This window comes from Anoplopoma fimbria, chromosome 7, assembly GCF_027596085.1.
Source record: "Anoplopoma fimbria isolate UVic2021 breed Golden Eagle Sablefish chromosome 7, Afim_UVic_2022, whole genome shotgun sequence".
Classification (NCBI taxonomy): Eukaryota; Metazoa; Chordata; class Actinopteri; order Perciformes; family Anoplopomatidae; genus Anoplopoma; species Anoplopoma fimbria.
This window is the reverse complement of record NC_072455.1, coordinates 19,648,875-19,717,402: the sequence shown is the minus strand read 5'-3', so window position 1 is coordinate 19,717,402 and position 68,528 is coordinate 19,648,875. Positions and strand designations below refer to the sequence as shown.

Genomic DNA, 68,528 nt, shown 5'->3' with positions numbered 1-68,528 from the left:
GATTGTAGCTCTGGACCGCAGCTTCCATGTTAACTGTTACATCTGTGAGGTGGGTCGACCGGACAAGATTATATAACACAACGTAACATAAACATCAGGAGTTGTTGATTTATAACTTCTTATTTGATAGCTTTGAGAGTTTAAAGTTCGTCTAAGTTGAAGAATGAAAGACATTAAATGTGAAACACCAATGTGCTACAGTTTTAACAAAGTCGTTGGACGTTACAGGAGTCACATTTATTCATAAAATGCTAAATAAAATCTTCATTACTGCAGTTCACTATTGAGCTTTGAACAGCTTAATTAGAGTATCTGTAGCTCTTTTAAATTATTCAGCTACTTTAAGTTAGTAAGCCTCTGATTTGAATGCAACCTTCATACAGAAATCTTAAATTTGCCAGAAGAATTAAGGATTAAAAACCATATTCTCTACAATAAAGTGGTGGTTTAGAGTTCCCCTTTGCTGGATTCATGACAGTTTTATATATTTATTAACGGGATGAGTCCACATGAGGGTGTTTATTTAATGTGTCCGTCTCCATCAGGAATGTGGTCTCCTGCTGTCCTCTGAAGGGGAGGGTCGAGGCTGTTACCCGCTGGACGGCCACATCTTGTGTAAGAGCTGCAGCGCGTGCCGCATCCAGGACCTCTCGGCCAAAATCTCCACTGACTGCTAACAATCCGCTCAGCATTCTCGTGAATCCACATAATACGCATTATTGATGGTTGCAGACAGGACATGCCCCTGTGAGGTGCTTTTTTTTTTCTCTCTCCGTTGCTCTATGACATAAACTTTGCTACAGTTCCCTCTGTTGGTATCCGGCTGTAATTTTGTTTGCAGAGGAACATTTTCCTGAAATGGAGCAAACACCTTTCATTCTGATGTCCTACTATGTTTTCTTTCTTTTATCATTTTGGTACACAGCTGCCCCATTTTTCAGCTTTAGTTCAACATTAGTATGACAGTGGCCTGACCTGCAGGCAGCTTGGGCTCCACTTACCATTTCCTCGGTACTGCTAAACTATTAGCTTGCACATTATTAAAATAAAACTGGCAAAGACGATGAAAGTATGGAAGGATATCACAGATTAAGACCTTTTTTAAAAAAAAAGAGGGTTTGTTTTGCAGCTTAAATAATAATTAGGCTTGCCTAAACTATCTTAACGATGAGACCTGTACATTTGTAAAACACTAAACGTCAAAGATTCAGAACTGCCTCAAAACAAACATATTAAAAAGCACATAATGCAACAACTGTGACTGTACATAACTGGCCGGTTTGGTTTGACAATGAAACTGCCTTTAGTGCAGTGAATCTTTGCAGAGAAGTAGCCTCATAGCAGGAGAAATGTAGACGAAAAGGAATGTGTAGTTAACCTTACAAACAAGCCGCTTTTTTTTTTTTTCTCCCTTTTAGCTTTTATTAAATGCTAGTACAATATTTGCTAGAACAAATCTCTCATTCATCATTACAACATCATGTTTAGTTGTTTAATCAGAGCTCATAACAGGATTGTTGCCATTTTTTTTCATCCAGAATAACATTTTTGAATGTCTACGAAACACAGTCTTTTGTTTAACACTTTGTTGTTGGTTGATACTTGACTGTTACATTGAAGACGATGGTGCAATGAAGTCAAATGCTTTCTTCTGTCTTAGGAAAACGGGGTGTTGGGTCACTTTTGTGGCTTGAAAGCATCCTATTGTTTTTGAAGTTTGAGCCTCATGTGAAACGTTTGTACACGTGTCATTTGGAGGAATTATGAAACTAAAGTTATACTCAATTGAAACTATTTTGGGTAAATGGATTTACTTAAATACTTTTACATACCGGTTATTCTTTATATTTGACAAAATGTGATGTAATTTTTACCCAAAAAACACTGATGGTGATTTTGAAATACAGCTCTTCACTTGTGGATTTGATGTTTTTGTTCATTCTTGCACTCATGTGGGCGAGTTGCTATTCTCTGAGACTTTGGAGCTTCAGTATTTGTTATGATTTGTGTTTAACCTGTTGTCTTTCCGTCCTGATTATGTATTTGTTCAACTTAAAGGGCTAGAACTTTGAAAGCCTTTTCTCAAGGATGTCATTCAGTTTCATAATCATTTTTGTCTGTGATCTCTGCTTTTTCATTTGTTGATCATGCTAAAACGCTTCCGCTTCATTTTTCGTCTCTTGTTAATTTATTTACTGCATTAATCTGCTTTTTGTCATCAAGGCTATCATTTTATTCATGCTCAGAAGTGTCATTTTTTTTAAAATCCCAACCCATGCCAACTCTTGTGTTATTCTCCTCAAATCACATCATTTTGATTTAGTTACACTCAATCATTTATCATCCTTACTGTGTGTTCAGTTTGAAATGCTGTGACTTGGAGCTTGTAGATCAAAGCCTGAGGCAGTGCAGCAGACCTCTGTCCACCGGTGACTTCATACGGAGAAGAAAGGCCATTTTTTACAGACTAAACAGGTTGATGAAGTAGGAATGGCAGTTACATAAACGGGAGAGCACGTTGAACACACGGGTGGATTTTTCTCCTAATATACAGGTTGTAGTAACATAATTAATTATTAAAATGTCATCAAATGAATTGTTTTGTTTGTCACTTCTTATACAAATACATCTCAAAACTTAAAAGGGTACTTCACTTTTGATTTTTACACTTTAAGTTCTGTTTTTCTTATATTCATGTCTTCAGATTACCGAGAGGGTATGACAAAATATGCAATTAAGTTGCATTATGGGAAATGTAGGCTCCAGTGTTTTAGGAGGCTTAACTTGAGACTAAAAGTCAGGATATCTCAGACCTTCTTGCTTAAATTCTAATGATTCTTGTTTAAAATCTATCTTTAGTAAGTCTACACACTTTGCGGAAATGCAATACAATCACTAGAATACCTTTTAAGACACACAAAAAATCAAACATACTCTTTTAAATCAGAAAAAAAAGTATTGTAGACATTGTGTACATCCCTGCAACATCATTACAGTTAGTACAATTACCAAAACACCTGTATGTTTGGCATCTTGCAATAAATGATCCAGTTACAACAAAGTGAGCAAACATGGATGAATTAATCCTTAAAAAGTACATTTAAAAAACAAAAGTACTTTTTTTTGTTGTTTATTAACACGAGGTGAACGTTTTCCAGAAGAAGTTGCGACAGCCTGCCTTCCGCTCTCTTTGGGTGAGGGGGAGATGTCGCCGCATCACCCTCTCCCTGACTCCCTCCTGCTCCTCCAGCTCGGGGAGCATCTCGTCTCCTCTCGCTGCCATCAGCTCCGACACAAACTTCAGCAAGAGCAAGTAAGCAAGATCCTAAAGGAGGATAGAAAAGGAACTAAATATACATTTCATACGCCAGCTGTTAAATGCTCAACTCTTTCCTGATTTCATGGCTATAATTCTACTGTAATAATTGCTGCTGTTATTATAAGTAGTCTTATTATATGAATCATTTATGTCATATACATTGAATGTGTTGTATCTCTGTTATGCTGCTCATTCTGTACACATGACATCTATTGCATTCTGTCCATCCTGGGAGAAGGATCCCTCCTCTGTCGTTCTCCCAGAGGTTTCTTCCTTTTTTCTCCCTGTTAAAGGGGTTTTTAGGGGAGTTTTTCCTGTGCCGATGTGAGGGAAGGACAGAGGATGTGAGGGTGTAAGGACAGAGGAGGTGAGGGTGTAAGGACAGAGGATGTGAGGGTGTAAGGACAGAGGAGGTGAGGGTCTAAGGACAGAGGATGTGAGGGTCTAAGGACAGAGGAGGTGAGGGTCTAAGGACAGAGGATGTGATAAGGACAGAGGATGTGAGGGTGGAAGGACAGAGGATGTGAGGGTATAAGGACAGAGGATGTGAGGGTGTAAGGACAGAGGATGTGAGGGTGTAAGGACAGAGGATGTGAGGGTCTAAGGACAGAGGATGTGAGGGTGTAAGGACAGAGGAGGAGGACAGGGATGTAAGGACAGAGGATGTGAGGGTGTAAGGACAGAGGATGTGAGGGTGTAAGGACAGAGGATGTGAGGGTGTAAGGAGGGTCTAAGAGGATGTGAGGGTCTAAGGACAGAGGATGTGAGGGTGTAAGGACAGAGGATGTGAGGGTGTAAGGACAGAGGATGTGAGGGTGTGAGGGTCTAAGGACAGAGGATGTGAGGGTGTAAGGACAGAGGATGTGAGGGTCTAAGGACAGAGGAGGGTGAGGGGTAAGGACAGAGGATGTGAGGGTGTAAGGACAGAGGATGTGAGGGTCTAAGGACAGAGGATGTGAGGGTCTAAGGACAGAGGATGTATCATGGGTACAGATTGTAAAGCCCTCTGAGGCAAATTTGTAATTTGTGATTCTGGGCTATACAAAATAAACTGAATTGAAATTGAATTGAATTGATTCCAGCCATTTAAATATTTGCAATATTAAACCCACTCACCTTGTCGTTTGCGAGGTCTGCTCTCAGCGTCAGCATTTCTCTGCGTGGAGCACCGCTGACCACCAGCAGCGCAGAGGAAATCAAGGCCACAAGAAGAACCTGCACCTGAGAGCGAAGCATCTCCACCTGAAACAGCAAACAGATGAACTCTTATGTTCTCTTCTCAACGCCGCCAAGAGTCCAAAATATAGAACAGATCAGAAAGCGGGACGCTGGAAGAGCTGAATTATCGCTGTTTCGGAAGGATGTGCTGAGCTGATAAATAGGCCTCTTCATCTTCAAATCCTCCTCATCCTCAGGCCAACAAAAGGATGTGATTGGTGGAGAAGAATAGCAGTGAAGGAACGAGGAGGTGTGTGGTGAACAGAAGTGTGTCACCGGACAGGATAAGGTCATCATTAACCACGACGACAACAACAACGTCGACAAAACTGCTCCTGTAACACGTCCAACAAAACTTTAAAGATCTGACGTTAGTTACTTACTAACTTTACATTTGAAATATTAACATTCACAACTCAAACAAATGACTTTCTGTCAGTGTTGATTAGCTACAGCAGCTTGGTCGGTGCCCTGAACTCAACGTGAGGCCTTCATGCTGTGCAGATTTGTTAATGACACAATGTGACTCAAATGTTAATGAGGCTGCTGACCAGGCCGACACTCTGCCACCCTTTAATGCAGTCACTTTGAGTCAGTGGAGAGTAAACACAGAGAACATCTAAATGTCAGACTGCAAACAAAACACTTGATGTAAGTGTTTGGTCGAGAGGGGGAAACTAATTTGAAATTATACACATTTAAAAGAAGGCATCACTTATTTAATATCTTTCTCCTTTTTCCTTGAAGACATTCCGGCCAAGAGAATCAACCAATGATGAGGAGTAGAATTTTCACATCTCATTCTTTAAATACATACTGACCTTTCTCTCACCACGGGCCTGTCACTGATTACTCAGTGTTTAATTGTGACATAATGTGACTTTAAGTAACATTTTTCAGAGTAGTCAAGATGTCGTGACCGCAGGCGTCCAGCTGAGCTGCTCCCGAAGAAAAAGGAGAGGGGTCCAACAGTGTGATGATCTCACAAATCACACCTCCCAACGCCTCCACACCTGCGGCTACATGACATAAAATAGTGTCAATGTGCCAGCAGTTTGTCAGGGTTAATTAAACATCTTCACCTAGGGTTGACAAGAAGTATTTCCTCCTGTTGATTTGCATTTAACTCACATAATTCATTAATTTCTGGATTTTATTCTAGACCTACATTTCAACGGGCAGGAAATAACCTTGGCAGACTAATAACATTACAGTAACGTCTTTGCAATACACAGTTTCATACAAATACAAGTGAACGATTGAAAGCTTGAATCAGGTGACAAGACGAGATCTAAACTCTTCTTTGCCTTCTTCTGATCTCAGTTTGTCTTGTGATTTGTGCAGTGTTCACAGGATTTTTCACTAGCAAAATGACAATGGATGCATTGTATTCACACCCAACTGTTGCTGAGCAACAACTGAGTTAATGTTATCTGAATGTGAAGAAAGTTATTCTGTAAAAATCAATTAGGAAAAAAGAAAAGAGGTCCTCATGGATTGTTTTACAGCCAATTTGTTTGGGTGTTTGTGAAACTGAAAAACTGAGATGCTCTGATGAATGGACATTGATATTGCTGATCATAACTACTTTATATACTGTTGGGTTGTTACATTTACAGCAGTGCCTCATATTCTATTTAGCTTACGAAGTAGAAGAAATTTCACAATAAAATACTTCATCCAACTGAAAATCTTAAAATTCTGAAGATGCATGGTTCAAGCAGGGAATAAACAAACTGTTGTCTGAAAAGAAAAGTAGTAACTCAAGCTGTCAGGCAAATGTAGTGGAGCAAAATGGGAAATATTAGCCTGTGAGATGTAGTCAAGTAGAAGAATAAAACTGCTTAAAATTGGTAATACTGCAATAAAAGCCTAAACAGTTTGTAGCATACAGTATTATTATATTCCTTTATTGATCCCCATGGGGGAAATTCGAGTGTTGCAGCAGCTCAACTACACAGACACAGACAATAAATACACATACTATACAACTACACAGACAATAAATACACATACTATACAACTACACAGACAATAAATACACATACTATACAACTACACAGACAATAAATACACATACTATACAACTACACAGACAATAAATACACATACTATACAACTACACAGACAATAAATACACATACTATACAACTACACAGACAATAAATACACATACTATACAACTACACAGACAATAAATACACATACTATACAACTACACAGACAATAAATACACATACTATACAACTACACAGACAATAAATACACATACTATACAACTACACAGACAATAAATACACATACTATACAACTACACAGACAATAAATACACATACTATACAACTACACAGACAATAAATACACATACTATACAACTACACAGACAATAAATACACATACTATACAACTACACAGACAATAAATACACATACTATACAACTACACAGACAATAAAACATACTATACATAGTATACAACTACACAGACAATAAATACACATACTATACAACTACACAGACAATAAATACACATACTATACAACTACACAGACAATAAATACACATACTATACAACTACACAGACAATAAATACACATACTATACAACTACACAGACAATAAATACACATACTATACAACAAAATAAAGACAATAGAACAAAAATAAGATAAAAAAGAATAAAAATAAATAAAATGTACAGTATATCACTGGTCAGCATGTTGACAGACTGTGGTTTGTTGTACAGTCTGATGGCAGTGGGCACAAATGAGTGGGTACTTGAGATATATTCCACCACTGAGTCATTTCAAGGTAGAAAGGTTATAGTTTGTGGACAAATATGAGATAAGTATTCTATCATAATCTTAACACTAAACATTTGGGCTATCTGCCAACTGGAACTGGAAGTGGAAGTGTATTTACGTCAGTGACACAGTTTGTCCACTGGGTGTCGCTGTGAGACTGTGTTCTAACCAAAGCCTGACTTCACTCAACACTAAATGAAATGATCTGTGCGAGTATTCGTTCATCAACTTTTTAGGTGAATTATGAGCCGTGTTCACAAAGATGAACACTAAAGAAAACGGAAGTGTGTGTGCAAATTAGTTTCTATTTCACATGCGAGTCAGTCAAAATGGCGAACACTTTTCACAGCCTTCAAACTCAACTCAGTCTACATTTAGTCATAAAAAAACAAAACATGAAAGTACGTTTGCATATGTATTGTGGGTGAGTTCCAAAGTGAAATATGAAATGCATTGTTTATAATTGCAGCCTCCTGCACAGACTCATGTTGCTTGTTTCCAGTGTGCTGCTGCTGCTGGCCTCACCTTTCTGCATGACCTCTGCAGGGCCCACAGGTGAGAGCAGCTCAGCTAGTAGTTATGATCAGCAATATCAATGTCCATTCATCAGAGCATCTCAGTTTTTCAGCAAAGAGTTGTACCATAAAGATAAAATGCCTGTGTCATAATACATAAGGGTGAACTCTGGAGGGCCCTTCAGGAGACTCTAGGGGGCCTCTAGGCAATAAGTGGATATTACTTTAGCCATTGTTTTTCTTTCAATTTAATATATTACCTGCCCATGCACAGAGTTTTATATGTCAGGGGAAATACTTTCATAACCGTTAGAGAGCTCCTGTCTGAGAGGATATAGAGGACATAGAGGTCTGCAATACAGTGTGGAACAAGATGTAGAACAATACTGTTTGCTGCAGTACATGTATTCTATTGCCTCCATTTAAATTCCCTATGCCTGTATAGAGCAGATTGATGTGGCTGAAATAAGTACAATTTTTACCGCAGTAATATTACTTTTTTTTTATGATATCAATTATGGCTTTATAATACTGCAAATGATTAATAATTCAAAATGACACATAAAGTCATCAAATTTAAGTGCAAGGCAATTAATTGTGTCCCACTGCAATGCAACCACCAAACCAGTGTATTTACAGAGGTAATACAAAACATAATAGTAACTGTTTTAGAATCTTTTTTACGTGAATATGCATATCATTTTCATATGATCATGATACAACTCCACAGAAAGTGTTCAATGTTAAATTCTTGCCCAGCCCTACTGCACTTTTTTTTTTTTATGATAAATGGTCCAAGGTACGCTGAAACATCTGAATTACCTTATTTCATGTGTGCATCTTCAAATTCTTCAAACAACCCTTTTACGAAATACCTTTTTGGGGGGAATTAGTTTTAAATTTATGCGATTCTTAATATTTTCAGGAATGTTTCAGACCAAATGTCTCGAGCGTCACTTCTGGCTTTCTGTCAAGTCCAGCTTCCTCGGCCCGAAGATGCGTTTTCACTTTGAAGGTATGTTTCTTTGTCCTTCTTGACAAAATGTGTACCAGAGGAGTTCTTAGTAGATGGAAAAGGGTCTGTTCATGCATCCAATAATAACCTGTTGATGACCTTTTGCTCTTAACCACCAGACCAGCATGGATTCCACCTGTTATCTGATCAGGAGGCCACACTCTGCGGTTACACTGTCTCTATCAACGATGCTGGAGACCTGGTGTTTCGGGCCTCCTTCCTGGCCTGTCACGTCCACAGCAAGGTAGATTTGTCTCCATTTTTTTATGCTTTGATATGTCGCAGGATTGAATTCTTCACAGAACAAGTCTTCTGTGTCTCCACTCTCTGCAGAGATTCACTGACTATCACCTGCGTCTCTGGTTTGTGAGCCTGCAGACGGACGGGAAGGTGGCGGCGTTCCCCTTCCAGCTCCACTGTTCACTCCGGGGCCGATGGAGCACCAGAGAGATCGTCTGTGAGGAAAACTACATGGAGGTGAATGACAAACCTGCACAGTTATGTCATCACATCACAGGGAAATATTAATATACATTTTTCCCTTGGACAATCAACACTTGACATGACGAAGGCACTTGCAAATGACAAGGTGGTACAAAATGTAAATCATACTTTTTTTTTCTTTTTACAAAATGTACACTAGCAACGAGGAAGATCTTGGGTAGATAAAAATGAGAATAAATATGAAACAAAATTTAAATGAAACCCTCTAAACTATATAAAAAAAATATGGTTTAAAGTGACATCAAACACTATTACTAAGCTTGTTTACAAGATATTTATCTATAGAAGGAACCATAAAGCTCATCTCTGGATGGATGGATGCGAAAAACCACACTGAATGGAAATCCCATTGACTATTAAAAATAAACTGTGTATATTCTGTGTATATACTTTATATTATGAATGTGTTCATCTCTGAACATGAGCTAGGGCTGATGGAAGATTTAATCAATTTGTGAAGGTATATCAAGCCGTGTTTATTGTTCTCTAGGTTTCCATCCAGCAGCCATTCCTGCCCAATACATTGAAAAATGAGAAGGTTAGCAGATGGCAAAGATATAAAGACAAAGAGACAAAGAGATGTTTTTACTCTCCGGCTTCACAAACATGTTGACTAGACACCTCTTTGTCACTGAGCAGGGAGCTGATGAGACAGATGTGGCTGTGATGTTCCACAGAGATGACCAGCCGCCAGAGGAAGCAAAGGTCTTGTCCCAGAAAGAGGCTGCTGCTCTGGGCTACCACGTCTCACTACGTGGCTCTCACCTCACCCTCCGTTGTCCCTACTCCTCCCCTCTCTCATACTTTGCCAAGGTACTGAGAGACAATATTCTTCAACAGGGATTTTGCCTGCATATTCAATTTTAAACCCTAGCTTTAAGTGTCAGTGCTGTGTTTTTTATTTGTCTGGATGCTGTGTGTGGGTGTTTTTCCCAGGAAAGGGGAGTGGATTTAGAGATTGTCAGAGCGACCATCCTGTACCGACTCCAGAGCAGCTTCCTAGCTGTCGACACCACTATTTCCTGTGCTCTGAGTTAGTACGATTTATCTGTTTTGTATTATTTGACAACTTTAAAATACCAGAGTGAAATGTCACCTCTGATCTCCTCTCTCACCCCTAGATGAGGCTACAGCAGACGGGTCTGACCTGCTGTGGTCCGTCCCTTATGTCCTGTCAGCGTTGGTCCATGGTCAGTTCAGGGCCAGAGGCTTGAGCATCGGAGTGAACAGCCAAACTCTGAGTGAGTCTGAAATAAAAAAGAGGGGATACAAGATCAGCCTGCAGGAGGGGAAGGTGGAGGTCAGGATTCCTGCAGGAGTCCATGGTGGACACATTAAGGTATGCAAATAAAATCAAATCTGATCTGGTCTGGGTTCATCTGAGGGTTAATAAGATGATTTAAAGGATGAGTCAGAAAAATGAAATTTCTTGCACAAAGAATTGTGTATTTTCTATGAAAAGTCCCTAATTTTTGCTAATTTTTGACTTATAAAAATATAAATAATTTATACATCCTTAAAAATGTCTGGAAAACGTTCTGAGTGACTGATTGAACAGCAGAGAATCTGAGAGAAGCAAAAAACTTCTTTTTATACACGGAAACTAAAAACCCATCTATTCGGTCAGGCTTTTAAGTAGTTTTTTATAATCCTTGTTGTTGTACTATTTGTACTTATTCTATCGTCAAGTTTTATATGTATTTTACAATACGTTTTTCCTATCATTTCAAGCACTTTGAAATGCATTTGATTTGTTCGAAAGGTTCCGTATCAATAAAGTCTGATTATCTGATTGATTGCTGTAATTCTTCCAGAGTGGTGTTGTGAGGGGACAGCACAGCCAGTCCATGTCAGCAGATCTGTTCTTCATGAGTCAGTGGGAGGACGAGCGCTGGCCTCTCACGCAGCATCGCTCCTTCAGGCACCTAAAGACTCCTCTCATCCCACGAATCCCAGTCCTCACCAACAGTAAGGCTGTGTGAACTTACTTCTTTATGCATATTTTACTGAAAAAAACTATAAAAAAATACAGATTGTGCATCAGCGCTAGATGATAATTCAGTATCCTTTGGAAGATATGGCAAAAATATTGACTTTAAAATAGACACAGTAGGTGTATTGTGACACATGTCAGACATATGCACTTTTTAATATTGTGATATTATAAACTAATATTCAGTTTTAGATGTCCCCAAAACATTCGATTAATTACAAATAAGTCACACTTTTGTCACTTTACCTTGCAATTTTTGTCTCCATATGCTCCTCTTTTTTTAATTCTATATTCATTTTAGTTTTATAAACCTCTTACTAGTTGATTTTTTTACTTTCTCAATTTATCTGCACTTTTACAACAACCAAATTTCCCCACTGGGGATTAATGAAAATGTATCTTATCCTCAAACTGAAAATAAACAATAGAGCTTGTTTGGGATAAAGGGTAGAACTTTTTTTTCATTAAAAAAAACCCAACGTTAATCACAAAGAAATGTTGAATTGGTCTCTTTAGGTTTCATATGTGTTGAATCCACTGCAGTCACTGATCACTCTCTCCCTCCAGACACAGTGTCATCTGAGGGATTGTTCTCCGTCACTTTAGGCCTCTTTGCACCCGACGTTTCCCTTCAGAAGGTGACAGTGGATGGCGATGGCGACCTTTTAACCTGGACCCACAGTGACACAGACGACCTCAGCGTGTCCAGGTTCTCCCACCTCAACGGGAGCCGCTCCTACCAGCTCAGTTTCCTGTTGTCGCACCCAAAAATAATCCCATGGGTGAGATTAACCAACACTGACCTTTTGATTTTATGTGTAGAAGTTAAAAACTATCTGAAACCCCCTGCTGTCTGATCCCAGTACATAGGTGGGGGCTATGAGATGTACGTTCTCTCTTTTAGCTTTACTCTTAACATCTTACCCAGTGGAGAGGTGTTTTACCATCAAGCCACAATAGAGCAGAGTGTTGAATACGCAGGTGAGCGCTTGATTTGTCACCACTGATTCAGACCAGCTGGTGCAGTTTAAATCAATATACTGTTGACTCCCTATCCACCCTGGTGCAGCTCCAGGTTCCCCCAAGCTGCAGGGGAAGTGCACAGTGGGCAGCCTGCTGGTGCTGCTGCACCACGGGGCCCAGACTGAGCTGCAGTTGGAGCTCTTCCTCGGGGCTCGCAAACTGGACTGGGACCTGGTGGAGATGGGTGGGTTCCTGGTGGAGGCGGAGGAGGACTACTTGACCGTGGAGATCCCCCCCTACAGCCCTGGGATGAACTACGAGGTGATCAATCATAGTTTTTCATAATTAAGGATTTTATGGTTTACCTTATGCTCAGGTAGAGTAGCAGTTTTTCTGAGTCACAGAAAGATTGTTAGCAGATACTTGTGTTTTTAACTTAATTAAGGATTTCAAACAGGCACTCTTAGTTTCTTAAAAGCATCTTTTGTGCAAAGATAACATTTTAATACATTATGGATATTTTGATAAAACAAGCCCTTGTTTCTCACCTTATACAAATATCTTGTTTAAAGTGTAATGTACTTTTCAATAATCCTGCTGTCACTCCATCATGTTTGCTCCTTTACTTTTCCCGTGCAGGATCTGACATTGCGGGGTCTTGTCTCTGGAGTGGAAGTATCCGTTGTGGACGCAGAGTCTCTAAAAGTGTATGACACTCTTGTCCATAAATGCACCTTTCCCGTTATAGAACTGCTAGGTAAAAAAAAACACAAGCTCAAACTGAAGAACAAACATTTTTGTTTTAGTTTTTAAGAATCATGACTCGCAGTGTTTCTCTGACAGTATGTTTGCCAGAAGGGAGGATGGTGGCAGTAGTGGACACCACCCACACCATTCCGCCCACCAACCCCAACCGGACCACCCTACTGGACCCCAGCTGTGTTCCCATGGAGACAGACAGTGCCAGAGCCCTGTTCAGCTTCAGCCTGGACTCCTGTGGGACGACTGTAAATGTGAGATGCTTTAATTAATGGAGATCCACACAATAAATATGTTTCCCTGGCGTGTTTTCTGATTTCATATTTCCTCAGACGGAGGGAAATGTCCTTGTTTATGAAAACCAGATCAGTTACCTTCAAGATTTTCTGCCTTTAGATGATCCTCTCATACACAGAGATGCTCCATACAGGTGAGACACTCACATACTGAACTCAGTCTGTCTTTAAATGATAGTGTTGATGTGAGTCTCATCTGTTTTAGGTTGACAATTCAGTGTCGCTACCCAGCAAACCATAGTAGTATTCTCGCTATCCAGCAACCTTTGAACTCCACTCTGGACCTTTCATCCACACTGGTCAAACGCACACGCAGGGAAGCTGCAAACACAGGTGTGTGTGTGTGTGTGTTAGTGAAACTGTGACTTCAGTTAGTATTAAAAAAAAAAAATACCAGTCAGGCTGCAACTCATATTTCAGATTAATTATGTAAATGTTTGATTTGTTCTCCAATCAAATCAGGCCAAAGAAAATGGAGAGTGAATTTAGATGGACAGCAAAACCAAAATCTAGGTAACGAAACTTTATTTAAACTGTTATTAAATTATTGTTAACACTGTGCTAAATGTTCTGCAGAAATCTACTTTGTATTCAAACTGAAATGTCATTAAAGTTGGTGTAAGGAACTCGATGTTTAACCTCTTGTCTCTTTTCTGGAGTTTCAGTGTGGACCACATGGACGCTTGTCTCCATCCTGCTGCTACTGATGCTCTGCACATGGGTCTCTGTATACATGACCTGGAAATTAAATAAATGAACGCTGCTTTGTTTTATATTTTGATTGGGTCTTTGTTGGAAGTTATTTAATTTATTTTCTCTGTTGTGTTTATTCTGATAATATATGAAAAATCAAATGAAAAGGTACAGTCTCTTTGTAGACATGTAATCCATTCTGTGATTTTGTTTAATTATTCATTATAGACTACTAACGCATTCTATAACACTGGCTTTGTCTACATCAAGTACCTTCTACTAAAATAGAGACTATCAGTGCTTTTTTAAAAGGTTTTACTTAAATACCAGGGCCAAAGATAATGTGTTAAAGAAGGTAAAGCAGACAGATACCTCATTAGCTGCTAAGACATGTTCCTGTCATAGCAGGTTGAATTAATTACATTCATTTTATCTGCAGTAACTTTTGGCATTCTTGTTCAAGGGCCCTGGCATTAAACATGCTGCCATCGTTGATGTCATTAGTTACACCTGTGCTTTCCCTGCTGTAAAAAAAGAAAAAAGTCCACTGATTGGACATGAGCTTGATTGCTAACAAGATACACATGAGGACCACCTGAAGGCCTCTGATTGGTTGGTGACTGAACCGACTTATAAAAGCTGGTGCAGCAGACAGCAGCCACATGTTGCCAGGTTGGTAAGGATATTCACCAAGCAAGTGGTTCACTGTAGCTTGTGTTGGTTAACCAGTGTAGTTTGTTAGCTGCTAGGCTAGCTTTAGACACTGCTAACACATCCATTACTATGGCTTTTGGGTTCTGCCTTGGGTAAGCAATGTTTAATGGTCATTTATAAGCTGTTAATTGATGTTATTGCACATGTATTTTTTTCAATTCATGTTTTTTTTCTTTCTTCCAGTGTGACCTTGCTCCTGTCTGTGTGGGCAACTGCAAAATGTGATAATATTCCCAATGGTGAGATTTTTAAAAGTTGTTTCATCATCCCACAACAATAATGATTGCATTTTGAGACACTTTCTTTGTGTTCATGCAGGAGCTCTCCATATGGAGTGTCGTGATCGTTACTTCATGATAGCTGTTGATCTCTCCTTCACTGGGAATAATCCTCACTTTGAGGCTGTTGGTAAGTTCTGCACAGCTTCACCAGGTACAGCAGGTGTGGGCTTTGGTTGAGCGCTCAGTCTTGAGCTACATTTGCTCTTAAACCCATTTCTTGAGTCCGTTCTTAAGACTGTCTTGTTTGAATTTGGCTATATTTTAGTGTATTTCACTGTCTTGCAAAAATGTTTAAAGACTAAAACTTTTTGTCTTCCAGATGGGACAGGTGTGTACGTCATCACTAAGCAGTATGCAGCTCAGTGTGGCTACAGTGTCAGTCTTGTCCCTTCACTGGGCCGTCTGGAGCTCCGAGCCTCTTACTTCAGCTGTCACACTGACAACAAGGTGTGTGCACAGGAAATTTCTTTACTTTTAATGTAGAGACAAGTTGTTGCATCCTGTCATTTTCTACTCTGCTCTTTCAGGATGATGAGGTCTTCACATTTAACTTCAACCTGATTGCGACTCATGAAGGAACGGAGGACAGCTACGCTCTGAACCAGACCTGTTCTCCCTCTCTCCCCTGGTCTCACAGAGAAATTACCTGTGAGGAAAACTACATGGAGGTAAGCTTGTTTACACCTTGTAAAATTAAAATGGGAATGGTTTAGAATAATTTACTAACTCTGGTTTCCTCTGTAGGTGTCTGTGAGGAGTGAAGTCACCTGTCCGTCTGAGAAGAGGAAAGATGACATGAATGCTGCTATAAAAGCTGTATGTTTCAACTTTGTTGTATTGGGCTGACTCACTTGTGTATAACTGGATTAAACATGCAGTAAGTACAACCATCAAACATATCCCCTTTCTAGGCATCATCCACTTCAGGCTGGCAGGTGATATTTCACAAAAATGGGGAGCAGCTGGCGCCAATGAGCGTTACTGAAGTTCGCGATCAGGGCTATGAGTTTGACTTGACCGATGGAAGGCTTGTGTTTCGTACTCCGTATGGACAACCTGACTCATTCAGCACTGAAGTAAACCACTGATGCATAATATCATCTTTAGCATCTCATCCAAAGCAGGTTATGATAATTTGAGTCTCTCTCCAGGTGAATGGTGTTCCAGTAGAGGCTGTCCATGCAACTCTGTTCTCCAAACAAAGCTGGGTGGTCCTCATGGTCGACCTGGTGGCTGCTTGCTCCATGCGTCAGTATAACCATCTTTTCTGCTGTGGCTTCTTCTCCCCTTGATACAAGTAAAGCTTTAATAAAAGTGTAATGTCCACAGATGAAGGGTCTTATGATGACGGCGGCTACATGATGTGGGAGACTCCTGAGGAGCTGCACCCGCTTTTGTCTGGTCTACAAGAGACTCAGGTCAACATTGGAGTCAATGGTGAACTTGTGGCGCAACCAGTTGCAGAGGAGAGAGGCTACATTGTGGAGAAGCACAACACCACAGTTGAGATCAGCATCCCCTATAATGCTGAAGGAGGATACAGGAAGGTCAGGAGGCACTGATGTAGAGCTTCATAACTTTGAGTCAAGAAGCATTCAGGCTCCTCCATATGTAACTTAGCGAAATCATTATTGATATAGCGGTCTTAAAATGTTGAGGTGGACCTCTTCTCTAGTAGCACACTTGAATGAAGAAACTGTTCCTTGATACATTTTGTTCTCTTGCAGAGCATTGTGTCTGGCGACCTTCACGAGTTCTACATCTTTGATCTCTACTTGGAGCAAATCTCTGTGGATGAGGATCAAGTTCACACCAGACTTCGCTTTCACAGGACGCTGGCTACTCCCCTGCTGTCACGCCCTGTTTTTACAGAGAACAGTAAGACGATGACAAACACATTTGTTAAGTTGACGCAACCACAATCTGAATGTTTTCATTTTCAGGAACCGTTCTTGAGGAGCGTATGTTCACGGTCTACCTCGGCGACGTCCCTGAAGACGTAGAGTTGGCTGCTGTTCATTTGAATGGAATGGAATTTTCAGTTCCCTTTACAAACACAAGCAGCCACAACATCTCTAAAGTTGTTCACCCCAACAACACTCTTGGCTACACCCTGAAGGTGCCTTTTGATGACCCTGTTGTGGTGCAGCAGGTAATGGGTCTTAGAATCATTTGTCCATTCTGGTTCATACACTGAAACATCATCCTGCTCAGCTCAGTCAGCATGTTTTTGTTTCCTAGTTCTCTAAAGAAAATGCCGCGATGCAGCACACACTGGACATCAACTACACACTGACCGTCCTGCCTGAAAATGAGCCTTTTTACCACCTGACATCAGTCATGGCATTCACTGATGCCTGTAAGTAGCAAACTTTATTCTAAGACTATGCTTCATGTAGGAGTGACAGAGTAAATCATTGTTTGGTGTTTGACAGCTCCTCCAGCCTTTGCTGCTGTCTGCACTGAGTCCGGCATCATCTTCAAACTGGACCACCGGCCTTTTGACTACCTGTGGGACATCGGTATCGGCTCAGACCTGCTGACGCCGGAGCTGGCGGCTCAGCACGGCTACATCATGAGCAACGATAGCCAGAGTCTGCTGCTGGAGGTGCCGCTCTTCTCTCACGGCTACGAGTACAAGGTGAGGCGAGACTTGTTGGACGCGTCGACTTGTGTCCTTCAGTTGACTTGAACGTGGAGATGGATGACTAAGCTGCGTGTGTTTGTAGGATGTTACTTTGAAGGGCTTCTTTGGCACCTTCGAGATCCTGATGCGGGATCATGAGACATCAGAGGTCCAGAGCTCGACTATCAAGACTTGTCTGTTCTCTACTACTGAACTCATTAGTAAGGACGTCCTGTTGCTTAGTTTGGGAGTGGGTGGGGTCTCTGTGTAGTTGAAGATCTCTAAAAATCTTTCTCCAGTGTGTTCGACTGATGGGAAGATGACTGTGGTGGCTGACTTGTCTCTGGCCATCTCAAGTGGAGGAGTTCCTGCTAGAACAAACCTGGCTGACAAATACTGTGGCCCCAAAGAGACCGACGGCACCAGGGCTCTGTTCTCTTTTCCACTCAACAGCTGTGGATCGACCATCAAGGTACTGCTGCTCTCTAATGCGACTGTTGATCTCATTCCACAACTACGTTTACATTGGGCAACAGGAGTGGCCCTGCACCCACATCTCTTGCTTGTTTCTCCAGCTCGGCAAGGAACATGTGTCGTACGAAAACAAGATTTTGTTCAGCAAGAAGCTGCATGCTCTGAAAAATCCAGGAGACTCCGGCAATGACATTGACAGGTATATCTTTAACCCCCCCCAACTCTTTTGGCTATTTATCTTTCCTTCACATAACACATTCCTCTTGTCTGACAGGGTCACCATGAAGTGTACATATGCTCTGGGTGGACTGTTTCGCCTCTTCTCAGTGTACAGGTTTGAGTCTGACACACCTGGTGTTGGACTTATTGTCCATTCTGTAAAATCCACTGAAGGTAAGTAGTTGCCCTGAATGAACCACATCCTCTATATATTCATGCTGACAATCTGTTTGGTTTATTCACTAGGTGTACAGTCTCCCACCATCGAGCCCACTACTGTTTCCACTGCCAGACGTACCAGAAGACCTTTCTCCGTAAGACCTGGTTACCGACCACCTGCTCAATACATCAAAGTACAAAGCATTTTAAAGAATATCTCAAAGAAAGGTGGGTTTGTTGCTTCTATTAACATTTGGTTACTTGAAAACATTTTCATATTGTTGAATTCTCTTTACAGGTGCTATCGGATCCTCACAAGTTAACGTGACTCCATATTAAGGATTGTAATTGTATTTTAAATATGATCAATAAATTGTGTCTTATACTCTGGATTTGTCAGTGAGACTACATTACTTTCAAATTTGATCAGGTTTAATGTATTTCCCTTAATGGTAATGATCTTAACAGGAGCCAGAGGACCTTCACAAACCAAAGTACATGCTAACATATCTTAAGAATTTTTTTTTTTTTTTTTTTTTTTTTTTTTTTTTTTTTAAAACTGGAATAAATTAATTTGTATTTAAAAAGCAAATTGTCATAGGGGTGACTTGAACAAACACTATACATGGAAAGGACCAACCTAGTGGTTCTAGGTTGCGTAGCTGATATGGGAAAGCAGGGTTTTGGATTACTCAACTTTAGATGCAGGTCTAGATATTAAATAAAACCTCATAACTCTCAAATCTAAAAATGCATGATTCTTGCGCTTCAACAGTTCAGCACAGTACTCAACCTGGGCACTTACCTGTCTAATGTGACTAAAGACATTTACATGATTTTTGTTACAATGCTTGTCATTAATACTGTACCACCTAATAACTGATAATGACCACTCTCTGTAACATAAAATGTTGGTGCATTAAAGATATTTGACTAAAGCACTTAACATCTCAATGAGTAAAGGAAGTCTAATTTATCATGTTGAGCAGCTTAGCAGACTAGTTTTCAATGTGGCTGAGGCTACATCCACACTAATGATTTTAATTTTTCAAAGGGATTTCTGTCTATACTAGCACGCCTGAGGAAAAACCACATGGCTATTTGGGTTCCAGTTCAAAAAGGAAGTACAATGAATTGTAGTACTCCTGATAAGACACTACACTATAGTAGTTATTATAAACAGGTTGTGTTTGATACTTAACTTTACACTCAGCCACATTTCATAGGGGGAAAACTTTTTTAAAAGTTGGAGCAAGACCTGCAGCCTTTCCATTTCTAACACCAAAGTTCACTAGATTATGGGTCAATAAACTTTGCCAAACATTTATCTGTTTCATTGTCTAACACACTTGTGTTACATAAGCATACTCCTGTTTCGTGTGTCCATTGCCCCCAAAGTTAAAACCAAATGCCATTATAGAATGTGAAATAAGTTTCCTAAATAGGTTGACCTGAAAGCCTTGACAATAAGCCACACGTGGTACAATAGATGGATAATTTTGGCAGCATTCAGAGACTGAATGTGAGCCCCTAAGCCTCAAAAGGGTTCAAGATAAACATTACATTACAGTCATTTAGCAGATGCTTTTATCCAAAGCGACTTACAGTCAGTAGTATATTACATATCATTCACCCATTCACACACTGATGACAGGCTACCATCAAGGTGCCACCATCAGACTCTAACTAACATTCATCATCCAGTCCACACCGATGGCAAGCCTTCAGGAGCAACTTGGGGTTAAGTGTCTTGCCCAAGGACACATCGACTGCCGAAGCCGGGTATCGAACCACCGACCCTCTGATTGGAGAACTACCTTGCCCGCTTGCTAAACACACAATGCAGTTCTTCAGAGATTACCATGAGAGTCAGGGCTAATTTAGCATAAAAGTTGGCTACAGTACTGTAAGTAGTTGTGCTGTACTATATATACACACACTTGTAGTCCTCAGCCAGAGACGATCACTCAAGTGACACTTCAGCAATTTTGGATTTTTCCACAGCTTGGTCTGCAGACAAAAGGCTTTACAACTTTTCCCATATGCAGTAATTACAGCGGGTACGGAAAGTATTCAGACCCCTTTAAATTTTTCACCCTTTGTTTCATTGCAGCCATTTGCTAAAATCGAAAAAGTTCATTTTTTTTCGCATTAATGTACACTCAGCAACCCATCTTGACAGAAAAAAACAGAAATGTAGAAATTTTTGCAAATTTATTAAAAAAGAAAAACTGAAATATCACATGGTCATAAGTATTCAGACCCTTTGCTCAGTATTGAGTAGAAGCACCCTTTTGAGCTAGTACAGCCATGAGTCTTCTTGGGAATGATGCAACAAGTTTCTCACACCTGGATTTGGGGATCCTCTGCCATTCTTCCTTGCAGATCCTCTCCAATTCTGTCAGGTTGGATGGTGAACGTTGGTGGACAGCCATTTTCAGGTCTCTCCAGAGATGCTCAATTGGGTTTAGGTCAGGGCTCTGGCTGGGCCAGTCAAGAATGGTCACAGACTTGTTCCGAAGCCACTCCTTTGTTATTTTAGCTGTGTGCTTCGGGTCATTGTCTTGTTGGAAGGTGAACCTTCGGCCCAGTCTGAGGTCCTGAGCACTTTGGAGGTTTTCTTCCAGGATATCTCTGTACTTGGCCGCATTCATCTTTCCTTCAATTGCAACCAGTCGTCCTGTCCCTGCAGCTGAAAAACACCCCCATAGCATGATGCTGCCACCACCATGTTTCACTGTTGGGATTGTATTGGGCAGGTGATGAGCAGTGCCTGGTTTTCTCCACACATACCGCTTAGAATCAACGCCAAAAAGTTCAATCTTGGTCTCATCAGACCAGAGAATCTTATTTCTCATAGTTTGGGAGTCCTCCATGTGTTTTTTGGCAAACTCTATGCGGGCTTTCATATGTCTTGCACTGAGGAGAGGCTTCCGTCGGGCCACTCTGCCATAAAGCCCCGACTGGTGGAGGGCTGCAGTGATAGTTGACTTTGTGGAACTTTCTCCCATCTCCCTACTGCATCTCTGGAGCTCAGCCACAGTGATCTTTGGGTTCTTCTTTACCTCTCTCACCAAGGCTCTTCTCCCACGATTGCTCAGTTTGGCTGGACGGCCAGGTCTAGGAAGAGTTCTGGTCATCCCATACTTCTTCCATTTAAGGATTATGGAGGCCACTGTGCTCTTAGGAACCTTGAGTGCTGCAGAAATTCTTTTGTAACCTTGGCCAGATCTGTGCCTTGCCACAATTCTGTCTCTGAGCTCCTTGGGCAGTTCCTTCGACCTCATGATTCTCATTTGTTCTGACATGCACTGTGAGCTGTAAGGTCTTATATAGACAGGTGTGTGCCTTTCCTAATCAAGTCCAATCAGTTTAATTAAACACAGCTGGACTCCAATGAAGGAGTAGAACCATCTCAAGGAGGATCAGAAGAAATGGACAGCATGTGAGTTAAATATGAGTGTCACAGCAAAGGGTCTGAATACTTATGACCATGTGATATTTCAGTTTTTCTTTTTTAATAAATTTGCAAAACTTTCTACATTTGTTTTTTTCTGTCAAGATGGTTTGCTGAGTGTAGAACTTTTTCAATTTTAGCAAATGGCTGCAATGAAACAAAGAGTGAAAGATTTAAAGGGGTCTGAATACTTTCCGTACCCACTGTAAGTCACAACCAATAACTCAATATATTTCAGTATTAAACCCTCAAGGAAAGGTCAACATAGCAGTGCCAGGACCCAGCAGTTGTATTCCTAAAGCGTAAAGTACAAAGAGTTGCTCCTAGTGCCTAAATTCTTATTATATAACCACAATTAATTTCTCCTGCCAGTAAAGATATTCACAAAACATCTTAGACCTTGAGAGCTAAGGCTTAACACTGAGTAATGACAACTTTTTAAAATAGGGTGGAAAGACGTGCCAAGATAAGGTTTGTGGTATCTTAAAGATGCGCTCACATTTCCCATTTAACGCAACAGATACAAGCAACTTAATGCGTTTTTACATAACACTGCTATTTAAATAGAAAGGCCCAGAATAGCAAAACTGAGCAATTTTTCCCAATCAATATCAAGAATTTAATTATCATGGTTAATAAAACTTATAAAATAAAAAGTAGATTCATGTCAATAGGCCACTGTGCCAGTAGTCCCATTTTTTAATTTTAAGCTTCTTTTAAGGCCTATGGCTGACAATTATTCAGAGATATTCCATGCATATAGTCATAATTAAACTACATTAGAATAGAGTTGGATTTCATAGTTTTATAGAAATTGGATACCTCAACCACCTCTTTAAAAGAAAGCGCCATACTGAGGACCAGGGTCAACTACACCTCAATTTATTATCTTCCTTGATCAGAGAAGTTACCCGAATCCTTGTAGGCCAAGTCATGATCTCCAAATTCATCTACTGCAGAAGGATGCAACACCGCTTAAAGTAAATCCCCTTTTGCGGACGAGGAGTACAGATTTGAATCTGCAATGAGCTTAGAGTACTGTGCTGAACTGTTGAAGCGCAAGAATCATGCATTTTTAGATTTGAGAGTTATGAGGTTTTATTTAATATCTAGACCTGCATCTAAAGTTGAGTAATCCAAAACCCTGCTTTCCCATATCAGCTACGCAACCTAGAACCACTAGGTTGGTCCTTTCCATGTATAGTGTTTGTTCAAGTCACCCCTATGACAATTTGCTTTTTAAATACAAATTCATTTATTCCAGTTTGAAAAATAAATAAAATTCTTAAGATATGTTAGCATGTACTTTGGTTTGTGAAGGTCCTCTGGCTCCTGTTAAGATCATTACCATTAAGGGAAATACATTAAACTGATCAAATTTGAAAGTAATGTAGTCTCAATGACAAATCCAGAGTATAAGACACAATTTATTGATCATATTTAAAATACAATTACAATCCTTAATATGGAGTCACGTTAACTTGTGAGGATCCGATAGCACCTGTAAAGAGAATTCAACAATATGAAAATGTTTTCAAGTAACCAAATGTTAATAGAAGCAACAAACCCACCTTTCTTTGAGATATTCTTTAAAATGCTTTGTACTTTGATGTATTGAGCAGGTGGTCGGTAACCAGGTCTTACGGAGAAAGGTCTTCTGGTACGTCTGGCAGTGGAAACAGTAGTGGGCTCGATGGTGGGAGACTGTACACCTAGTGAATAAACCAAACAGATTGTCAGCATGAATATATAGAGGATGTGGTTCATTCAGGGCAACTACTTACCTTCAGTGGATTTTGCAGAATGGACAATAAGTCCAACACCAGGTGTGTCAGACTCAAACCTGTACACTGAGAAGAGGCGAAACAGTCCACCCAGAGCATATGTACACTTCATGGTGACCCTGTCAGACAAGAGGAATGTGTTATGTGAAGGAAAGATAAATAGCCAAAAGAGTTGGGGGGGGGGTTAAAGATATACCTGTCAATGTCATTGCCGGAGTCTCCTGGATTTTTCAGAGCATGCAGCTTCTTGCTGAACAAAATCTCGTTTTCGTACGACACATGTTCCTTGCCGAGCTGGAGAAACAAGCAAGAGATGTGGGTGCAGGCCCACTCCTGTTGCCCAATGTAAACGTAGTTGTGGAATGAGATCAACAGTCGCATTAGAGAGCAGCAGTACCTTGATGGTCGATCCACAGCTGTTGAGTGGAAAAGAGAACAGAGCCCTGGTGCCGTCGGTCTCTTTGGGGCCACAGTATTTGTCAGCCAGATTTGTTCTAGCAGGAACTCCTCCACTTGAGATGGCCAGAGACAAGTCAGCCACCACAGTCATCTTCCCATCAGTCGAACACACTGGAGAAAGATTTTTAGAGATCTTCAACTACACAGAGACCCCACCCACTCTCAAACTAAGCAACAGGACGTCCTTACTAATGAGTTCAGTAGTAGAGAACGGACAAGTCTTGATAGTCGAGCTCTGGACCTCTGATGTCTCATGATCCCGCATCAGGATCTCGAAGGTGCCAAAGAAGCCCTTCAAAGTAACATCCTACAAACACACGCAGCTTAGTCATCCATCTCCACGTTCAAGTCAACTGAAGGACACAAGTCTCGCCTCACCTTGTACTCGTAGCTGTGAGAGAAGAGCGGCACCTCCAGCAGCAGACTCTGGCTATCGTTGCTCATGATGTAGCCGTGCTGAGCCGCCAGCTCCGGCGTCAGCAGGTCTGAGCCGATACCGATGTCCCACAGGTAGTCAAAAGGCCGGTGGTCCAGTTTGAAGATGATGCCGGACTCAGTGCAGACAGCAGCAAAGGCTGGAGGAGCTGTCAAACACCAAACAATGATTTACTCTGTCACTCCTACATGAAGCATAGTCTTAGAATAAAGTTTGCTACTTACAGGCATCAGTGAATGCCATGACTGATGTCAGGTGGTAAAAAGGCTCATTTTCAGGCAGGACGGTCAGTGTGTAGTTGATGTCCAGTGTGTGCTGCATCGCGGCATCTTCTTTAGAGAACTAGGAAACAAAAACATGCTGACTGAGCTGAGCAGGATGATGTTTCAGTGTATGAACCAGAATGGACAAATGATTCTAAGACCCATTACCTGCTGCACCACAACAGGGTCATCAAAAGGCACCTTCAGGGTGTAGCCAAGAGTGTTGTTGGGGTGGACAACTTTAGAGATGTTGTGGCTGCTTGTGTTTGTAAAGGGAACTGAAAATTCCATTCCATTCAAATGAACAGCAGCCAACTCTACGTCTTCAGGGACGTCTCCGAGGTAGGCCGTGAACATACGCTCCTCAAGAACGGTTCCTGAAAATGAAAACATTCAGGTTGCATCAACTTAACAAATGTGTTTGTCATTAGACTTACTGTTCTCTGTAAAAACAGGGCGTGACAGCAGGGGAGTAGCCAGCGTCCTGTGAAAGCGAAGTCTGGTGTGAACTTGATCCTCATCCACAGAGATTTGCTCCAAGTAGAGATCAAAGATGTAGAACTCGTGAAGGTCGCCAGACACAATGCTCTGCAAGAGAACAAAATGTATCAAGGAACAGTTTCTTCATTCAAGTGTGCTACTAGAGAAGAGGTCCACCTCAACATTTTAAGACCGCTATATCAATAATGATTTCGCTAAGTTACATATGGAGGAGCCTGAATGCTTCTTGACTCAAAGTTATGAAGCTCTACATCAGTGCCTCCTGACCTTCCTGTATCCTCCTTCAGCATTATAGGGGATGCTGATCTCAACTGTGGTGTTGTGCTTCTCCACAATGTAGCCTCTCTCCTCTGCAACTGGTTGCGCCACAAGTTCACCATTGACTCCAATGTTGACCTGAGTCTCATGTAGACCAGACAAAAGCGGGTGCAGCGCCTCAGGAGTCTCCCACATCATGTAGCCGCCGTCATAAGACCCTTCATCTGTGGACATTACACTTTTATTAAAGCTTTACTTGTATCAAGGGGAGAAGAAGCCACAGCAGAAAAGATGGTTATACTGACGCATGGAGCAAGCAGCCACCAGGTTGACCATGAGGACCACCCAGCTTTGTTTGGAGAACAGAGTTGCATGGACAGCCTCTACTGGAACACCATTCACCTGGAGAGAGACTCAAATTATCATAACCTGCTTTGGATGAGATGCTAAAGATGATATTATGCATCAGTGGTTTACTTCAGTGCTGAATGAGTCAGGTTGTCCATACGGAGTACGAAACACAAGCCTTCCATCGGTCAAGTCAAACTCATAGCCCTGATCGTGAGCTTCATTAAGGCTCACTGGTGTTGGCTCCTCATCAATCCTCTGAAACATCACCTGCCAATCTGAGGCAGCTGAGGTATAAGCCTGGAGGGAATCAACATTTAAATATATTAAACAGTAAATATACCAGATACGCCCAATTGATTGCATGTATTGCAGCCACAGGTGACAAATACTTCCAAGAAGGCAATGCCAAACAAACCGTTTGGACAACTGCATCCCAGTCATCCTTTTTAGTCCCAGTTGGACAGGCCACGTCACTCCTCACAGACACCTATGGAGAAAAATCAGTGTTAGCCACCATATGAAATATATATTTAACATTATAGATAAATTAAGCTTACCTCCATGTAGTTTTCCTCACAGGTAATTTCTCTGTGAGACCAGGGGAGAGAGGGAGAACAGGTCTGGTTCAAAGCGTAGCTGTCCTCCGTTCCTTCATGTATCGCAATCAGGTTGAAGTTAAATGTGAAGACCTCATCATCCTGAGAGAGCAGAGTAGAAAATGACAGGATGCATCAACTTGTCTCTACATTAAAAGTAAAGAAATTTCCTGTGCACACACCTTGTTGTCAGTGTGACAGCTGAAGTAAGAGGCTCGGAGCTCCAGACGGCCCAGTGAAGGGACAAGACTGACACTGTAGCCACACTGAGCTGCATACTGCTTAGTGATGACGTACACACCTGTCCCATCTGGAAGACAAAAAGTTTTAGTCTTTAAACATTTTTGCAAGACGGTGAAATACACTAAAATATAGCCAAATTCAAACAAGACAGTCTTAAGAACGGACTCAAGAAATGGGTTTAAGAGCAAATGTAGCTCAAGACTGAGCGCTCAACCAAAGCACACACCTGCTGTACCTGGTGAAGCTGTGCAGAACTTACCAACAGCCTCAAAGTGAGGATTATTCCCAGTGAAGGAGAGATCAACAGCTATCATGAAGTAACGATCACGACACTCCATATGGAGAGCTCCTGCATGAACACAAAGAAAGTGCCTCAAAATGCAATAATTATTGTTGTGGGATGATGAAACAACTTTTAAAAATCTCACCATTGGGAATATTATCACATTTTGCAGTTGCCCACACAGACAGGAGCAAGGTCACACTGGAAGAAAGAAAAAAAAAACATGAATTGAAAAAAATACATGTGCAATAACGTCAATTAACAGTTATAAATGACCATTCAAAGTTGCTTACCCAAGGCAGAACCCAAAAGCCATAGTAATGGATGTGTTAGCAGTGTCTAAAGCTAGCCTAGCAGCTAACAAACTACACCTGTTAACCAACACAAGCTACAGTGAACCACTACCAACCTGGCAACATGTGGCTGCTGTCTGCTGCACCAGCTTTTATATTCACCAACCAATCAGAGGCCTTCAGGCATCACAGACACATGTGTAGCGAGTTGCCAATCAAGCTCACCTTCAATCAGTTGCAGGTGATGAGGTGAGAGGTTGCCTTTCAGCCTGATATAAAAGCTGGTGCAGCAGACAGCAGCCAGATGTTGCCAGGTTGGTAAGGATATTCACCAAGCAAGTGGTTCACTGTAGCTTGTGTTGGTTAACCAGTGTAGTTTGTTAGCTGCCAGGCTAGCTTTAGACACTGCTAACACATACATTACTATGGCTTTTGGGTTCTGCCTTGGGTAAGTGTATTTTTTTTTTTTGGTCTATTGAGCTTTATTTTTGCATGCAAGACATGCATGCTTTTGTCTTACAGTGTTTCCCTACTCCTGTCTGTGTGGCCCACTGCACAATGTTCTGGCATTATTGAAGGTAACTAAAATATTTGGCTTATTGATCTACAATAATTAATAGAATCTCCATATTTTGACCTTCACTTGTCTTTGCACACAGGAGCTCTTCATATGGAGTGTCGTGATCGTTACTTCATGATAGCTGTTGATCTCTCCTTCACTGGGGAGGAACCCCTCTTTGAGGCTGTTGGTAAGTCCTGCACAGCTTCATCATGCTGGGCCATCACCATCTGAAACATGGTAACATGTGCTGTAAGGGAATTAAGTATTTTAGGAATTATATAAACCTATTCCACATCAATGTTGTCCTTTTCAATCAAGCATCTAATCATAAAATCAGTTTGTAGTCTCTAGTTAGAAATCCATTCTGGACTTTTAATTATTCATCACTGGTGAGCTATTTGAAGGTTCACTATACTTTTACAAGAACATATTTGGACATAACAATAATCTGCATTTCTTGGGTAATATTTGTCTTCCAGATGGGACAGGTGTGTACGCCATCACTGAGCAGTATGCGGCTCAGTGTGGCTACAGGGTCGTTCTTCTCCCTCTACCGGGCCGTGTGGAGCTCAGAGCCTCTTACTTCAGCTGTCACACTGACAACAAGGTGCGTACAAATTGCATATCAATCAGTCATTCATTTTACTGTACAGACTAGGTATTTTCTACTCTGCTCTTTCAGGATGATGAGGTCTTCACATTTAACTTCAACCTGATTGCGACACATGAAGGAACGGAGGACTCCTACGCTCTGAACCAGACCTGTTCTCCGTCTCTCCCCTGGTCTCCTAGAGAAATTACCTGTGAGGAAAACTACATGGAGGTAGGCTTGTTTTTTTTTTTTTTTTTTTTTTTTTTTTTTTTTTTTTTTTTTTTTTTTTTTGTTGTTTTTTAATTCATGGAATAGTTTCTGATGTTGCCTAATTATGACTTCTTTCCAGGTGTCTGTGAGGAGTGAAGTCACCTGTCCCTCTAGGACAATAAAAGATGACTGGAATGCTCTCAAACCTGTATGTTTGAAATGCTAAATTAATTTATCATTCTCTGTAGTTTATTATATATATTTATTATTTTTAAACTTTAAATCCCTTCCCAGGCACACCGCTCCACAACTTCAGACTGGCAGGTGATGTTTCAGAGAAATGAAGAGCAGTTGCCACCCATGAACCTCTCTGAAGTTCGCAATCGGGGCTATGAGTATGACTTGACCGATGGAAGGCTTGTGTTTCGTACTCCGTATGGACACCTGACTCATTCAGCACTGAGGTAAACCACTGATGCATAATATCATCTTTAGCATCTCATCCAAAGCAGGTTATGATCATTTGAGTCTCTCTCCAGGTGAATGGTGTTCCAGTAGAGGCTTTCCATGCAACTCTGTTCTCCAGACAAAGCTGGGTGGTCCTCATGGTCGACCTGGTGGCTGCTTGCTCCATGCGTCAGTATAACCATCTTTTCTGCTGTGGCTTCTTCTCCCCTTGATACAAGTAAAGCTTTAATAAAAGTGTAATGTCCACAGATGAAGGGTCTTATGACGGAGGCTACATGATGTGGGAGAATCCTGAGGCGCTGCACCCGCTTTTGTCTGGTCTACATGAGACTCGGGTCAACATTGGCCTCAATGGTGAACTAGTGGCGCAGCCAGTTGCAGAGGAGAGAGGCTACATTGTGGAGAAGAACAACACCACAGTCGAGATCAGCATCCCCTATAATGCTGAAGGAGGATACAGGAAGGTCAGGAGACACAAACTTATGAGTAGATGATAGTAATGGGCTTAGTAGTATCAATTAAAAGTAATCAACAGATGCCTTCATGGTCCACAAATGTGACTTGAAAGTTCTCTAAATGATGATCTAGGTCACTGTATAATATTAACTTAAAACCAGCAGCATCAGAATTTTATTTTTTTGGTTATGTTTTACCTGTTCTGTAAGTATTCTGCATGTCTGTTTCAGAGCTTTGTGAATGGCGATCTCTACGAGTTTTATGTATTTCATCTGTACTTGGAGCAAATCCTGGATGATGAGGATCATGTAGAAACCAGACAAAGATTTCAAAGGACTCTGTCCACTCCCTTGCTGCTGCGCCCCATTTTCACTGAAAACCAAACTGTTCCTGAGGAGCTTATGTTCACGGTCTACCTCGGAGACGTCCCTGAAGATGTAGAGTTGGCTGCTGTTCATTTGAATGGACAAGAATTTGCAGTTCCCTTTACAAACACAAGCAGCCACAACATCACTAAAATTGTTCACCCCAACAACACTCATGGCTACACTCTGAAGGTGCCTTTTGATGACCCTGTTGTTGTGCAGAGGGTAAAAGTTATTTAAAAATGTGGATGTTTAAGTCTTTCAACTGTCACCTGATCTCAGACATAACTGTTTTTCTTTTATCTCCTAGTTTTCTAAAGAAGATGCAGTTCTTCAGTATGGGCTGGATGTCAACTTCACACTGACGGTTTTGCCTGAAAACGAGTCTTTTTACCAACTGGTGTTTCTTGTGGCATTGTTCACAGATGTTTGTAAGTCCATTTTAAATTGAATAGGTAGAAAATTGTCATTGCTGTTTTTGTAAGCCCTCTAAGGCAAATTTGTGATTATGGGCTATACAAAATAAACTGAATTGTATAAGCAGTGAGCAGCCCGTTGTTGTGTTTGACAGCTCCTCCAGCCTTTGCTGCTGTCTGCACTGAGTCCGGCATCATCTTCAAACTGGACCGCCGGCCTTTTGACTACCTGTGGGACATCGGTATCGGCTCAGACCTGCTGACGCCGGAGCTGGCGGCTCAGCGCGGCTACATCATGAGCAACGATAGCCAGAGTCTGATTTTGGAGGTGCCGCTCTTCTCTCTCGGCTACAAGTACAAGGTGAGATGAGACTTGTTGGACGCGTTGACTTGTGTCCTTCAGTTGACTTGAACGTGGAGATGGATGACTAAGCTGCGTGTGTTTGTAGGATGTTACTTTGAAGGGCTTCTTTGGCACCTTCGAGATCCTGATGCGGGATCATGAGACATCAAAGGTCCAGAGCTCGACTATCAAGACTTGTCCGTTCTCTACTACTGAACTCATTAGTAAGGACGTCCTGTTACTTGGTTTGAGAGTGGGTGGGGTCTTTCTGTAGTTGATAAAGTTCCCTCATACCTCTTTCTCCAGTGTGTTCAAATGATGGGAGGTTCACTGTGGTGGCAAACTTGTCTCTGCTCATCCCAAGTGGAGAATTTCTTGCAAGATTCAGCCTGGTCAACAAATACTGTGGAGCCAGAGAGAGGGACAGCACCAGGGCTCTGTTCTCCTTTTCAGTCAACAGCTGTGGATCCACTGTCAATGTACTGGTGCTACAGACTTTAAACTATTGTTTCCAAAAGATGAATAATCAAAATGTCATGTGGCACTATTTGAATCTTTTGCCTTTAGCTCAACAGGGATAATGTGACTTATCAAAATGAGATTCTCTATAGCGGGAAGACCTTCTTCAGTACGAGTAAGGTAGTTTCTGATGATGCTACGGAGAGGTATGTATTACAATGCAGTGTAAAATGTAATAAAGAAAAGCTGTATAGCACAATAAGTTGGGCATTTAGTAAAGTGTTTTCTTTCTTACAGGGTGATAATACAGTGTACATATCCTCTGGCTGGTCTTCATCGCCTCTTCTCAGTGTTTAGGTTTGAGTCTGACACACCTGGTCTTGGCAGCATCATCCACACTACACAGCCCACAGCAGGTAAAGCAGTTCACCTGTCGGGACATGACAGAATTGAACTCCTCATTGTATTGGATTTGGAGCGTTTCTCATCTTTCTGTGCTGTAGGTCTACAGAGTCTCACCATCAAGCCCAGTGCGGCAATTAAAATGACACCTGCTAGTCAACAAGTATACCTGCCTGCCATCCACCCCCCTGCTCGCTACATCAAAGTTTCAAGATTTCAACAGCTTAACCATATCATGGGAAAAGGTGAGAATGTTATCATTTAAAACCTGTATTTATGAGCTATGGTCTCACTAAAATTGTCTTTACATCTCTTCACAGGAGCACAAAGAACCTTGCAAAAGAAAGTAAATCCTGCTCTTATTTGAAGGAAGTGTAATTTTTAAAAACATCTGCAATTGAATAAAGCTGTTTTGTGTCTTAAATACTTGTCCAACTTTTACTAAACTGACATGCATTTATACACAGGTTATGTAAATGACAGTCAGGGTTTTAAAGAGTATAAGATTTGGGTGAAGGAAGATTAAAGCCACTAAGAAAGGTAGACCTGTTACTGAACAAATTTGTTCAAGTAGCCCACTACAAAATGAATCAATGGGTACTGGTATACATGTGTCTTTTATAAGAAAGTAAAAATAAATTGTATGCTACTTTACTATATTTCAGAAGGGAAATAAGTACTAACGAATTCTTGTGCAGCTTTAGTTCCCTATTGCAGCTTTAACTTAAAAATTATCGGCACAAATCTGTTACACTGAAGTGGCTAAAAATGGTTTCACCTTAAGGGTCACACAACTTATAACATTGCAGAAGTGGAGTGGCATTACACTTTTTGGTATATCTAGTGGTATTTTTAAGCATCTGATCACTACCCTTTCTGTATGTGTAAGCCTAATCAATATTAAAACAATGCACTTTGACTCACCTCGGACATGAGTAAACTCTTATCTTTTTAGCATGATAATTAAGGACACTTAAGTGGGATTTTTACATTCAGAGGGGGGAAATTCATCAAACTAGTCCATATATGGCCATAAAACTTTAATTGTATTTTAGTTTGGCATTTACAAAATTTCTATATATATATATATTTTTTTTTTCAAAGTAATTCATAAGTATTAATTGGAGATACTAATGTTGTGTGTGTGTTTATATACAGTACCAGTCAAAAGTTTGGACACCTTCTCATTCAATGGTTTTTATTTATTTTTTCTACATTGTAGATTAATATTGAAGACATCCAAACTATGAAGGAACACGTATGGAATTATGTGGTAAACAAACAAATGCTCAACAAACCAGAATATGTTTTATATTTTTAGATTATTCAAAGTAGTTGAATGTGAAGAAAAAAAAAAAGTTACTGTATTAGATGCAAGTAAGTCAAATGAACGGGGTCTCCTGAGTCAACCAGCAGGGGGCGCTCGCTGCCACCAGGTGTGTTTATTTTTGACTTTTTCCCTTTTTGACACCATGTGAGTTAGTCAACCAGCTGGAGGACACTTGTTCACTATCTTCGAGCTACAAAATTGAGCAAAAAAAGTCGACCATGAACTACAATGAAGAGCCTCCTGTCGTGAGTTTTCAAACACACATTTAACAATAAACCAGGTAAGAGGAGGACATTTGTAATCACGTGGCCATGTTTGTGCTCAAACAGAGGTCCAGGCAGCCCACACTGCCTCCCTTCTCCACCAGGACCCTGCACCACCCTTCTTTCCTGCCTATGTACATGGCTGCAGGCTTTCAACACCATCACAATGACTGTAGCAACCAAACAGGTGAGTCAGTTTTACCCACATGGGTTTAAAAAAACAACTTTATTCAAACCCTTAAAGCTGACAACAAGTCTCCTCTCCAGTCCTCCCCATCATCCCAGCAGAGTTTTTCTACACTGATCCCACCATGAGCTGTGGGAGGAGGGTCCCCAACATAGTGAGTGAGTTGAGGGTAAGTGGATTTCACAAACACATCTAAATATTGGTTGCCATGACCCCCATTCATATCCCCAATAACCATGGGGTTAAGTCCCTTGAAGACAGCATAAACACACCATCATAAACTCCAATGCTTTAGAGATATTGGATGGTTTACAGACATTATTTGATCTTTTTTTCCCCCCCCAAATAAAATGTAATAAAGTTTGGGAAATGCTGCATTTAAATCTGGGCATCTGTCAAGACAACATCAAGACGAGTCCAAGTCATCTTCCTGGTGGTTTTAATAAAAAATGACATCTAAAGACAATAAAAGCTGGATGTACAGTACCAGTCAAAAGTTTGGACACACCTTCTCATTCAACTACTTTGAAGAATCTAAAATATAAAACATATTCTGGTTTGTTGAGCATTTGTTTATTTACCACATAATTCCACATGTGTTTGGATGTCTTCAATATTAATCTACAATGTAGAAAAAAATAAAGAAAAACCATTGAATGAGAAGGTGTGTCCAAACTTTTGACTGGTACTGTATGTGCAAATTATTGCAAAAATAAATTGGGAATACTCCTACTAACTGCAGCAATAGTGACAACACACTGTAATCAAACGTAATGTAAAATATAGAGGTATGTAGTGCTTTAAATGTATGTGTCTGTGACACGTTCATTTCTCAAGTGTTTTATCTATACTACAACAGACTGTGAGAACGTATTGAGCATAGGTGGAGGTGATGAGGGGGGGGTTTCGCCTGTGCTCTTTGGGTGGTGGTGGTGGTTGTAGAGGGTAATGCTTATAGAGGGGCTCAGACAGAAGAGAACATTTAATAAGATTGGCTCAGTGCGGTCTGACTAGAGCCAAGAGCCTGACCAGGGGGCTGGAAAGGAAGTTGAGACAGAGGGCAAAGGATGAGGCAGTTTGTTTTGACAGTGAAGCTGTTCATTTTGGGAAAAACTATCCTTCTATTGTATTTTTTTGAAAGCACCAGAAATTCACAGATTAAATTGACAGCAGCACAGAAAAGGAAAGCACAGAAAAATTGTATATAAATAATGAAAAATGTATTGCTGTGAAAGTAGATATTGCATACCAGAGTTGTAAGGGCTTTTAATCTTGGTAATATGGACAATTAAGACTTCATTTTTATTCTCTTTCTGCCCTCATTTCTCTACACCAGGTTTTCGATTGCTTCCAGCTCAACACTCCGCCACCAGTCATGTCCGCCTTCCCTGCTCCACCAACCCGTCCAGACCCATTCAGATCAGGCCCACACCCCATCAGGGATCTGGGCAGCCTCACCTTCAAAGTAAATGCTCTCCACCTTCCAGTGCATCCGAGCCGGGTTGTCCTCCAGCTCACCCAGGAGGAGGACCAGGCCGTCACCAATCTCCTGAAACTGCACCTCCAAGAAGAGCCGTCACACAGTGATGACACCCTTACTGCTCTGCATATGGACTATTCCAGTGTTTGCTTGAACCCCATCTCGTTCTTTCACCCTGAACTTATGGACACCACAACAGCTGAGGAAGTATTCAACCCCCTCTGTTGTGAAGTGCCGTATGCAAGGGAGGTTAGTTTGCAAAGTCAGTTGCAGCAGGGAAGGTGTTGGTCAGATACAGAGCTTGAGGCAGCTAACACCCTCTTGAGTTGCTTCAGCCTGATGGAGAAGGACAAAATCTTGTGCGAAAACCACAATAAATCAGCATTAAAACCTCCTGATCCTCTGCTGTACCAGAATCACAATGATTCATCAACAAACACTGAAACCCAACAAGGATCTGAGACTTTTCCTGCATTAATAACTGCTGATTGTGCCCAAAACAACGTTGGCAGCTTTAGTTGTGCCAGGGAACATGGAGAACCAGGGTGGGGGGATTTGGGGTTTGTTCAGGTAAAGAATGCTGATGATGTTCATCGGCCCGTTTCCGAGTCTACACTGTCCTCCGACTTAAAGACAAACGGAAGATCAAGCTCCTCTGGAGGTTTTTCAGAGGTGAACAAGTGGACGCTCTCAGATTCTGAGGGAGATGCTGTGCATGTACTCCTGAGCCTCGGAGACATGGGAGCGCTCGATATCGTGCAGTGATTGTCTTAAACCTGAGGGTCTTCATGTCCCCGGGTGAGTTTTGAAGGGACTTAACTACCTAATTTTCATTATGGAAACAACTAGTTGAGGGTTCTTTGCAGTGGTAGCTCATAATGTTGTGTTACACTGAAACCCCTTAACTATCTAGAATGAGAATATATTTCTTACTTGAAAAGTCTACCTTTAAGTATTGCACATTTGCCTTGTCATTTTCTAACTACTGTATCAGTGTTCAATAAAAATTATCAACCGTTGAGCCTCTTGCTAAAAAGACACATATTTTTAATAAAGCCACTACTACTGTTTTTTTTTTTTTTTTTTAAAAAAGGAGAGAATCCCCCTTACTCATTATTTACAACATATTGTACATGTACAGCGTATCGATCCACAAATAATATCCCGTCTTTACTGACAACAAGCTGCAGGGGGAGCTACAGTATTATTCCACAATGGCTACTGACACAAGCTAACAGGATAGTAAAACAGCACAACGACTGAAAAGTCATAGTGGCAGTACAGATCAGCCCACATTTACATGCATTTTCAAAGTTCTTGCGCTTGATATGATCCAGATAAAAGTCCTGTTGTGTAGTTCTGGGTTGTGAGTTTATTCAAAGGCACTTCCTGATTAGATTTAAAAAAAAAAAAAAAAAATAATAATAATTCTTGTGGTGAGATAAATTACTTTTTAAACATGTAAACCGTTTTTTTCCCCAAGATTCTTAAAAACTTGTATATCCTGTATTCTGGCCAACTTAGTGACACAAGAATGTTGTTGTGCATGGCAGGTATGAGAGGCTTTAACTTGTGTGAGCATGTGACTACGATGACACAAGAGGCATCAACGGGAACACCCAACCCTTTTCTTTTGCAGCAGGTGGGACGTTTCTACATTCTTAACAAACAATTGCTAGAACGATTGGCTTTTCAAACGTGCAGTTCCATGAGATGTTAATGAAGGGCTATATGCTCACAACAAGTAGAGGTAAACGCTACTACAGCTGTAAGATATGGATCTCTGTTACTGAATGGATGCATGCACATTCACATAGTCTCTCTTGGTAGTTAATGATCAACCTCAAGGTCCCAGCTTCACACTTGTGTCCTCCAGTAGTATAAATAAGGTTGTGATTGCAGGTCTGTTATGATTTCTCATGATCGTCACTGTTGTCCTTTAAGGTTTCATTTCCTGGTTGTTAACTTTTTTAGAGTTTGTATCGATACATCGTCCTTTTAAAAAAAACTATTTTAAATGTAAACGTCCTTGATCCATTGATTCCTAATTCAAGGTGTTGGTCTTGCTGCCGGCAACCATGCTTGCGGCCTGCATCACTCTGTAGCGCTCTCGGAGGTTTCGTCGCCTCACATGCTCGTTGGTGATTTCTATGACGTTGGCTGCGGGGAACCAGCCCTTTTGACCGTCTGACAGGCGGATGCCTTCATAACAGCCTGAGAGAAAAGGAGAAGTAGGAAGGAGGGAGGGAGGGAAGGGGAAAAGAGGAGAAGAGAACAAACAAGGGAAAGATTGGAGGTTTCTGTATCGTTCATGCAAGAAAGTCAAAACAAATCAATAAACTGCTAAGGTGAGAGGGTTGAGGATCAGGGTGTTTAAACAAGCGGAGTCAAAGGAGGGGGCATGTTAATGATTTGATTAATGTCATGTCAGCACATTTCACTTTTTTTGATAGGAAACCCTGTCAGTATCACAGTTAAACCCTTCTTGGTCTGTTTGAATCCACGGACGCTGATTAAGCCAAATATGGACAAGTGGGGAAATTATTTGACGCCAGAAAAGATTCATATCATTTTTGGGGCTCTGTAATAGAGGAAATGTGCTAATCTTTTCTAATCTTTTTACATTTAACGGCAAGCTCTGTGGAAGTCTGATAAGTAAAAAACCCTTACCCTCATTGGTTTTGCGGACGATGTTGACGATCTCAGTGGGCTCCAGGGCGAGCTCGTCTGCCTGCTGGGCGATGTACTGCTCCACGCACTGCACCTGGGGACAATCTGACACACACACACACGAAACTATGGGCATGAAACACACACAAACATATATTGTAGTTTCAATTTGTTTGCATCTGGTGTGTGTGTGTGTCTCCTCACCCCAGTCCTCATAAATCACTTCATTTTCATCACTGTCTGGGTTGGTCGGGTTGGGGAAAGCCGCCATCCACCTGTGCATGTCTGACCTGTTCACAGAAACAATTAGCTTACCATGAAAGAGGGCAAATGGGAAAAATAACTAAGATTTGTGGATCTGGATTGCCTGAAATCCTCAGACAATCCTGGAGAAAGTTTGGGCAGTTTATGTGTTTGTCATTCACACAGAGCTACTCACTGGGAGGGAGCTTTGAGCAGCCTCTCCATCATGCGTCCCTGGTGATTTTCCAGCAGGGTGAGGTTGAAGCAGAGCTCTAAGTGGCCGACGCCGCCCCCACCTTCTTCTATTGGCTGCACCTGTACCAGAGAGCGGTGGGCGTGATCGAGTACCACAAAACGCTCTGCACTGTTAAAAAAAAAAGAAGGGGCAAGTTGTTTATATGGGTATAAGGTTAAAGTGGACTTCAAGGAGAAATCATGTGCAGTGATTGTTTCAGAAGCATGTATATTTTGTATAACATGCATATTGTATGCAATTTTTTTATCATCGTACCTGCCGTCTATGTGGCAACAATGGCATATTTGAAATCTACTTATCGCTTCCTTTCAGTTCTCTTCCAGCACTACTTTCTGCCACATTTGAGGAAGTTTGGAGTCCTTCTACTAGTGATGACACACTGTGAAAGCGTCTTAATTTATTTTGCGGTCAGTTGTCACATTCTCCATGGTTAACTACTACTGCTAAAGCGGCTTTCTTCCGCTCTAAAATCACAACCTCTGCTTCCAATCCTAAAATACTCTTCGAAACTTTCTCTTCCCTCCTCCTGCCCCCACCCCCTCCTCCTACTTCCTCCCTTCTCCCTGATGATTTCGCCAACTTCTTTGACAAGAAGGTAAACGATATCAGATCCTCCTTCTCTCAGCGCCCCTCTCCCTGTCCACCCTCTCCCGCTCTACCCTCATGGAGACATGGAGGGGGGCCGTGTCGGAACCACGCATGCTGACTACGGGGGTTCCACAAGGTTCAGTTCTGGGCCCCCTTCTCTTCTCGCTCTACACAACATCCATGATCAACCATGATTTTTTCTTCCAGAGGCTAATATTTAAACTCAACTTACAGAATAATTTACAGTGGAGAGTGTCATCATATATATTGTTTTCCAGAAGCCGCTTTTACAAGGTTTACTAGCACTTTGCTTGCATTAATGTAGCTGTTTGCTAATTCAACCCTCTATTGTTAACAGGACTGAAGGTCTACAGTCATGCTAATGTGACCTGGAGGCTGTTCTTTGAGCTAAATGCTAACGTCAGCATGCTAACATGCTCATATTGACTATGTTACACGCTGATGTTAAAAAGATGTATAGTTACTCTATGTTCACTGTCTTAGCTTAGCTTGTTAGCATGCTACCATTCAATAGTTAGCATTAAACAGAAAGTACACCTGAGTCTGATGGGAATGCTGTTTGTTTTACAGGTATTAAAACCAAAAACCAAAGTACTGAACAACTTGAAAATGTGTCCTGATAGAGGAAAAGTCAGAGGATCACACAGCCATTAGGGTTCATCCTCTGTGCACATTGGATGTCTGCACATATTTTCCAGCCAAACTATGAAATAGTTGTTGAGATATTTCAGTCTGGGCCAAAGTGGTGGACTGACTGACCGAACCCATCCCTAGAGTCCCGCTACTAACCCTTTCTTGGCAGCGATGATGAGCAGATCATTGAAGAGGAAGAGGTAGACAGGGATGAACTTTGACCTCATGTTGAAGAGGGTCCCTCCTTTGGACATTTCCTGCAGCTCCCCTTTCTTCTCCAGGTATCGTGTCTGGGAGATGATCGGGATGGCCTGGAAGGGAAAACAAGCAAAAGTAGGTACATCTTGCTGTTTTTCTAAATAAATGTCCAAGGAGCTCAAGTCCAACAGAAATCGTGCACACATTTCTTGTGTGTGTGTGTGTGTGTGTGTGTGTGTGTGTGTTTGAGTTTACCTTGAGCTTGTCAAACTCCAGTGTCTGAGAGACATGGATTAGCTCCTCCATCTGTCTCATCTTTCCCACCTGTGTGTTACACTCATCGATGAGCTGTGGGATTATGAAAAGTGGAAAAAGAGAGAGGAGATCATGAAATAACATAATTATTTTCTTTCCACAGTTACAAACCTCGCTTTCCCTTCTGAATCTCTTTGGGAGTATCGGGTTCATTCCTTTGACAAATGTCTCCCTGTCTGAGCCAACTATCTCACCCTGCCTTTGTCCTTAGTGACACGTCTGACTCACTGTCACCGCGGAGCTCTTTCAATAGGAAATCCTTCACTCAGACAATGGCTGACGTCAAAAATCCAGAGGCATGCGAGTCAAATTAAATGGATTTGTAGGGTGAAGAGTGAATGGGGTTTACCTTCGACACCGAAGCCAAAGCCTTGGAGGCCGTCTGCTCCTCTGTCGTCTTCTCCTTTGTTCTCCTCAGGATGTTCTGAAACGACAAACAACAAATTTCTATTTCTGCAACGGACAAACAGCATCAACAGGATAAATATTTTCCACTTAAATGCTAAAAAAAAAGGTCATAAGGTTGAAGCAGGGTTTGTTTGTCTGTTTGCTCATAGGTTAAGGTAGTGACGAGTTTGAACGGGGAAGAATACGCTGGAATGAGAACATTCCACGAAGCAAACTCACCTTGACGAACTCAGCCTTTTATTGGCTGGTAGCAAGAGACGATCTGGGTCAGTTCTACAGAATGAACTGACATTCTGTGTAAATCATTTAAAGGTTGCAAAGGCTGACTGCATTGTCGTAACGTACCAGTGACATTACTATGACCCTAACCTCCTGAGCTTTTTTTCCTCACAGGGAAAGGAAACACACCTGCAAACTGACTCAAAACCATAAAGAGATTGAAATAAACATTTCTGATATTTTGGGACAGAGGAATTTTCTTTTAAATAATCAATAGTTTAGAGTCAGTGTGCAGGAATGACTTTTTCAGGCTTTGCACCTACAAACGATGTGTGTATTATTGTGTTCCTAACTTCCTATTCAAAAGGATAAATTTAACGTTGTGGGACATACGTTTGTTTGATAGTTAGTTAAGACTGATTCCACTCTAATGCCTCTACATTAAGTATTAAGCTCAAAGCCAGGGTTAAATTAGTTGAGCTTAGTGTGAAGACTCTAAGCAGGGGACAAAAGCTAACCTGGCTAATAGAGACAGTTTTGATTGACCAACAGCCGGCGAAAACAGACACATGCTAGCCATTTTCCCTCCCTTCCCATCTTTATACTAAGCTATTCAGCTTGTTGTTGGATTCATTAAACCTCTCTATTTCTTCTTTACTGTTTAAAAACAGCTTTAAACTAGTGCTCCTGTGACGTTGCTGACCTCAATGAGCATTTTGATGCGTGTTATCCGCTGGAAGGGCAGCAGCAAGAAGGACATGAAGGGCAGCCGCTGACATTGAGGTGACTCTTGGAGACGAGTGATGACCGTAGCAAACTGTGCGTTGCTCTTCCTGTAGACGAACATAAACGCACATATGAAAGGTATGTAATGTAGCTCTGATGTTCATATTTGTGTGAAATACAGAAGAAAAAGTGGTAAAGGAGAATAAAACTCCATTGAACAGCATTAAAAATACACGCCTACTGTGGTATTTCATTTTCTTGACATATACAAAATGCTGTGAATAAATAAAACACACAAGAGGAAATTTGAAATAAGTGAAAAAATCCTTACAAGAGCGAGGTGTAGGTCTTATCCTGGTAGATCTGGTTGCGGACGTAGTCGATGTAGGCCGGGAAGTTGTGCTGGGCGTGGTAGTGGATGATGTCACAGATGTCTTGAAAGACCAGCTCCTTGAATATGCGTTCCTCCAGGTCCTTCAAGAACCTGTGGAGTCGGAGGGCAAAGGTTTCACTAAACGTAAACGGGTTTTTGAACCGTAAAGAACAACCAGACACATAGGAGGCTTTAATTATCTCAGGAAAAGACTTGTTACATCTTTGTTTTTCCTTCCTTTCTCTTTGTATCTTTGTCCCAAGTGACCTTGTAATAGTTCAAGTCATTAATCACCGTCCTATTTCCCTTTTCCTTTATCTCCCTCCATCCTTCCTTTCTGCCCTTTCTCACCTCTCGCTGACCTCTCGGACCCTCAGGATGTTGGAAAAGAGGGTTTTCCTTTCTCTGATGATCATCGTCGCCTCCAGCTCCCGGCTGTTCAGGAAGTGTTCGGTCAGAACTCGCAGGGATCGAAGGTAAGAGGCCTCGGACGTCAAAACCTCGAACATACTCTGCCAAGGGAAAAAAGACAAAAAGATTAACTTCAGCCTTTGTATTGGACTAAAACGCCTCTATGTTACTGTAGGTTTTCCATTATAAAACATTTGCAAGATTCTCCAACCGATGAACCAAAATGTGAGTTTCTATCTAAAGATGTAAAAGTTGGTGGTTTATCAAAAAATGACACCATCATAATTTAAATTTTTTCACATGCATTATTTATCTTTTACTTCCTGTACTCGACAGGATTTTTTTTCCTTCCTGTTCCAGTGACTGTAAAAGCTTTCTTAAAATTGGTTTATAGTGAATCAATATTATATCACAGCACCGAGTGATACACTGAGACGGAGTGGATCATAATTTATATAAAAAAACCACCACATTATTAATTTAAGATTTGATTTAAAACTTGATACTGCATCTCCCATTTCTCTTCTCCTCGCGTCGTTGATCATCCTCATCACATTAGCCTCTCTCCCTCCTCTCCTCACATCAGTCCCTCACCTCCTGGTACTTGCACTGCTCGGGGGTAAGCTGCTCCAGCACCCCTCCCTCCCGCACAGCTGGGAGGTCCTGCCACAGGGTGCTCTGGCTCGCTGCGGGCCCAGGGGCGTCCCTCGGTGCTCCGGTTCCAGTGCCGGTTCCAGTACCGGTTCCAGTACCGGAGCGATGGCCTGGCCAGTCCATGGCGTAGTCCACGCTACTTTTACTGATGTTGCGACAGACCGTCTGGCGTCGGATCTCCTTGGTGATGACGGTGGCCCGGTACGTCTGGTACATAGGTTCTGAGGAGAAACAAGGGGGTGCAGGGGTTCTGAGTAAATCCCAGTACACAAGTAACAAGCTATAATGGTGATGGCCAACATACCAACATGCTGACAGTGTTTCCTGTTACAGACTTTAATGTGACTTAAAAGCTGACTTGAAAGTCAGTGGCACAGACTTTGTGTCACAGGTGTCAATCTTACCATCCTGCAGCCGGGACTCCCAGCTGAACGAGGACACCCTCCTGAGGGAGTCGCTCCTGACTGGACGCCTGGAACAGGAAGCATGGAAAGAGAAAAGGGATCAACCAGGGTGATATGAAACAAAATGATCCAACAAAAGAGTGAATTGCGCAGTTAATTATTACTCCATAAACACAAAAACACTATTGTTGACTGTTAAGTCTGGTGAAATTCTACATTTTTCTTATCGTCAACAATTCTCATAAAAAGCCCAAACCCCCAAAAATGGTACTGCGTCTCTGAATACTATCTATTTCCATATATCTATTTTTAAGCCCAACTGAAGACTTAAACCTTTTTCAAAAAGGATTAATAGTTTCCTAAAAAACACTGGCTGCTGTCCTGAAACTAGACTTAACAATATGTTTGTTTGGGACTATTTTCAGCTGCGGATGAATACATATTTGATGTGCTAGTCAGTTTTTAACAAAAGCAGGTGGGTGTATGATTGATTGAAAGTAGGCTACAGTGCCGCTTTGCATGGTAATAAAGAAATACCCAGTGCAACAGTGTGGCTCATTGGTTTAGTAGTTTTTATACAACAATGGATTTCTATGTCACAGAAGAAACAGCTACACAGACAAAACTTGTAAATAGGATCAATTAATTGATGGTTTTGGTGTTTTGGTGGTATTTTTGACAAATACGAGAATATTCATCATCAGCCTTGTCTTTTTAAAAATAAAAGTAAGAGGTAAAGTGAGGCTGATAACTCACGGTTCTTCAGCTATATCCTCTTTCTCCCCCTCATTCCCTCCATTTACGTATCCTTCTGAAAAGAAAAGTATATGGAGTCATCGCTTTTGATTACACAGAAAATGAACAATTTGTGAATCATTCATAGCTCATCACAGGCTAAGATAATAATGTTTGTCCGGCACACACCTGCAATCTGTGTGAGGGATTGCGTTGAGGCACTACTGAGCCTCTTGGGGTCCGTCTTTGGTGGTGGAGGTGGGGGTCTTTGAGGGCTGAGTGAGAGAGGGGGGTTGGACATCTGAGGGCTCGGCCCACCGGCGCCGTTAGGGGACGAGGGCCGCAAGTTACGCCACTCCTCCAGTGTGGGCTGAGGTAGAAGAACGCCCCGGTGTACCGGCGTGAGGCTGCGGCCGTCATGAGCCACAGGCATCCTCGGCGGGACGGCAGGCGGCACCTCGCCCGGGCTGGAGACGGGTTTGGTGTCCGTCTGAAACTCTGACGTCGGGTCTGAGGTGCTGTAGGACAGTTTAGACTGGCGAGGTGGTTTGCGTACCTTGATACGAGGAATGTCCGGTTCCTTACACACAGATGTGGACTTTCTAGTATTGGGGTTGACCACTGGGAGCGTGGCCTCGTATATATTTTCTTCTTCGTTTTGAGTGGATAAGTGGTGAATTTGTGGTGACTGTGCCCGTTTGGGGGGAACCGGGGGAGAGTGGGAGCGAGTGACATCGAGAGAGGAGAGAACGGAGCGAGGGCCCGGGTCCGAAAGTCTCCTGTGACCATCGGCGATCAGAACATCCAAACATTGGTGGAACTTTGCCTTTTCGTGTTGTTTCAACACTTCACTTTCATCAACCACAGGAATCCAGTCCACCTCTTCCCCTGCGTCACTGTCCTTGTCCAATACCGTCACTACCGCTATATCTTTATCCCAATACTCCTGCTCTTCCTCATCAGTTTCATAGTCGTCTCCATCTCCTACCTCCACCTCCACGTCCACGGGCACCCATATTAGTTTCATCCCAGGCCGCTGGTGGTGGCACACACAGCTGCAGCCTGGGTCGCAGCATGGACTGAGAGGTGTGTGAGGACTGTGCTCCGTCTCCGGTTCACCTCCTCCAATCAGACGAATCTCCACCTCTTTTCCATCAGGCGCTGCATCGAAAAAAGAAGCAACACAGATTAACTGCTTTGAAACGTTTATGAAAATAAATCATCAACATTTTTTTAGTTCCTATTGAAGGAAACATAAAGCTTTTTTTCCCCTCCAGGCTAAAACACTCCAGCCAATAGGTGTGACGGAGCCGTTTCCTGTCCACTTCTTTCCTACATGTGTATCCCCAGATAGGGCGGCTCACTTTCATTAAGAGCTTTTTTTTTTTTTTTCCAGCTTCACACAGCACACACTGGACTGTCGAGTCAGCAGTTCATCGCTATGCAAATACAGCATGTCTGCAAGGGGTGTCTTCAAATATTCATGGAAAGCTCGGAGCGTTGGAAAAATCCAATATTGACAAAAGGAAATGGAAGAGGTGGAGGAAAGAGAAAGTTGAAAGGAGGATGGGGAAATGGGTCATATGAAAGGAAAAGAAGATTAATTAAAAAATAATGGTCCAACTCAATATCAAACATTTCCATACAAGCCATATAAGGATTGCACTTTTTACATGTGTTTTTTAGGGTGATTGCATTATTTTATTAAAACGCCATGAGTTTAGTTTGTTGCAAACAGTTGCATTAAGCTTAATTGCTCAAATATCACCATTCAATATCACCATTCTCTGTCTGAATTAATTGACAACTATTTTAATCCTGGATTAATATTGAAGGTTATCTTTCAGGCACAAATGCCAAACATTCTCTGGACCCAACATACCAATTATTTCCCCCAATTTTCTGTCTAAACAATTGATCAGAAAATAACAGACAGATAAATCGTTACCGACAATAATCGTTCATCAATTCTGGTGGTGTGTGGCTGTATCGCCACAGAATCTGATGACTTTAAAGGCTTCTTGTTGCTAACGGGGAACCAAAACAATGAAGTGAAAGCAGAGTATGTGTAACGAGGGAGGGAACACACAGATCTGTATTTAATCAGGCAGCCAATCAAATGTCTTTGGCTTCCTTGTTGAGTCAGGCCAAAACTGAAAATGACACATCAAGGGACATTCTTCTGTCAACGAGATATAACTGAACACCTCAAGCACACACACACACACACACACACACACACACACACACACACACACACACACACACACACACACACACACACACACACACACACACACACACACACACACACACACACAGATGTGATCAGCTGACTGAAAGAACCTGTTTATGGCTGTTGGTTAATATTAAACCAGAGGAACAACGCCTGACCTTTTAAGAGAACTGATTCAGACAAATTATCCTGACTGCCCTGTAGATTTAACTTTTAATTCAATAAAGACACACGTTCATGCAAAAGTATGTACACGCACACTGTTTGCAGTTTTATCAATGAGAGCAACCTCTGAACAAAACTACACTCAGTCCAGTGTTTGTGAAACTTTAGCTACATTGCAGGTTGTGTGAGACTGTCAGAGGATACGAGGAGTGAGTAAAACAAAGTGTATTGTGTCAAATAAACACAACATTAAATGTTGCCGGCTCTGATTGGCAGCCAAATGTAAAGGTTATTTGACATAAAAGTAAATTTACAAGAAATCACATGACACAGCTTCCTGATATTTACCATATCGAGCTGGAGGCGGGACAACTGTTTTTGTCATTACTACCCTCATAGGTGATCCTATAATAAATACTTAAACTTCACTTTTGACTTTATTATTTTCCCAAAGTAAACTTGGTCGACGGCACAGCATTACACACAGGGACTAACAGGTGACAACAACAATCTATAGTCGAAAACATAAAAATGATGTTACAAAAAGAATGTGTGAAATATATTCAAAAGTAAAATTCTATTTAAAGGAAGAAGCAGTAGATGAAGACAAAAACAGAAAGATAAAAACAAACTAAAATCCACTGTACCTGATCGTCTTCCTCCCACACAGATGCTCTCCACCTCCTCTCCTCGCTCGCTCTCTCTCTGCCTCCTCTTCACAGGCAGCGGAGGCGCCCTCTCTCCCCCGATCTGAAGCTGCAGACTGGTGCGGCCCGGTTTGGGCTTTACCGTAGGCGGCCTTCTGTAGCGTTTAATACGCAGCACTTCCGCGGTACCATTGGTGGGTTTTTTCCCCAATTCAACTGGCTCCTTTTGGCTAAACTTGTTCACAATATTCTTGACCTTCCCTCCAGAAAGGCTCGCGCCGCTGACTTTTTCTCCCGGAGGAGGGGAGCTGGTTTGTGGCGACGGTTTGGGAGGGATGTCCGGTCTTGGTTTGGCCTCAGGTTTGAGGGGTGAAGGCGACGCGGGCCGCTGGGATGCCTCCTGGACAGACATGGTAGATAGAGTCTTCTCTTATGATGCGTTTAACTCCCAGCCCTGACCAATCAGAGGTCAGGCTTTAAGGGCAAAGGTCAATGTGAGCATGTCGTCATAACCTGATGAGCAAAGAGAAAGGAGAAGAAAGTTTAAAACCAGATATTATAGCAGATGTAATGTCTTAATTATCAAAAGCAACTTGTCTTGCATTTTATGTCTCATTAGACAGTAGAAAGGGAATGTGGGAAAAGGGAGAGAAAGGTCACAGGTCAGACTTGGACTGGGGAAGTAGTGATTACATAGTGAGCGCCTTAAACATCTAGGTTAGTGGTTCTCAACCTCTTTGGTTTGTGACTCCTTAAAAAAGGCACAACTCACTCAAATTATAGTCACATTTTGTAGCTAAAACTAACATTTACACAACCATATAAACATTACATAATTCAGTATTTTCATTACAGTATAATCTCAAAATCAGACTTTTGAGCTCTGTGCTACTAAACCCACGACTGTAAGGCCTCATAAGGAAAATGAACTTTGCACTGTAAGGAGACCACTCATTTAGAGAAAACACATTCCCACAAAGAAACAAGAGATAATCAGGTGAAATTATAGCTGAGCTGTTTGTTTACAAGGTGACGCAGTGAAGGGAAGTCCAGCTATGACTACAGATAATACATTTTTCAACCATGAATGTGCCTAACATCTCTGTACATATTCTTAAATGGTTATTTATTAATGACTCACAGCTGAAAAGCTGGATTTGCTGTCAGTAAGAGTCGGCCTGTGGAAACTATTTTAAAACGTACAGCTCGGACCTCTGTGTAAAAGGACAAAGTGAAGCAACAAACACAAAATGCCAATTCTTCTTTGGTTTGCTGTCTGGCAAGCTGACCTTTAGAACAGTTTTTATATGATTCATGACACCCCTGTTGTATTTCAATTAATAGTTAACCACTGTTTCAATACAATTATGTACTTATAATAACTCCACCCTATCTACTGTTGTTGCCTTTACAGGTTGAAGAGCCTCAAGCTCCTTGTAGTATTTTACCTTTCAGCTATGCCACAAGCCGTCCGAAAAGGTTTTACAATCCTTAATATTACTTGTGCAACAACATTTTTCTGAAGTCTTTTACATAAACGTGTGCTGCTATCCCTTAAGCAAAGAAAGCTCCCAACACTGAGACATTTCCTTATTCAAAGCACTCTTGTCATTCAAATAAAGCAATCAAACGAGACGTTTCTTTCAGCGTCTTTAAAAAGAAACTCGATGACAGTAATGAAAAATTCTGTTTCCATTATGGGCGACCAATTGGCCATGCTTCAGATTCTTCTCAACGTGTCTCACATTTTTTTTTCCATGTGTGCAACAGTTGATGTAATACCAAACCAAAAGGGGGTTAGTCATCTTCTGAGTGACTCATTCAGTAATCACAGCAGAGCTACAGGAGAGGACGTTACTGCTTTGTGTGACTCTTTGATTAATACGTTTTGCTTGTAGCTGTATGCATTACACATACATCATTACAAGGCTGCAACAAACTACATTTCTAATTGACGATAAACGTAATGATGTTAGTCTGTCAGTCAGTCCGACACCTTGGTCCGGACTGAAATATCTCAACAACTATTTGCTTGTTTCAGAACAAATTCTAAAACAATCAATTAAATAATCCCTCAACTGACATTGACAGTCACTGGTTTCAGCTTCTCGAATATGAGAATCGTCAGCTTTTCACAGCTTAATATTGCTGACCATTTTAAATCTTAAAATCAGAACATTTGAAGGCATCATCCTTGAGTCTGGGAAACTGTAATGGGCATTTTTCACCAACAGACACATACTCTAGTTTGACGTCCTATTCAGCACTTCTGATAAAAACTATAAGTATGAAACTGCAGCCTCTTATGGACGCATTATCTTATTATTGAGTTGCATTATGGGAAAGTCTGAGTTTTTGGAGATTGTACCATACAACAAACAACTCTTTTAATCTGTCTCTCTCAAGCCACCAAGTACTCCATTAAAGGGGCATTCACAAAGTGTTCCCTTGCTTTGTGAAAGATTAGAGGCTGTTGTGTTTTATATAAAGTGCCAGTAATTTCATAAGTAGTCGCGACCGGAACAGACAACATTTTCAAGAAATGAATCGAGACTAGTGCCTAACACCAGCAGGTAAACAAAAGCATCATAGACAGCAGCCTACGTTAAGTCAATAACACACAAGCAGTAGCTGAGCGTTACTTAGGAAGTACACCGGCTGGTCAGACCAGTTTGGAAGTGATGTGCGTGCTTCACAGTCAGCGAGCTTAGAATTAAAAAAAAGACAGACAAGGTTTCACGTTTCAGTCTGACTGGAAACTGTTTCTGGTCAGACAAGCAGTATTAGATGAATAGAAAATGATATTACATGAATGTATCAGGACGTTAACTGGGAAAGAAACGGTTCCCTTTCTCAAAATACCATCAATCTCAGTTCAGTTTTTAACACTCCTTTTCTTGGAAGTCTTCAAATTCTTCATTTTTGGGTACTTTATTCTTGTTTTTTATAACCTCAGACATCAGGAAACATGACGTCAGGAACATTTGTGTGTGTGTATGGGTGTGTGTGTGTGTGGGTGGGTATAATGTAGGTCTTTCCAGGTTTCAGTTTTGTCCCTCTGGTTATTATCATTGTCAACAGGGTGACATATAAACCTAAATTGGAGGGTGTGTACACTCACAAAGCACTCTTCTATACAGTGGGAAGAGCACGTTCTGATTGTGTGTTAATGCACTTACAGACCAAGTGAGAGACTAGACTTGAGGTTACAATTCCCCTCCTGACTTTCTTTCAAAAGTCCCCCCCCCACCAGACTTCACTTCTCTTTTGTCTCCTTTTGGTGTATTGACCTGGTTTGTTCAATAGCTCCTCCAGTCTACTGGACCCTACACACACACACACACACACACACACACACACACACACAGGCTGGGTCAGTGGGTCATTCATTCCAGTAAGTGTATTTGTCCCGGCAAATCCAATAATTATCAGATATGGTGTGACCCCCTAAATCAGACCAGCTTGAGAACAATCCTCAAGTGCTTAAAGGGGGCGCCCATTAACACAATACTCTCTCTCTCTCGTTCTCTCTTTCTCGCTGTATGTGTGTGTGTGTACAGTATGCCATCTGCTCTGGACACTAATGGGTCAGTGTGTATACAAAAATGGGTTGTGGTGGTGGGGGCTTTAAGAGAGCGACCATTACAATACATGTGATGCGTGTAGGCTCCACGTTGGACAGGAAGAGGGGACGGAAAAGGTGTGTGGAGAAGGAAAACACAACACACACACACACACACACACACACACACACACACACACACACACACACACACACACACACACACACACACACAGGGGTGGGAATCCAGGAAAGAGGAATAAGCACATTGAGTTGTTGTGATGTCACAAGTGATAGATTGGCAACAAGAAAACCCTAGTTATAAATAAGTAAATATAGATATAATGTTTTAGGTCAATAACTCACATCTGAAGCTGCCAACAATGATCTACAGATCATTATTATAACAAAACCTAAATATATTAGATATTAAACTACTTAAAGATATTCTATAGTAATACCACAAGGGTTAAAATAATTATATTTCAGTATGACAACGTCACTATAACCTTATAACCATTAACTAGTGTTACAGTGGTTTCCATAAGGGCACAGGTGCTTCCAAACCTCACCTGCTAGATTAAATTGCACATTATGAACAAATCTCATTTAAGCCACTAAGGGAAAACTCACCAGTCTTGTTCATGCATATCCTTTCCCTTCAGTCATTCGGCTCTAGTGTTGGCAGTCCTGCATGCTTAGCTTTGGCAAGGAAACAACGCTTTCTGCTCCAAAAACCAGTCCAAGGCGAGAAATACACTGTTAAGAACAAATGATCCACAATGCATAAACTGGCTCAGAGTCTTATTGTTTGCTGTGACAGGCTTGTTGTCTGAGCACCCATCATCCCTCTGTTGTTGTCTCCTTTGTTACCGGCAGCCTGTGTGAGAGGACGGACGGGAGGCAGCAGAGAGGCAACCCCCCTGAGGAGGAGGAGGAGGAGGAGGAGGAGGACCACAGCTGACAAGCCACTAAAGCATGGGCCTCAGGTTCTGGGAAGGGATTTCAAAATAAAATATTCATTTGAACAAGGTTATATTTATTGACCAAAGCCTAGAGCAGTGAGTGGTTCTCAACCTTTTTTTCAGTGATGTACCCCCCTGTGAAATATTTTTTCAGCCAAGTACCCCCTAACCAGTGCAAAGCATTTTTGGTTGAAAAAAAGATATAATACGCTTTATTAAACTGTCAACACTGAAGATTGCATAGTTGCATTGAGTTCAGTTTATGAACTAACACTTATATTTTATTTAATATTTATTAAATAACTATTTTTAAAGGATTTTTGAATGGATGCTAATTTTAAATATGTTTTTTAAAGATCTCACGTACCCCCATTTGAGAACCACTGGCCTAGAATATTGCATTCCAAGCCATCGTCCTCTTGTTTGATAAATGTATGTTACGACGAGTTAGATAATGATGATTCCCTCCTCTTGGTCATTTTTGACAATATGAATGCTAATACAGTACCAGTCAAAAGTTTGGACACACCTTCTCATTCAACTACTTTGAATAATCTAAAAATATAAAACATATTCTGGTTTGTTGAGCATTTGTTTGTTTACCACATAATTCCATATGTGTTCCTTCATAGTTTGGATGTCTTCAATATTAATCTACAATGTAGAAAAAAATAAAAAATAAAGAAAAACCATTGAATGAGAAGGTTTTAACTGGTATAGTATTTTTTTATTTTAACAAATGATTAGGTTGGATGATGGTGGCTGGATGTATTCTTAGCACTTATTGTATTCGAATTAGTTTGTTGCACTTATTGTATTCGTATTAGTTTGTTTCTGCACTGTACTTTTGCTCTGGTTTATGCTCTTAGATGCTTGTTCAAGAAAGGAGATGCACTTATGACTTCTGGTGACTAGTAGTTCTCTTGAATACCTATATTGAATACACTTATTGTAAGTCGCTTTGGATAAAAGCGTCTGCTAAATGACTGTAATGTAATGTAATTCTGGGTAATATGTTATCACCTGATGTACACAATTAAATGGAAGCCTGTGTGATGGGTTTTAGCATTCGTTTTACATATTTTATAATGTATTTTATGAATTTCGTAATGTTTTTTGTGTTTAGGTCTGCGTGTGTTCTGTGGTTAACGTGGCTGCAAGACAAATTTACCATTGGGGACAATGTTTTATTTACTTTGATAGAAATAAGCAAGACCTAATTAAAACCAATGTATTATTAATAAATAAGAATAATTATATATATATATATATATATATATAATAATTTAATATATATATATTAAATAACTATTTTTAAAGGATTTTATATATATATATATATATATATATATATATATATATATATTACAGTGCTACATTGTTGCTCTCTACAGATGTAAATTCAAATTACTTGAATAAATAATTACCCGCATTATTTACACATAACAATGGAATTGTGAATTTTATCTCCATTTTTCCATGTCATTCAAATTTAACTTAAATCCTAAAAACTGAAAACATACAACTGTATAAAAGTTGTGCAGCATATAGTACATGCAAAAATACCCATAGGGTTGGAAATTTACTTTTTTGTCCACCTGCCACTTAATTTCTTTCACCAGCCAATTTCTAGGCAATGTGAAATTACATGTGATAATTAATAAAACAAGATCTACAAAATTCCAGGAATATGCTATTTTATTTCACAAGATAAATATTTTAACTGAAATATTTTTCTCTCCCTCTTTTTATTTTAGCACTCTTAATTTGAAGGCCAACATTTCCCAATTTTGTCACTTCCTGGGTGTTTATCATGGACTTCTTTGGTCTTCCAATCTACTAACGAATGAAATAAACCTCTCAGTATTTGTTTATTTTAAGGTTGGTATTGCAAAAGTATTATATTATGTTTTATTTGTTTGCCACTTGCAGTAAAGTCTGTGCTGGTTTCAGTTAAATAGTAAAAAAAACTTCCCTTTTCAAATTGAGATATAGTCACTCATTAATAACAATAATAATGACCAAGGCAGTTATATACTATTGTGCTGGGGTGACCACTGTAAATGAATATCACATGATTCAGCATATATCATCTCTTTATGGTAGATTACTTGTTATTACCATAGATTGTACAAGTACCTCCCCTCACCTCAGTATTTTACATTTGTGTCCTACTCCCACCTAGCGCCTTAGATCGGAACAGACTATAGTGTACAGAAAATATTACAGTTTATTTTAGATGTCCAAAAATATTTTGGGTTGTAAATGCTGGTATAATATTTTAATAGTTTTAATATTATTTATAGTTTAATAGCAAATCTATGCAAAGAAAAGAACAAATAATAGATGAAAACTAAGACATGAGAAACCCCAAAAGTACTTATGATGAGTCAAATTTTTGACCTGCCACTTAAAATGTATTATCTTATAATTTGGGTTCACTATTTCAAAAATTGGCTTACTATTTAATTTTAAATTAGTTTAATATTTTATTTATTTACCATATAAAATCTCTAATTTAGTAATACAAACTTTGAACAAACTTTCTAATTAGTTTTGACCTGCCATACTATTTCTGACTTACCATCTTGTCATTTTGACTTCATAAGACAAAATCTTTGCTTACTATCTCATAACTTTTACTTAGTAACTCAAACTTTTGTATCATTATCTCACAATTAAGAATATCAAGAATTTGCTTTAGAAAGTACAAATATTGAATTAAAATCTTATAATATCAAAATATTAACCCACATTGGTACTTTCTATCTAATCTATTTTTGTTTTACCTGCCATACATACATTTTTTAATAATTTATAACTAATTATTTATGAAATTTGGCTTCAATAATATCTAAGCTGCATATATTTTCAGAAAAAATATGATTTTCTGATTCCTGTAAAGCCATGTATGGAGCACACCATTATGAATGATAAGTAGACCCGGTCAGTTTGATGAACTTGAGACATAAAGACTTATAACTTGTAACAATTCTTTTACTTATCCATTCCCACTCCGGACACCACATTTGACTCTTCATTTGTTCCTCTCTGCCTTCCCCTAGGGTCTTGATAATTTGGATTGCTTGTGTTTGGGTGGTTGTTCGGTTTTAATAGATATTCTTAGATTTCATTATGATTAAATTAATTAAAATTTTTATTTTATTTTTTTGTTTGTTTTTAGTGTTTTATTATTATATTTGATTATTGTGATTGTTCTACCCTGTGCAGCACCTTGAGATTTCTTTGTATTTTAAAGTGTGCTATATAAATAAAATCCATTATTATTATTATTATTATTATTATTATTATTATTATTATTCTACATCTGTAAATAACAGCAGGATGTGTGGAGTGGAACAAAACAATCGGGGTCTACTTTAGCTGGATGCTCCTGCTGCGCAAAGATACTGCGGCATTTCCTTTATACTCGGTGAGCCGCAGTGCATGCTGGTATCCCTCCGCCGGCAGAGGAAACGCTCCTCGACCAATCACATGCGTGTTTACACCATCACCTGTCAGACGCGCACCCTCCGCTATATTTTCTCTCTGAAAGGTAGGAACCATGCATTTATTTCATTTTTTTTTTAATCTGTTTATTTAAATAAGTGATAAATAGACTTTATGTTTCACCAGCGAGGGGAGCCGGTTCTGCTACACCCGAGAAACATGCAGGGTGAGCCGGGTGAGCAGGGTGCGCTCACCCCGGAGCTGCAGAGCTGCTGATCCGTCCGCCTGGCTTGTTTTTTAGCCGATTATCAGAAAGTCCTTGCTTAATCATCCCCGGCTGAGGTCGGAGCACAGTGTTAGCTTTGCAAACCCGGGTTACTGTTGTTTAAATTAAAAAAAACAACCCTTTTAACATTGCATTTCTGCAGAGGTTGCTGCAGCCCTCCAGCTATCAGGACCGGCCGTGCATCCTCAAGACACAAGTACAGACCCTGGTCTGCAAGAGGGAGATGCATTTGGTGGAGCTGTGCACGGTGCATGGTGCACGGCTGCATTCATTTCACCGTTATATATATATATATCTTATTTATCTCTTGTTAACTGTGGTGTTTCTGCTCAAAGCTGCAGCTCAGTGCGCGTTGATCTGTGTTGCAAGGTGCCTCTTTGTTCCTTTCATTTTGGTCTTAACGTTTCCTTATTATTTAACCCGTTAACAAACGTTCCTTCAATAAGACATAGCGATAACCCTAATGTAAAATGATGCTGTGCTGCAATTTATGAAAATGTTCCTTAGCATTAATAGTAATATATACATTAAGAAGAGGAAGTACAATGATTCATTATGTGAGACAATGATCTCAGTCAGTTACATAATGTTATAAGTGCATTAATTGATATTGCTGAAATGAATGTGTAAGTATCTTACTACTACTTACTGTACTTAACTATACCGTTTACTGTAGTATTTGGTTAAGGTGGAGCTCATTCTAGCTTCTATATTTGCTGTTTAGTAACATACGTTTTATAAAGATGTAAATATGCATCATATTTCATAAGCTCTTTTTGGTTTATGTATGGAAAATCTTATTAATGCAAACAAACTAGTGCTGTCAAATAACTGCACATGGAGTGAAATATTTGCCTCTGAAATGAATTGCAGTCAGAAGTAACATTAAATGGAAATGTATGTTTAGTACGTCAGTAATTGTGGTTAGTTGTATTCTACCACTTCCCCTTAACAAACCGATATTCTTCTTGTTTCAGATAAATAGCTTTTAAGTTGTTAAAATCATCTTCCTTAATCTTTGACAGTAACGTATATATATATTCTCTCACTGCATGTTTCAGCTTTTCGCTGAAGCTGTAGGATGTTTTCACTGAGGGAAATATTTAAAATCTAGACACCATGTGTTTTTTTTTGGCTGCACAATTCCATCAAATGGACATATTTCACATTTCTTGTGTAACATTTTATACACGTTTTCCCAAACTTTAAGCTGTAAAGCAAATGTTAGTGTCCCTGGATCATTGATTTTGTGAAACTATAAAGGTGGGAAGATGAGCAGAGAGATGTAGAGATGGGAGGGGAGTGAATCAGATCCAGACGGAGTAAGGTGCAGTGCAGTGTGGGTGTTCACAGTATTAACCCAGCCTCCGTGCAGTATACCTTTTTGATTTACAGTGTTTGCTTTCAGTCTTTTTATTTCTCCTCCTGTGCACCCAGGAGCTGAAACACACACTCGCACTGAAGCGCCTACGGTAACCACTAACTGGACGGACTCTCTGGCAATTGACCTTTTGCAGGTAAGCCTGGGCTCACTTTATACAGTACTATTATACAATACACAAGCTGCTGTTGTTATTCTCATCTTCAAGACTTTTTCTCCTCGAGTTGCATCTTGTACCATTTATAGTGTAGCTACATTTTCATGGCTTTTATAAGAGATTAGCAGTGTCTTTACCAGCAGGGACAGATTTCACATGACCGTTATGATCAAATTACAAATAGGGTGCACACAGTGACACCAGACAGGATGGATTTGCATACCTGTTTGTTAGGGAGAAAAACACCTTGGTTGTTAAAGATATTAAAGCAAAAATATTAAGTAAAAAATTGTGTTTCCCATGAATGAAAACAACTGTTATTTTGGATCGTGACATTATCTTAAAGGTACAAACAAGAAATACAAGCAAGAAATGTAAGAGACAAAACCTGATTTACCCCCTCAACTTAATTACAGAACATTTTTATGAGGTTCTCGTTAATGTGTGGTTTTTAGCATTTGAATGATTTTTATTTTATGGCTGCACCAGCTATAAAATGTAATATCCTCCCTAAATCACTGTGTCTGTGTTTACAAAGATGGTCTAACATGCATAGTCAGAGGAGCAGTTCAATGATTTGTAGTCTTTGGATTATGCATTTTTTTTAAAAATGCCCTGAGAAGACCCACTGTTGACAAGATCCCGCGGTTCTGATTCACGAGGAATGTCAGCCGCAGTTGTTTTTAGACTGAGACGGCTCTTAGTGTCCGACTTGTGATAACCCGGTCCCTGAGGCTATGTGGCACCGTGTGTTTGTCTGAGGCGTGCAAACTGCTAATTGGAGCATCCCAGGTGTAAAGAACAGCATCGGTGCAGTGAAGTAAATCTTCTGGGGTTTGTGGAAAGCAATAAAAGAGAATAAACAACAGTACAATGAAAGTAGGGAGGAAGAACAATTCAAGAGACACAGTTTAAAACAGGTTACTGTATTTCTGATGGCTCTCTGCAGTCAGATCGTCCAGTTAGTACTTTATAATAAAACTTCATCATTAACATTTTATCATTCTTGTCAACAACTTTCCATCTCAGAGATTCTAAGGTTTGATTTATCATAACGATTATTACTCCATACTTCCCACCTCTCTGTCTTAGTGGAATAGCGGAATACGTCTTGAACCATGAGCTCAGTGGCAGTGTTGACCCCGGAAAGCTTTGCGGAGCATCGCAGTGGCCTGAAGGACCAGGATATGACGGGTAACATCCACCTGTCATCTGTTTACCTGTTTTTTTTTACTTATTAGAAGGCTTTTACCTCAGTAGCCCAAGCTAGTTAGCCACTTGAGTAAAAACATTTAGATTTCCCCTCCTTACCTTTGCTGTGCGATCTCACTTTCTTTGTACTATACATGATCATTTATGAATGTTTTTTTTCTGAGGTTGAAAGTTTTCATCTGTCTGTATACAGATAAACTACCCTCCATACTAATTGCTCCTTAATTTGTAATAATCCTCCTCTATCCATCCACTCATGCATTCTGTTTTCTTTTTTCCATCCTTACCTTCACCCTTGCCTTATTTTTCTTTGTCTCTGTGGGCCAGGCTGCGTCCCAGAGGACGAGGCCTACATCCCTACCTACCTGGAGGCCTTCCCTCCGCTGCCGGAGAAGGGGGCACCAGGGGAAAAGACTGGGGAGCCAGTTTCGGCGTGGGGGAGCAAGATCAGGCCCATCAAAGCCTCCGTCATCACCCAGGTCAGGCAGCCACTGACTACATACTGTTTTGACATTCATGCAAAAAAATGAAATGCAAAAATACTATACTTCAATGTCTGTCTTTCATTCCTCTGCTCTTTAGAAATCTTTCTGACAATAACTAAATTTGGCCACAAGCGACACGAGCGGTCGATAAGAAGCACCAGTCATGGGAAAATAAGCAAATGAGACAGGTTGACTGAAATTTGAACCTTCCCCTCTGACCCGCTCTCTGTGTGTAGGTGTTCCACGTGCCCCTGGAGGAGCGACGCTACAAGGACAACAGCCAGTTCGGGGAAGGCGAGGAGGCCAAAGTGTGCTTGGACATCATGCAGCGGACGGGGGCCCACATTGAGCTGTCCCTGGCCAAAGACCAGGGCCTGTCCATCATGGTCACCGGCAAACTGGACTCTGTCATGAAGGCTCGCAAGGAAATCGTAGCTCGTCTGCAGACGCAGGTAAATTCACCTCAGTTGTTTGTGCTGATATTTTGTTATATGTTTAAACTGTTGGGTTGCGGGATACTAAGTGCATTGTGGGGGTGTTTTCTTGACTAGATCTATTGAGAATATTGCCTTTCTTTGGCTTAATAAAAATGAAGCAGTCTAAAGCATCAATGCATTTGTCAAGAGCATTGTTGCAAATTAAAATAATTTTACCAATAATGCAACAAATTTCCTAAAGACACAGAATAAAATGGATAAACTTAGTTACTTTTGCACGTTGTGATTTAATCTGTAAGCTTTGTAACACAGCTGTACAGTCATGAGATAATCACCTTGATTGAAATGAGTTCTTTCATTTTAACTTCTTCTTCATTGATACATTGAGTGATGATATATTGGTGCAAACACATTGTGTGCTAGTGATGAATAATTTGTGTTTTTAGGGATTACACGTTCCTGTATTTTGGAACCTCACCAAGTCCATCTTTAAGTGACTGAGATATAAAAAGGGTTTTGTCTTAATGGTGAATACTGTTGGTAAAATGCCACTGAGTAACAGATGTTTCTTTGAGGAAGAACAACGACTCACATCACTTAAACTGGTGGATGGGATCAGAGGTTTTAATGTGACATTAAAAGTGTGACATCTGTTACTTTTATTGGTGTTTGCTCTTTTTACATCCTCACAAAATTATATAAGGAGAGTTTGTTCTAGCAGCAGCTTGAACAATCCTATCTGTGCAGGCAGGCCGCTTTAGGACAGAAAGTTGAGCTGAAAAACGACCGTCAGCTCCCGAGGGTGGCCTTTCTGGGCCTCAGCAGTAAACATGCTGATTTCCACTTCACTTGGTGCACTGAGGTCCACGCATAGAGCTGAACTGCAGTTATTGATAAAAGAGTGCAGAAAAACAATCCCTCCTCTTCGCAAGGTCAAATGCTTTTGTTTTTGTTTACCTACTGAAAACTCAAATATTCCATTGTTACTGAAAATTAAAGTCATGGTAAACTAGAAATGTGAGAAACTATTGATATCACGGAAATGTTGAAACCTCAGCAGCTACATCAACAATTCTATACGGTTATCGATATTTCTGACCTTTTAAGATCGACTATATGCTAATGAAAGAAGTTCGGTTTTCCTGTTCAAGTCTGAATAAGACTTTCTCCCTCTCCTCCCAGGCTTCAGCTACGGTCGCCATCCCCAAGGAGCACCATCGTTTTGTCATCGGTAAGAACGGTGAGAAGCTGCAGGAGCTGGAGCTGAAGACCGCCACCAAGATCGCTATTCCGCGTCCCGACGACCCCAGCACCAACATCCGCATCACTGGCACCAAGGAAGGCATCGAGAAGGCTCGCCATGAAATACTTCTGATCTCTGCTGAACAGGTGAGCTGTGGGGGTTTGAACATGGAGGCCTTAAAAAAAGCTATTTTAATTGGCTAACACCCAGCTATTAAGAGCTGAAGACATTGGTGCCGCTGAATATCTTTTTGATATTTTACTTTATTCCCTATCTAATCATATCAGACTTTATTTACATATTGGTCGACTCTTCTGTTTGCCGACTCCCCCCCTCCTCCTTCCACTCACGCTAACCTCATCAACAGGACAAGCGTGCGGTGGAGCGTCTGTCCCTGGAGAAGGCCTTCCACCCCTTCATCGCAGGCGCCCACAACCGGCTGGTGCAGGAGCTGAGCCAGGAGACGGGCGCTCGCATCAGCATCCCTCCACCCAGCCTGCCCAAGGACGAGATCGTCATCACCGGGGAGAAGGAGGCCGTCGCCCTGGCGCTCAGCCGCATCCGAGCCATCTATGATGACAAGGTGTGTTGGATCAAAAAGAAAAGTTTATAGCGAACATAGAGCTCTAACTAACTCAGCTGTTTGACTTAAGAATTTATTTGTGAAAAAATTCACATTCCAGTCGGGGACCTTTTGTTTCATAGCATACACCTCTCTCTTCCCTCTATTTCTACTGTCTATGAATTCCTAAAAACCTTTAAATACAATTTATTTTGTGACATCTGGATTAAAAATAAAGTTGATAGTTGATTGATCATTTCACTCAGTGTCCTTAAACTATATAACTAACTTAATTACCTTGTAAAATAAATAATAAATATACTGTCTTATAATTATATTATTATAATTTATCTGACTCCATTGTCTATTTGCGGTTTGTTGTTTTTCACCTTTCGAATTCCTTTTCGCTGCAATTTGATTCAGTTTTTTAATCTATTTATCTGCTTAAGCGATATTAATTCTACCGTGATAGTAAATTAAGAATCCACAACGGCTCTTGTTCTCAGATCATTCACACCTTTGTGGATTTTTTCAGTTTTCAATTTATGCCCATTTTTAGTCTGTGCTAGACTTGCCCAGATGAGACTTTATTGCAAGACACAGAATTGCAGATATTAACTTTGTGGTCGTCTGTTTTCATGACAGTCTACACTTAAACCACTTTTTCACTCCACTGCCTGGATCTTAAACCTCATCTGCAATAACAATGTTCACTGTGTTTTTGTAATAAGGAAGTTTTTATCAGTGGTGTTTTATTTTCTACCACACACACAGTAGATTGATGACACACGGTGAGGAAGCGTGTGTGCTAGATGAATGCTGGCGATAGGCAGGGCCGGAGATAATGTGGAGAGAAAATTGGATTTCACCAGAGAACAACAGGATGAGAATGCTAATGTCATTTAGTGCATATGCATGAGAGGCAAAAACAAATATATTCTCTTGCTTTGAATCACTCTCCTCTCCCTCTCTGCTCACCTTTTGGCAGCTTATTTCCTTTTGTCTCACTGTCGCTCAGTCCTACTCATTTCAACTTTCGTCTGCTTTGTCCTTCCGGTTTCCTGTCTGTCATTCCCCTCTCTGTCTCCTGTTGTGGTCCCATCAATCCCTCAATGTGCTCCTTAATTTACCCACTTCCTCCCGCTGTCCTTCCTCTCACGGCCGTCTTCTTTTTACGTGCCACTCACTCATCAATTCTAATCTTCTCCTCATCCTCCCTGCAGAAGAGGAAGACGACCACCATCTCCGTGGAGGTGAAGAAGTCTCAGCATAAGTACATCATAGGTCCAAAGGGCAACACCCTGCAGGAGATCCTGGAGACCACGGGGGTGTCGGTGGAGATGCCTCCTCTGGACTCTGGCTCGGAGACCATCATCCTCAGAGGGGAGCCTGACAAGCTGGGACCGGCGCTCACACAGGTGTACGCAAAGGTGAGGAGGAGAGGGGAGGTTGAGAGTGCAAGTCCCAATAAAATATGTTGGTGCAGCTTTGATTTCCAGCCAGCTATTTAGAGATTTCAGTGAGGTTGTGAATGTCAATCATCTTTTAACTTGCAACCCTTTTGTCCCTCTGCAGGCGAAGAGTGTGATGGTGGTGGAGGTGACCGCTCCGGCCTGGCTGCATCGCTTCATCATCGGCAAGAAAGGACAGAACATCGGGCGGATCACACAGCAGCTGCCACGGGTAAGCTAAGGAGAGAGATGATCGGGGTTAGAAACCGGGGACACAAAACACGGTCTGCTCCAACAAAATGACAGAATAATAGTTGTCACAGCCCTACCATCTATGGGTGTGTGTGGCAGTGTATAGGAAGAAGCAGAATATAAACCAAAGGAACAGTGGCAGAAAGGATCTTGTCCCCCAGAGAGCGATGCTGCTGATTGAAGGAGGTATTAACGGTCAGAGCAACACCGGCTCAGGCGTCGCTCATCCAGCTGATGACCCTCCAATTAGCACCTGCAACAGACAACCACAAGCAACAGGACACCTAGTGTATGGGAGGAGGAGGGTGGTCAGCAGGAGGTGAAGAAGGAGGGGACATTTAGAAGGGACAGCAGCATGGCAGAGGACTCTTGTAATAGACTGAGATGTGTTTTATTTGCTGTGACACTAGGGAGAATTAACACAGGGTGGGTCAGGAGAAGTCACACTGCATCTTTATCTGTGCGTGTGTGTTTGTTTGCGTAGGTTCACATAGAGTTCACTGACGGTGAGGAGCGCATCAGTCTGGAGGGGCCGACAGAGGAGGTGGAACAGGCTCAGACCCAGATACAAGAGATCATCAAGGACCTGGTGAGTAATCGGAACACACACTCACACACACACACACACACACACACACACACACACACACACACACACACACACACACACACACACACACACACACACACACACACACACACACACAAACACAAACACAAAACACACACACAAAATGACACACACTCGCAATACTAAAATCATGAGCGTTTTTCAACAAAATTGCAGGAAGCTTGATGTATATATATATATATATATATATATATATATATATAATATATATATATATATATTTAATAGATCTTAAATGATCAGTTAACTAATCGATCAGTCAATTGATGTTTGTTTTAAGTCACTGGATGCTGTTCAAGTGTTAGGATTTCCTTTTTTGTGTGTTTTATATATTTGTAAAATTGTTGTTTTTAACTTTTTGCCAGACAAAACAAGCATGTTAAAGACTTCACCTTGGGCTTTAAGAAATTGTGATTTGCATTTTTCACCATTTAGAAAATAAAAAGACCTTGAACCATGAATCAGATAGTCGAGAAAATAATTTACAGATGAATCTATAATGAAAAAAATCTCTAGTTGCAGCCCTTCATTGGAATATTTATAACAAGAAGAGGAGCAGTCTTGGCTCAAAACTCAGTGAAATGCTCCCGATATTATTTCTTATTTAACTAATTCAAGGTGGTTCACATTCTTACCCAAAATGACATGAAGCATTGCTGTTAGAAGTTCACTCCTGTTCACTCTTAGAGTAAAGACACTTAGAAAGACATACAGATAAAGACTCAAAATAGATACAGATTAGTTTGGGTTCAGTACTGTAGCTCATGGAACACATTTAGTCATACATCTCCCTCTGTCCCCTCTGTGTCCAGCTGGTGAGGATGGACTACACTGAAGTCATCATAGATCAGCGTTTCCACAGACACCTCATCGGAAAGAACGGAGCCAACAGTGAGTACACTTCTGTTGACCTCAGCAGAAAAAACACATCAGCACTTCTGGGGTTTAGAGTTCAAAGCCAGTGGGATCAGCCTTTTCATTTTCCATTTTTTTGAAGCCACTAACTCAGGAAATTTAACCACTTTTTTGGTTTTACTCTTTTAGTCAGAAGCATCACATCTTCTGCAAATTACTTGTTTGGTTGTCCAATGATAGATTGGGACAGCCAGTTAAGAAACCCTGCCTCAAGTTGTGGTTTCCATCATGCACCATGATGAACTTTGTGTTATACTTATGTTGCATGTCTGTTTTAATGATCATATTATGACAAAGTCTGACAATTTCTACGTGGGTCTTGACACACAAATTGGCATGCACTGAAAAGATATTTAAAATGTGTAGTATTACAATCTTAAGGGCTTGAAAAGTAGCCGTAAAAAGACTGCAGAGTAAAGCGAATAAATGGATTATGATGCAGGAAGGTTGTGGCAAGTTTCTGTGAACAGTTTGGATACTTTTTTCCACCATAAAAATGACAGACAAACCTACATCCTCTTTACAGCCGCCTTTTATGCCTGTAGTTGATTTTTTTTTAATGCAGATTTGAGTGAAAAACTTTGAAAACACAACCCCTTCATCTAATTATTTTCGCCCTTCTGTCGCACCATCCATCCACTAACGACAGTCAATCGGATCAAGGAGCAGTACAAAGTGTCGGTACGGATCCCCCAGGACTCTGAGCGAAGTGGCCTGGTCCGGATCGAAGGAGACCCTAAAGGGGTCCAACTGGCACGCAGAGAGCTCATTGAGATGGTCCAGAGAATGGTGAGCATGGGGTCAAAGTTTACCATTCTGCTGGTCGGCATAAACAAAAAAAAAGGTCTGTACAGAGACTCAAAGTGGCCTGCTCACACTATTATCCCCAATATCCAGGAAAACGAGCGCACCAAAGACCTGATCGTGGAGCAGAAGTTCCATCGGACAATCATCGGGCAGAAGGGAGAAAAGATTAAAGAAGTCCGAGACAAGTTCCCTGAGGTGAACATTTTCTCTGAGCCTTACTGCCCTTTATCTCACCATTTATATTTATCATTGTGAAATAATTAGTTTTGACACAGTTCTAATTTAATTTGACAAGTATTATCTCATCTGCTTCCAGGTCATTATCAATTTCCCTGACCCAGCGCAGAAGAGTGATATTGTCCAGCTGAGAGGGCCGAAGAACGAGGTGGAGAAATGTGGAAAGTTCCTCCAGAAAATCATTGCCGACCTGGTACGACCCATCTGGTTCTATCTTTGACTCTTCACTTGATTCTGTCCCTCTAGACTTGACTTCACAGCAGCTTTCTTTTCTTTTACAGATTGAGAATAGCTTCTCGCTCTCCGTTCCCATCTTTAAGCAATTTCACAAAAACATAATTGGTAAGGGCGGCGCCAACATCAAAAAGGTGAGACATTGAAGTGCACTCTGCATTCATTTCAATTCAAGATTTGTATTTTTTATACTATATTGAAACCTGTACATTCTTTGCTGAAATCCTTATGTAAACTGTTGCCACAATACATTTTAAATGATGTTAAAGGGACAAAATGACAGATGTTGTTGATGCCACCAGATCCGTGAAGAGACCAACACCAAGATCGACCTGCCGACAGAGAACAGTAACTCTGAGATGATCGTCATCACAGGCAAGAAGAGCAACTGTGACGCAGCCAGAGATCGAATCCTCGCCATCCAGAGAGAACTGGTGAGAGATGCAAGACTGTTTTTATCATTTGTTGCAGCTTCCATGGTTTTTGGTCAGAAATAGATTTTTTTTACCTTCCTTCATGCCTTGAATTGTCTCCGGTTACCTTTGTTGCATTCTGTCTGCCTCATTTCCTGCCCTATTTAAACTCTTGCTTTCTAGTAAAGGCAGAAAATGCCTAAATAATAGTAATAATGTAAATAATAACACAGTTACATTTTGAGTCAAATACAACCAAAAATTACAACCTTAATTTTAGTTTTAGGACCCAAAGTTAAAGCTGGAGTGTGGGACTTTTACATATAGATGAACGTATGTTACATTCAGGCCCTTGCCAAAGAAGTCCAGATAAGACAAAATGCTGCAAATGCAGCTGTACCTCAATATCTCCCTGGCTCACATTTCTCTGTTCTTAAGGCTAATATTAAGGAGACGGAGGTCGCCATCCCTGCCAGGCTGCACAACTCTCTGATCGGCTCCAAGGGCTGCCTCGTGCGCTCCATCATGGAGGACTGCGGCGGTGTCCACATCCACTTTCCCTCCGAGGGCTCCGGCTCGGACAAGGTCACCATCAGAGGGCCCGTCGGTGAGGTGGAGAAGGCCAAGAAACAGCTGCTGCAGCTGGCTGAAGAGAAGGTGGGTGTGGAAAAGAAAAGTTTGAAGAAAGAGAACAAAGAGTTAATGAACACAAGAGGTGACTTAAAAGGACAGAGAAGTGAGTAACCATGGAGAGGAAGGGAAGGGAGGTCAAGTACTTACATCCTTTCCTGTTCTTTGTCATTCACAGCAAGTCAACAACTTCACAGCTGAGCTTCAGGCAAAGCCAGAGTACCATAAATTCCTTATCGGCCGTGGAGGGGCCAATATTCGGCGTGTGCGGGACAAAACGGGGGCCCGCATCATCTTCCCGTCGCCGGATGATAACGAGCAGGAACTGATCACCATTGTAGGGAAGGAGGAAGCCGTTCGTCAGGCACAGAAGGAGCTGGAATGTCTCGTCAAAAACCTGGTAATAAATCGGAAATGCTAAAAATATCCTCCAAAAACAGACAGAAAAAAAACCAGAGCCTCTCCAAATATTCAGTGTCATATTCTTAACCATCCCTTTTCTGTACTAAAGTGCCTTCCACTCACTACGTTACTGTTGTCTCTCCCTCCCCAGGACGACGTGGTGGAGGACAGCATGGTCGTAGACGTTCGCCACCACCGCCACTTTGTGTGTCGGAGAGGCCAGGTGCTGCGAGAGCTGGCTGAGGAGTACGGCGGTGTGGCCGTGAGCTTCCCTCGAACGGGAGCAAACAGTCAGCGGGTCACTCTGAAGGGAGCCAAAGACTGCGTGGAGGCCGCCAAGAAACGCATCCAGGAGATCATTGAGGACCTAGTAAGAGTTCATTTCAAAACAAAAATCTCTGTATTTTCATATTAATACATTTCGCTCTTAATAAAAATGTAATGTAAGTAAACCTCCTTTACTCATGATGTGTCCTTGTGTGCCATCGGTGCCGTTGTTACCCAGCTGTCGCTTGTCTTCCTCCCCTCTTTTCTCGAGCAGGAGTCCCAGGTGAGCGTGGAGGTGGCCATCCCTCAGCGCTACCACCGAGCCATCATGGGGCCGAAAGGTTGCCGCATCCAGCTCATCACCAGGGAGCACGAGGTCCAAATCAGGTTCCCAGAGAGAGACGACGGCACAGCAGGTCAGAGACGTAACGCACAACAGAAGAGAACCTGCAGCTACAATACTAATGGTGTTGTTGATTTGTGCCTCCACAAAGAAAGCAGAAAAATAGGAAAATAGTGCTCTATGAGTACAGGAATTATGACATCTGGTTTCACATTTTGGAAATGTTAATAAAAGAATATATCATATTTATTTAGAGAACAAATGACCACCTTTCATCATTTAATTGCCACTCAAGTTAATCTGTCTTATCAGCCAGTCAAGCAGGTTGATCTTTATATTTGAATCCATAATGTGGAAGCCAGGGGAAATGAAAATACACCAGAAACAGGCAAGAATTTTTTTATTTTAATACATTATTTATTGTGAAACTACAGGTCAGGAGGCTCCACCACAGGAAAACGGTGAGGTCAGTCCAGAGGCGGAGTTTGTCGCCCGCAAGTGTGACATCATCACCATCGCTGGGCGTGCAGAGAAGTGTGAACCGGCGAGAGCTGCACTGCTGGTAGGCGGTACTCGTACTTCAACTACAGACACGATGCTGTCTGTTTTTTAATCATCTCCATTATCCATTTCCTCAATAAAATTCCTGTTTTCTCCTCAAGGCGCTGGTTCCCATAACGGAGGACGTTGAAGTGTCTTACGAGCTGCATCGCTACATCATTGGCCAGAAGGGCAGTGGGATCAGGAAGATGATGGAGGAATACGAGGTAGGCTTCTTCTCTCTGGTGCCATCTTCTGGCCATCAGACATTTCACACTGCAGATCTTGAAATCTTTGTTTTAAAGCCGTTGGCTGGCAAACACGCTTATTTATTGTGATAAATTCGATGAGTTATGTTGATGAAGAAGTTGGATTGCAATTTAGGGGATACCTTAAAAATGTAACTCATGTTCAGGTGACTGCATTTTGTGTGTGTGGTTTTCCGTGTGCAGGTGAACATCTGGGTGCCACAGCCAGAGAAACAGCTGGATGTGATCAAGGTGACGGGCCTGGTGGCCAACGTGGAGCGAGCCAAACAGGGTCTGCTAGACAGGGTCAAAGAACTGCAGGCCGAGCAGGCTGACAGGGTACACACACACACACACACACACACACACACACACACACACACACACACACACACACACACACACACACACACACACACACACACACACACACACACACACACACACACACACACAAAACAGCATTTCCTGGCTTATTTATCGTATCATCATATTGTTAAAATGTTTGC

The 68,528-nt window shown here is 41.1% G+C and overlaps 8 protein-coding genes across 8 annotated transcripts in view; 5 read left to right on the top strand and 3 right to left on the bottom strand.

Moving 5' to 3' along the window:
- The window catches only part of trip6 (thyroid hormone receptor interactor 6), an 8,061-nt gene extending 5,492 nt beyond the window's left edge, over positions 1–2,569 (top strand). Inside the window, 2 exon segments of the mRNA XM_054601020.1 lie at positions 1–49; positions 546–2,569. The exon segment at positions 1–49 is cut by the window's left edge and continues 72 nt beyond it. Coding sequence (XP_054456995.1) covers positions 1–49; positions 546–677 — 181 coding nt within the window. The 3' untranslated portion in view covers positions 678–2,569.
- A 564-nt stretch (positions 2,570–3,133) lies between these two features.
- Positions 3,134–4,555, bottom strand: sst5 (somatostatin 5). The gene is made up of 2 exons (XM_054601024.1): positions 4,436–4,555; positions 3,134–3,325 (listed from the first exon to the last, which is right to left on the bottom strand). The coding sequence occupies exons 1-2, from the start codon at positions 4,553–4,555 to the stop codon at positions 3,134–3,136; spliced, it is 312 nt and encodes a 103-aa protein (XP_054456999.1).
- A 10,182-nt stretch (positions 4,556–14,737) lies between these two features.
- On the top strand, positions 14,738–18,955 carry LOC129093108 (uncharacterized). The gene is made up of 19 exons (XM_054601018.1): positions 14,738–14,883; positions 14,975–15,030; positions 15,110–15,199; positions 15,392–15,519; positions 15,600–15,740; positions 15,817–15,888; positions 15,984–16,148; positions 16,224–16,320; positions 16,402–16,619; positions 16,800–16,950; positions 17,016–17,224; positions 17,314–17,431; positions 17,508–17,713; positions 17,802–17,919; positions 17,998–18,170; positions 18,274–18,371; positions 18,447–18,565; positions 18,638–18,778; positions 18,849–18,955. Exons 1-19 carry the CDS (start codon positions 14,861–14,863, stop codon positions 18,887–18,889), a joined length of 2,364 nt encoding a protein of 787 aa, XP_054456993.1. The 5' UTR covers positions 14,738–14,860; the 3' UTR covers positions 18,890–18,955.
- A 4,465-nt stretch (positions 18,956–23,420) lies between these two features.
- LOC129093107 (uncharacterized) lies at positions 23,421–27,575 on the bottom strand. Its single transcript, XM_054601017.1, has 19 exons — positions 27,475–27,575; positions 27,327–27,382; positions 27,158–27,247; positions 26,838–26,965; positions 26,617–26,757; positions 26,475–26,546; positions 26,186–26,356; positions 26,014–26,110; positions 25,718–25,932; positions 25,387–25,537; positions 25,118–25,326; positions 24,911–25,028; positions 24,629–24,834; positions 24,440–24,557; positions 24,189–24,361; positions 23,988–24,085; positions 23,792–23,910; positions 23,579–23,719; positions 23,421–23,508 (listed from the first exon to the last, which is right to left on the bottom strand). The coding sequence occupies exons 1-19, from the start codon at positions 27,495–27,497 to the stop codon at positions 23,468–23,470; spliced, it is 2,367 nt and encodes a 788-aa protein (XP_054456992.1). The 5' UTR covers positions 27,498–27,575; the 3' UTR covers positions 23,421–23,467.
- Positions 27,576–27,779: 204 nt separating this feature from the next.
- On the top strand, positions 27,780–32,145 carry LOC129093106 (uncharacterized). Its single transcript, XM_054601016.1, is given in 19 exon segments — positions 27,780–27,922; positions 27,997–28,052; positions 28,134–28,223; positions 28,516–28,643; positions 28,719–28,859; positions 28,978–29,046; positions 29,133–29,277; positions 29,280–29,302; positions 29,378–29,474; positions 29,556–29,770; positions 29,993–30,352; positions 30,438–30,558; positions 30,699–30,904; positions 30,993–31,110; positions 31,193–31,365; positions 31,454–31,551; positions 31,643–31,761; positions 31,849–31,992; positions 32,068–32,145. Coding segments are annotated over 19 exon segments (2,373 nt in total). The 5' UTR covers positions 27,780–27,899; the 3' UTR covers positions 32,115–32,145.
- Positions 32,146–33,221: 1,076 nt separating this feature from the next.
- On the top strand, positions 33,222–35,799 carry LOC129093112 (uncharacterized). Its single transcript, XM_054601023.1, has 4 exons — positions 33,222–33,322; positions 33,407–33,527; positions 33,608–33,696; positions 34,864–35,799. Exons 1-4 carry the CDS (start codon positions 33,296–33,298, stop codon positions 35,770–35,772), a joined length of 1,146 nt encoding a protein of 381 aa, XP_054456998.1. The 5' UTR covers positions 33,222–33,295; the 3' UTR covers positions 35,773–35,799.
- A 320-nt stretch (positions 35,800–36,119) lies between these two features.
- On the bottom strand, positions 36,120–47,321 carry arhgef15b (Rho guanine nucleotide exchange factor 15b). The gene is made up of 15 exons (XM_054601015.1): positions 46,910–47,321; positions 44,051–45,022; positions 43,883–43,937; positions 43,127–43,194; positions 42,663–42,943; positions 42,009–42,169; positions 41,616–41,768; positions 41,262–41,391; positions 40,281–40,355; positions 39,872–39,964; positions 39,575–39,729; positions 38,117–38,284; positions 37,882–37,967; positions 37,678–37,782; positions 36,120–37,221 (listed from the first exon to the last, which is right to left on the bottom strand). The coding sequence occupies exons 1-15, from the start codon at positions 47,319–47,321 to the stop codon at positions 37,052–37,054; spliced, it is 3,084 nt and encodes a 1,027-aa protein (XP_054456990.1). The 3' UTR covers positions 36,120–37,051.
- Positions 47,322–54,928: 7,607 nt separating this feature from the next.
- The window catches only part of hdlbpb (high density lipoprotein binding protein b), a 15,557-nt gene continuing 1,957 nt past the window's right edge, over positions 54,929–68,528 (top strand). The window contains exons 1-23 of the mRNA XM_054601025.1: positions 54,929–54,992; positions 56,610–56,689; positions 57,803–57,924; positions 58,264–58,401; positions 58,644–58,859; positions 60,027–60,233; positions 60,455–60,670; positions 61,873–62,079; positions 62,225–62,332; positions 62,837–62,941; positions 63,796–63,874; positions 64,548–64,687; positions 64,796–64,900; positions 65,022–65,135; positions 65,224–65,310; positions 65,479–65,610; positions 66,028–66,246; positions 66,398–66,619; positions 66,773–66,991; positions 67,163–67,304; positions 67,666–67,793; positions 67,894–67,998; positions 68,224–68,358. Of these exons, the coding sequence (XP_054457000.1) occupies positions 57,829–57,924; positions 58,264–58,401; positions 58,644–58,859; positions 60,027–60,233; positions 60,455–60,670; positions 61,873–62,079; positions 62,225–62,332; positions 62,837–62,941; positions 63,796–63,874; positions 64,548–64,687; positions 64,796–64,900; positions 65,022–65,135; positions 65,224–65,310; positions 65,479–65,610; positions 66,028–66,246; positions 66,398–66,619; positions 66,773–66,991; positions 67,163–67,304; positions 67,666–67,793; positions 67,894–67,998; positions 68,224–68,358 (3,120 nt within the window). The 5' untranslated portion in view covers positions 54,929–54,992; positions 56,610–56,689; positions 57,803–57,828. The remainder of the gene's footprint in view (positions 54,993–56,609; positions 56,690–57,802; positions 57,925–58,263; positions 58,402–58,643; positions 58,860–60,026; positions 60,234–60,454; positions 60,671–61,872; positions 62,080–62,224; positions 62,333–62,836; positions 62,942–63,795; positions 63,875–64,547; positions 64,688–64,795; positions 64,901–65,021; positions 65,136–65,223; positions 65,311–65,478; positions 65,611–66,027; positions 66,247–66,397; positions 66,620–66,772; positions 66,992–67,162; positions 67,305–67,665; positions 67,794–67,893; positions 67,999–68,223; positions 68,359–68,528) is intronic.

What these genes read in the sequence shown, in the direction of transcription:
- LOC129093112 (XM_054601023.1), top strand. Translation starts at nt 33,296, where the DNA reads ATGAACTACAATGAAGAGCCTCCTGTC. An exon ending in ACAATGAAGAGCCTCCTGTC is followed by an intron (nt 33,323 to 33,406) that starts GTGAGTTTTCAA and finishes GTGCTCAAACAG; the next exon opens with AGGTCCAGGCAGCCCACACT. An exon ending in TGACTGTAGCAACCAAACAG is followed by an intron (nt 33,528 to 33,607) that starts GTGAGTCAGTTT and finishes TCTCCTCTCCAG; the next exon opens with TCCTCCCCATCATCCCAGCA.
- sst5 (XM_054601024.1), bottom strand. Translation starts at nt 4,555, where the DNA reads ATGCTTCGCTCTCAGGTGCAGGTTCTTCTTGTGGCCTTGATTTCCTCT. An exon ending in CAGACCTCGCAAACGACAAG is followed by an intron (nt 3,326 to 4,435) that starts GTGAGTGGGTTT and finishes ATCCTCCTTTAG; the next exon opens with GATCTTGCTTACTTGCTCTT.
- LOC129093107 (XM_054601017.1), bottom strand. Translation starts at nt 27,497, where the DNA reads ATGGCTTTTGGGTTCTGCCTTGG. An exon ending in TCCTCACTTTGAGGCTGTTG is followed by an intron (nt 26,966 to 27,157) that starts GTAAGTTCTGCA and finishes TTTGTCTTCCAG; the next exon opens with ATGGGACAGGTGTGTACGTC. An exon ending in CTCTACTACTGAACTCATTA is followed by an intron (nt 24,362 to 24,439) that starts GTAAGGACGTCC and finishes ATCTTTCTCCAG; the next exon opens with TGTGTTCGACTGATGGGAAG.
- arhgef15b (XM_054601015.1), bottom strand. Translation starts at nt 47,321, where the DNA reads ATGTCTGTCCAGGAGGCATCCCAGCGGCCCGCGTCGCCTTCACCCCTC. An exon ending in TGTGGGAGGAAGACGATCAG is followed by an intron (nt 45,023 to 46,909) that starts GTACAGTGGATT and finishes TTTTCGATGCAG; the next exon opens with CGCCTGATGGAAAAGAGGTG. An exon ending in GGAGTCCCGGCTGCAGGATG is followed by an intron (nt 42,944 to 43,126) that starts GTAAGATTGACA and finishes GTTTCTCCTCAG; the next exon opens with AACCTATGTACCAGACGTAC.
- LOC129093108 (XM_054601018.1), top strand. Translation starts at nt 14,861, where the DNA reads ATGGCTTTTGGGTTCTGCCTTGG. An exon ending in GCTTTTGGGTTCTGCCTTGG is followed by an intron (nt 14,884 to 14,974) that starts GTAAGCAATGTT and finishes TCTTTCTTCCAG; the next exon opens with TGTGACCTTGCTCCTGTCTG. An exon ending in CTCTACTACTGAACTCATTA is followed by an intron (nt 17,920 to 17,997) that starts GTAAGGACGTCC and finishes ATCTTTCTCCAG; the next exon opens with TGTGTTCGACTGATGGGAAG.